The 52,669-nt window shown below is 40.7% G+C and overlaps 2 protein-coding genes across 2 annotated transcripts; both read left to right on the top strand.

Annotated features, from left to right (window-relative positions):
* Positions 1–1,827: 1,827 nt before the first annotated feature.
* Positions 1,828–26,441, top strand: LOC149071726 (choline/ethanolamine kinase-like). The gene is made up of 9 exons (XM_089247809.1): positions 1,828–2,127; positions 9,534–9,759; positions 10,790–10,917; positions 11,950–12,066; positions 13,484–13,545; positions 13,819–13,909; positions 14,747–14,855; positions 18,506–18,703; positions 26,268–26,441. Exons 1-9 carry the CDS (start codon positions 2,009–2,011, stop codon positions 26,343–26,345), a joined length of 1,128 nt encoding a protein of 375 aa, XP_089103935.1. The 5' UTR covers positions 1,828–2,008; the 3' UTR covers positions 26,346–26,441.
* A 3,776-nt stretch (positions 26,442–30,217) lies between these two features.
* On the top strand, positions 30,218–44,773 carry LOC149071725 (choline/ethanolamine kinase-like). The gene is made up of 9 exons (XM_089247657.1): positions 30,218–30,518; positions 34,651–34,873; positions 34,969–35,096; positions 35,600–35,716; positions 37,851–37,912; positions 40,526–40,616; positions 40,755–40,863; positions 41,729–41,926; positions 44,671–44,773. Exons 1-9 carry the CDS (start codon positions 30,400–30,402, stop codon positions 44,764–44,766), a joined length of 1,143 nt encoding a protein of 380 aa, XP_089103783.1. The 5' UTR covers positions 30,218–30,399; the 3' UTR covers positions 44,767–44,773.
* Positions 44,774–52,669: the final 7,896 nt, after the last annotated feature.

Genomic DNA, 52,669 nt, shown 5'->3' with positions numbered 1-52,669 from the left:
GCACCGAAGGGGGGGGGGCGCTTAAGTGCTCTAAAACTGTGCCGCGCTTCACCTCAATGGATAAATGTGCCACGGACCGCATAAATGTTCTGGAACTGTGTCGCGGGTCATTTAAAAGTGATCTGTGAATGTGCCATGGGGCCTACTCGAGTGACTTACAAGTGTACCACAGGCCGCTTAAATGCTCTGGAGTTGTGCCACGGGTCACTTAAGTGATCTTTAAATGTGCCGCTCAGTTCATTTTTACAAAATTAGGTTCGATGTGGGAGTCCACAGCCACATTTGGTCCGTGGGCCATGGGTTTAGCATATATGGCTTAGAGGGTGGGTCGCAATGAATTTCTTCAAAAGAAACTTCGCAGAAATTTATTACAATAACATATAAAGGCATTTTCTTCAGAAAATTTCAATTTTTTAAAAATATTTTTCGCATCAAAAACAAAATTTTGATCCTCTAGGTGGGGAGGGCACGTTATTAATCGTTAATTACGACATAATAAGAGCAAAATCATTAATTGATTAATGACAGTTAGGGGCTATTCAAGTATTACATAAGCAGATTTTCAGCCATTTTTGACCCCCCCTTCCTTGTCAACAAAAGTCAGCAAAACACTGACCACACAGCAGAATTTCGTCAGCAGCTTAGAATATTTCACATCTTCACAAAGGGGTGGTTGATGACGTAAGCAACCTTCAAACCCCCCTCATCAAAAGTCAGCAAATCCGAAACCCCCCCCCCCGATGCTGACGTAATACTTGAATGACCCCAAACTATTTTGGTCACTTATATACTTGCGCACGCTCTAGATCACTCACTGACATGCTTCCTCACTCTGTAGGTAGGTCACTCGTTTGGTCAATCACATGCTTGCGTACGCTCTATGTCACTCTTATGCTAACTCACGTGCTTGCACACTATTTTTGTCACTCACATACTTGCACACGCTCTAGGTCATTCACTAACCTGATTCCTTGCTGTCTGGACAGAGGCGGATTAATATCGAGCGTTATATATATATATATATATATATATATATATATATATATATATATATATATTCCACTGCTCTTCTTCTATTCCACTAATTTTCTTGGCCACTCATTCCTAAAATTGACCTCCCCTCGGAACTTGCCGCCCTAACCTATAGCCCGCTATGGGCTATGATCTCCCCCCCATAAATACGCCACTCGTTGAAACTGTAATTTTTATATGTACTAGGTGTGGTTTGTTTGTATTTTGTTTTAAGTGATATTTTTTACTCTCTCGTTCTGATTTTATTCGTGAGTAGCATAGGCACCGGAACCTAAGGGGCTAAGACCATCTGAGCCCCCCCCCCCCGAATAAATTTTGTAAGACCCCAAATAATTTCTGAAAAAAAAGCAATGCAATGCACCTTCATCCTCCTCCTGTGTACGCGCTTCAGTCCCGTATATACGGGACGACCAGCAATTTTCAACCCCTCCAATGTTTTCTTCATGTCGGCACCTCTGCTGAGTAGTTTTATGTAAATACACACTGTAAGGATTTGTTTTTGTTTTATACACATACAAGACCACAGCAGGCAAATGCCCGCAATTCGCGCGCTTTTGTGAGCATCATGTGCTCTTCTCATAACAGCAATTGGATTTCCTGTGGTTGTGTCAAATAAATAAATGAATGAACGAATAGAAGGAGCTAAAAAGAAAATCTCTGTGTTGCACAAATAAAAATTTATCTTTACGACATTCACTCTTTACTGCCGATTACGGTCTTACGTCACACAATCAACGTCACGTGGTTTTTCTTGATAAAGAATGGTGAAGGCGGTATTCGGTTCAATGTCAAATCACAACCGGTTGCCGCAGTTCCTGGAATCGCGCGATCACGGCTAGAGTTGTTTCTTCATCATCAAAGTTCATCGCTTGCTTCCTCGGTTTTTTCGGTCCTTTTCGTTAAAAAAAGAAAAAAGAACCACTCGTTTTTTCCATTCAAATCGAACAAGAAGTCCTTTTACTATCATTGTTAAATCATGTGGGACGAAGATAAAATGGATGATTTCAAGAAAAACGCCCTCGACACATGTCGGGAGTTTCTCGGTGGCCCATGGAAAGACCTGCAACTACAAAACTTCCGTTTGACCAAAATCAGGTAAATCATCAATATATTTTAGCATATTTGGTAGCCGCTGTGCGGTCGCGTGGACGGCCTCTCACCGCGAGGACCCGAAACCGACCACGACCCTCCCCGCTCTGTCCCCATAGGGGGATATAAGCTGGTCACCCAGAAGGTTTGGGCCATGGTGGAAGAGCGATGCAACGTCCGGAGCTCTAAGTACCGAAAGACCACCAGCAGGCAAGAAGACAAAAAGTTGAGGTTACATGGGCCCACAGAGTAATAATACTATAGAGTGCGCGCGAGGGGTTACAATGTGAAGCAAAGATCCGGAGTCACGTGACTGCGGTCGAAAGCCTGGTCAGGGAATCACGCTGGCAATGCTTTCCTTATGGCTACTCGTATGACGATCTACACGCGCTGTCTTATTTTTGATTAGGATGGCCTACACTTGCGCAGCTTTCGGATGTTCTGAGCGGTTTAGGAAAGGGGGACCAGTATCCTTTCACAAGGGAATACTTTTTTGCTTATTCCTCTTCTTATAAATTAAAAATTGGAATATTAAATTGACGATTCAATTGATTTCTGACGTAGTCTCAGTTTTTAACGACTCCATTTTGGATTTAATTCAATTAAAGTTCCAAGTTTTGGTAAAATTCAAATGTCATGAATCATTATTAAATGTTTTAATAGAATTTTTGGCAATAAATGATTGAAATTGTGAGTTTTATGAAGTTTTAACTGAAATATACGTCTCCGCAAGATTTGGCGAGATTTGGCGAGCTAGTGAGTTCATTCGAGTTTTGCTCAACTTGGAAGAAAATATGCTTTTCAGAAGGAGAAATTTATGAAGAATATTCTATTTAAATAGAATGTGAGGAAAACTCCCCCCCCCCCCCCCCGCCTAGACAATTGCAGTTTTGCATAAAAATGCATAACAACCTCTAAAAATAATTAACAAATTAATAATATCTTATAAATAATAATAGTTTATAATAAATAATAAACAACCTCTAAATAATAATAATAAATAAAATAGTATTTTTACCCCTCTTCACACCTGAGATAAAACTATTACAGAAAAGAAATTTTTTATTCATTAATTTATGTTTGTTGTATGTGAAATTGCCGCTTCAAACAAGAAAATTAATTATTCAATTGATTTTTTGAGTCAATATCTGTACTAAGACCTGAAGTCATATATTATGTACCTCAGATGTTATCTTGAAAAAGAATCATTCTAAAAACGATTTAATACCTTAAATTAAGATTAACATATGCATACTTTTGGAGCGAAGAGATTACATATGTCACATATATATATATATATATATGTGACATGTGTAAATATTATATTATATATATGAAATATTATATCCTAAAATATTATATATATATATACACACTTTAAATTATTACATATATACTCTACATGGAATTTTAATTCTTATAATTTAGAGAAATTGATGATGAGATTCTGTAATTTTCTTGAGTAAAATCTATTTTAATCCTGAAATATTATGTAAGTGTTTACAGTTTTGTGTGATGAGGTTATAAAAGGTTTTTCAGGAATGTTAGAAATGAAACTTTTTCTTATTGTTTGAATATTATTTCATGACTGAATATGGTATGAGTGTGAATGTGTTACATTACATAACATAATATGATGCATTATAATTAATTATACATTAATTATGAGTATATAGAGTAATTGTAATGTTCTGGAAAGATATATTTTTGTTTTAATAACCCCTAGTATAAATAAATTTTCGAAATTAAAAGCGACAAAGTGAATGAAGAGAATATTTAAAAATATAAATGAATTAGGCTTTACAACATATACGTTGTTCCGTTTTCCAATATTTGTTTATTTTATAGAATTTATTTTTTCAAATCTGATACTCCCTAAATATTTCACATAAAAATGAGTGAAATTCATTGAAAAAATGAAGGAAAGTTTTCATCAACTTGATCGAATTGAGTCAAATTTCGTTACAGCAACATCCTAGCTTCTGCGAAAACGCGCCAAATGTAATAGCGCAGAACCTGTTCTTTCCCCGACAATACTGCTCATCTTTTCTTCACGTTCGACAAGTTTTATGAATAGCGTGCGCGGTCTATTTATATCTTAAGTCTATGCATGGGCCGGTGCATACGCACGTCGCCATCAGGTCACGAAGTTGGCCCACGAGTATAACTACAGACACACACATATATATATATACACCAAGGGCGTAGCGAGGGGGGGGGGGGACTTGGGGGTCTGGTCCCCCCCCCCCCCGAAATGTGAGAAAATGACCGAAAAAAGGGAAAAAGATGGCCAAATCCATTGTTCTGTCACTTTGGTCCCCCCCCCGAACGAAATTTCTGGCTACGCCCCTGATATACACAAACATATAAACACTCATATACATAACATATACAAGACAGGCGACATTGTCCATTGACAGCAACGGGAATCAAGGAACTTCATTGTCTATCAGAAGCCGCGCGCACAAAGACACCGTGAGACAATTTTATCGCGAGGACCCAGGTTCGAACAGCACCCGTGGCACAGAGGTGGTTGACTGAAGTTGGCTTTCTGTGGTTCCCAACTTCGAGGAGCAAATGCGAGTCGATCCCCCCCCCCGTTAAAATGTCTCGCGACAGAGAGCAACAGACCTACACAACGATGCAATTATTCAATCATTACACTTCGCTCATGGGTAGAAAAACTGATGGCAGATGGCGGCATTACACAGAAACAAAATTCAACTTCAGGTTCACAACACGCACACGCTCATTCCAACATGTACCAATGCGTTAGACGTTCCGCAGGGTAATGTGGACGAGGTGCATGTGTGGTTTAGTAGTAATAGTTTCCCCTATTTCTAGGTGCACATGCAAGCCGGGGTGTCCCCTTTGAAAAAAAATAAAATCTCGACACAGACTTTGCAACTTTGGATTATGCTCATTAGAATGTTTATTCATTATCAAGTTCATCTTCAGAAGATATAGAGGGCAGCACATGAACGCGCCGAGCCTTACAAAATCCACTTGGTGTCGGTGCATCAATTGGCTCTTTTGAGTGCAAAGTGAAGAAACGCTTCACTATACTTACCGGTCACCAGTTTTGACCCACCTCAAGAACCTTTTCACGATATACAGGGTGATTCTAAATTCATGAGATAAACTTTGAGAGTGAATACAAGATGCCTAAACAAACATTTTCGGTCATAGAATGTGTTGTCGAATCGCAATAACAAACACAGTAGAGGGTGTTTGTAGGGTGTACGAAACAGCCCTTCCCCAAAAGAAAACAATATTTTTTTTATCCGACGTATTCGGTATGTGCTATCAATAATTCGAGGTTGCAGGGGGGTTATAATGTGGTGGCCTTCTTATGGTGCAACCTGGGTAACGGAAAATTGACCACAAGTCATTATACCGCTTGTCTTTCTCTGGCGCAGCATAACCTTGATGGTTCTCACACGAATAAAAACCAAACCCCAATCCAATACGAAGGTGCATATGCACCAATAAAAACTACACTTTTTTAAACCAAAATTTGGTTTCTATTCGAGTGTGTGGACAATCAAAACGTCATGCTGCGCCAAACAATGACATTGTCATTGTTTGGGCTAGTCATCCTAGCTTAAGCCAAGCGTGGATCCAGAGAAATGTATTGGGAGGCCATTTATTTGTGTATTCGTTTGATTGCTCTGCAAAATGCGGGACACAGCAATTTTTTTCTATATTATTCAGCTCTTGGGAGGAGTGATCGTCCCCGTCCCTCCTCTCTGGATCCTTTGGTGATAAGCGGTACAATGACTTGCGGTAGATTTTGCGTTACCCAGGTTGCACTATGATGATAAAGAAGCCTACCACATTACAACCCCCCCACTAAACCGAACATGCACTTCGTACACATTCCTCTGTGGAATTTCTAACGAATCGGTACATGTCAGAACGTAACGTATCAATGTATGTACATGCATATGAATGCTGTCTGACTTGCTAATGCTGCCATTAGCAGTATTAGTGGTATACACGTATTCCAAAACATGGAAAACGTGTTCCATGTTTTGAAGTAAAGATTGCAAATGTTTGAATTCTCGCGTTATTACAACCCCCCCCCCCTGCACCCCTCGAATGATGGATAGCACATATCGCGGCAAATCGGAAAAATATGATACAGTCGACGAAGCTTATTTGAACATGAACGAATAATAACATGGATATTGTCATCATTCGGTATTTCTATCACTTTCGCATGAAACAGACCAGTATCATAGCATGGGGGGAAAATTAATTTATAGTTATCAGAGAGAGAGAACCTTTTCGGATAAAGTTATAAATCACGTAGGAGGCTAGAAGGTTCTTCTTGTTTACAAACGTTTTCGTACTTGATGTGGTAAAGTCCGTAGTATTTTCGCTGTGCGATCCATATCCGTGTGGAGCTGCTTTTGCAATGGTATTTCTATATGGCAAATGCGTTAGGGGAAAAAAAAGAGCTTTCCTCCTTGATCAGTTTCCTTCAGTTAACGACCAAATTCAAATCTATTTCCCCGAGAAACTTTCTCAAGAGATGTATGTGAAACGTATATAATATACTAGCTGATACCCGGCGACGTTGCCCGCCCTGTAAAAAATTTACATACATATAGCTTATGTATTACAACATAACATTGTTATACAATCATTTATACAGTTATACATATCATTGTTAACAATTTCTTAATCAAAATATTTCTGCATTAAGTAAAAAAAATTTACTTTCATTTTTAAATATTTTAATTAAAAACTTCAGGCAATCGCTTGTGGATACACAATATCTTTGGTTTTTCCATCTGGTGTGTACATGTACAAATTTTTGGGATTTCCAACACGCGAACAGGCGACGAAAAGCTGTCCGTGAGAAATACAGGGCTCAAGTAGGTTGATACCTGCCACTGCTAACGACTGGCCTCGCGCTTTGTTGATTGCCATAGCAAAAGCTAAAAGAATCGGGAACTAATCGCTTGAAAGTGAATGGCATTTCTTCAGTGATAATTGGGATGCGTGGAATGAAGACGTCTTCTCCTTTGGCACATACAGTTAGAATCGTTGCTTCAAGGATGTAATTGTGCAATTTTATCACGCAGAGTCTGGTGCCATTGCAGAGTCTCGGTGTCTCCAAATTTCTTGAAAGCATTATAGGTACTCCGACTTTGAGGGTCAAGTTGTGAGGTGGCACACCCGGAATATCCAAAGAGTTCAGAAATTCTGCAAGATATAGAACTGTCTGCGCTGTGTCTGTGACAGTGTCAACCGATTTGTAAGATTTGGAGTCTCCTGGAATAATTTTTAGGATTTTTTCGTTGATCTTGTTCACAATGTCATTTTTCGGTGCCAGAATCGCTCTCAGAAAGGCACTCATGGTTTCGGTGATTTTGTTGAATGTTTGGGAAGACTTTGTCTCCAAGTTCTTGAACTGAGTTTAAAAACTGGTAAAATCCATTTGGGAACGTAATCAGTCCAGTGCGCGTGAGTCCACGGGAATTCTTCCATTGCCAAGTTTGATCAACTGATGTGAAAATGATAGCAGTGCCGAGTCATTTTGCAGTTGAACTCGCATGTTGGTGGATAATGATAATTTTTTAGCTTCGTGCCAGAGTGTTGATGTCCTAATGAACTCGAGGCGACCACCGATAGACAGCACCTTCACTTCAAACCCATCTCACTAATGGCAGTAAATTGCAATGTAGCGATATGGCCAGAGTTGGTGTTTGGTGAAGTAGAGTGCTGATGATTTGAGGCAAGCATTGAGTTCATCAGCTGGCGTTGAACATTTTTATTACCAGTTTTATCGCCTAGTTGTTGTTCTGACGCCATATGTCCAGCTTCTGCAGCGAATATTATTCAAACTCCTTTTAATCACTTTTTAAATTGAAACTATACCTCAACGATGGGTGGTTGATGAGATAAAGGCCACATTAGCACTTGCAGAACACCCTGTATACATGCAAGCAAAAATATCTGGCGCTTCCCGGGTTTTTTTTTAATTACTGGGAGGATTGGAAAAGTGACAAACCATTATAAAGGAATAAACTGTTATGATGGCAGCGTTAAAGATGTGACAAACCATTGTAAAGGCATATACACACGTCTGAAACGCATTGTTGGGAACCACGGTAACCAAAGTAAACGTTCCGAAAGTGATTGTTGAGGCCCCCAAAACCATTGTTGCCCGACAGTTTTCCGCCCATTTAGGGCATTTGCCCAGCTCTGACGAACTTTTAAAGTAGCCTACGGCTCAATCCCGGTCCTGTTTGGTATATGTGCAAAATCTGGCGACGATCGGTCTAAAACTGTAGATTTGTATAAAGAGCATACATACATACATACATACATACATACATACATACATACATACATACATACTTTCACATTTATATATAAGATAACGTATAAACGTATATATATGTATTGTATAGTCGAATCCCGTATTAACGAATACCGTTATAGCAAAAATCTCGTTTTAACGAACACTTTTCTTATCACCGAGATAAGTTTACATAGGAAAAATGCAGAAAACACGGAATTCCTTTATAACGAAATTTCGTTATTACGAAGCGATTTCTGCGATCTCTTGGAGTTCGTTATAACGGGATTCGACTGTAATTTGTGATAAACATTAGGTAGTTCCATTCTAGCGTGTCACAATGGCTGACCTGACTAACAAAAATGTAGAATTTCAGCTTAAAGGAAAAATAGAGATCTTGTTTTAGAACGGAAAGAATTTAAAAAAAAAAGGAAACGATTGTGGCAACCAATGATGTAGGAAAGAAAAGCAGTTACCCCATTTTACCTATTTATACGTCCCGTTCAACCAAACGGGATCATAGTTATACGGTGTAGTCACCGTACTGGCAAAACGGACGTTTTTCGTGTTTAGTTATCATTTGGTTATTGTTATCAGAAAACCCCAAGTCCCGATGTGATTGCATTAAGCGGCGTGGACTGTGTTTTCTTTTCTGTGAAGTTTCTGTTGTGCACACTCATTAAAAAAAATCCTCTACCGCATTTGCTATTGCGATTCGACTATACATGCTATGGCCAAAAATGCTCGTTTAGCAGGGACGTAACTAGGCTGGGGCAACCGGGCCACTCCCCCTAAGCCCCGAGCCGAAGATGGGGGGAGGTGCCATCACCTAAGTTTACATTTGTTTCGCATAATAATAACCTTTTCAAGAAGGGTCCCAAGGGAACCCCCCCAAAAAAGCACACCACGGCCCTGTTTTTTGTTCAGGTATCTTTTATACCCCTCTTGAGTTTTGTCCTAGGAATTTAGAATCACCCCGTATGGAACCGCTTCGACTGACGAGGACGAACGCTGTGATGTATATCGAAAAATATAATTAACGAATTGCACTTGAAAGAATATTAATGCATATTTTTTCATGTTTATTTCGAAATAATAGCGGAGGCTACTCCAACAAACTATATTTGTGCTCATCAAATGAATCCTGGAATGACGACGTCGAAGGGATCCCGAAAGAAGTCTTAATAAGGATTCGAGGACCAATAGCAAGAGAGTTCGAGGATATTGTCCAGGACGCTGCCGTAAGCACTGTCCTAGCCGAAAGGAAACTTGGACCGAAAATTTATGGGTTTTTCGAAAATGGTCGACTCGAAGAATACATACCGGTAAGTGCTTAAACAAATTAATGTACTCTCTATATACTTGTAAAAGCCCACCTTAATAGGGCGTGCTCGACAGTCTTTCCCAGAACTATACCGCCAAAATAAGAGGTATGACATATACACGTCAAGACAAACAGTTATTATTCGCAATGGAAACCTGCGGTCGCAAATGACTTTTATGATCAGCGCATGTTAACATGGGATTTAAATCATTGGCGTCAAAATAAAGGGGAAGGGGGATCCCAAAGTAACTCTGAAGTGAGGGGGAGGGAATATTTCCCCAATTTTACACATAATGCTGTTAAAAATAGGGTGATCATACGTCCCGTATTTCCCGGGGCATCCCTGTATTTTCACGTAATTTTGTCCGTCCTGATTTTTTTTAAGAATGTCCCGGTTTTTATTATATTTTCAACGAAGCCTACTTCAATTTTTATTCTTTATTGAAACTATTTCCCCCTCTAATATATTATATTACGATAATTAAAACTATAAATAAGAACATTCATCTCACATATTTGCTATGATAAACGTTTCATTTCGTGGAATTCATTTCAATCCACTGCAATTTGCAGTAATGCTTTGTTTCCCCGCCATTGGCGCATTTTTTTAGCGATTTCTCCAATAGTTGGCACCTTTGCTTACGTTTGGCGTCATTTTTTGTCGCCAATTGGCGATGTCCCGTATTTTCCCGTATGTGGAATTCCAATGTTCTGCATTTTTTTCAAGAAAATAGTCTAGTTAGAAGGAAAAGAGGCGATTTCCTCCCCCCCCCTAAAATTGCCTGTGACATGAAGGAAGAAATTTCTCTGTCTCTCCAAGTGATGAAAGTGAGGAAGGTTGGCATTGGCGACTTTTGAAGTGGGGTGATGCACGTGTCCTCCAACTAAGTGGGTTATGACCCTGGGCTCCATTGGGAAAATTGCTTTTGTTGACATGTGCAATCACTCCTCTAATTTTGCGATAGAGTTCTGAGGCGCCGCTGAATAGAATCGTCATGTGATGTGTGACTCCACTATATTTCTCATTCCAGTCAGTATCCCTGAAATCAGAGGACGTGGTCGAGATGTCTCTGCCTATCGCCAGGGAGTTGGCCAAAATCCATTCTCTTCGAGTCCCAATGAGGAAGAGTGCAAGAAAGCTGCACAACATCGTCATACAGTAACAACACATATGTTACGTACTGCCAAAGTCCGAAATCGGACTGGCTGACCGGGCCAATGCCCGAATTTCGGGCTTTCACCATTCCCTCTATTGTGGTCGAGTGGTCATAGTGACGGACTCGCATCGCGAGGATCCGGGTGCGAACCCCACTGTCACGACAGTGATGGTCGGGTGAAGTTGGTTTCCTGTGGTTCTCAACTTCGAGGCGCAAATGGGAGCCGATCCCCCCCCCCCCCCACATTAAAAAGTCTTGCCTACAACGATAAATCATTCAATCACTACACTTCAGTCATAGTTAGAAAAAACTGATGGCAGATGGCAGCACTACACATATAACAAGCATTACATAGAAACAAACTTCACGCCAGGTTTCACTACACGTACACGCACATTCCAACATGTACCAATTCGGTACCTGGGGAAAATATAGATGATATCACAATTAAATAATTAAAATAATTATCACAAAAAAAAAACACGCCAACGTAACGATGACCCCGAATCGTAGGGATAGCTTTTTAGGGATATAGAGGGATCAACATATATAGGAGCCGACCAAAGTCCAGCGAAAGCCTGAAATTTGGACATTGGTCGAGCGTCAATTGGGCTGGTCAGTTTCTTGAACTGGCCGATTTCGGGCTTTAGCAGTAGCAATTATGCATACAACGATTTTGAATCTCTTTTAAAAAAACAAAAAAATACCGTGTGTCATACAATAATTCGTAAGTGGCCGTTCAAGTACTACGTAAGTAAATTTTTAGCCATTTTTTTCCCCTTCCCCCCTTGTCCTAACTCATATTTTCATAAAGGGTGGTTGATGACGTAAGCATTATCCAAACCCCCCCTCCCTTCCTCTTGTCATCGAAAGTCAGCAAATCGGAAGCCCCCCCCCCCCCATCCATGATGACGCAATACTTGAACGGCCCCTAAATGAAAAGATGTGGACATCGATCGCTATATGATGTTTCAATTAGAAAACAAAATACAGATATTTTTGAAACGTAGTTAAAAATATTTGTTTCATTCTAGATGGCTTGATGATCTGGAGGCTAATGCTCACATGATACCGGAAGAACCCGGGTTCAATTCGACCCTGAAGAGCATGGTTGTCAATGGACAGCTACGAAAAGATTTTCAGTGGTCCATGTAAGTATTATGAACGATCTCTTGTATAGAAATACGTGTCCGAGAACTCAAACAGCGAAAACAAGAGGGTGGGGGGGGGGGGGGTGTTGTTGGTACACACTTCAAGGGGGGAAAAATTGATCGCAATGGAATCTGTGGAGACGAGAAATACTTTATTTGATCAGAACCAAATTAACACGCAATTTACCAAATTAACATTTGGTTTCAAATATTAACCCTTCGAAGCCCCTTTAATGGTCAAGTGGTCGTAGCGATGAACTCACATCGTGAGGACCCGGGTTCGAATCCCGTTGACGCAGAGAGGTAGTCGACTGAAGTCTGTTTGCTGCTTTCCAACTTCACGGCGTGAATGTGAGCCGATCCAACACCGTCTATAGCAGAAGGTCTCGGAAGCTCGTGACGTCACTGAAAAAGTTCATTTCACCTATAGCCATTGGATATACTACAAAAAAGGGGTAAAGGTAGCGCATGCGTCGGCCTGCCATATCCAATGTCGTCTTAACGCATGGGCTCACCCGGGCACGGCTCGGGGTCCTCAAGAATGGAGGACCTCATAAAAATGAGATCTGTTTACTAGAATTTACCAGGTAGGGCCTCAGAAAAACCAATTGGCCCGGGGGGGGGGGGCATGATGATCTTAAGACGGCCCTGGCCATATCCAATGGCTATAGGTGAGATGACCTTCAACAGCAGGCGTCTTCAACCCGTTGCGCGCGAGCACCACGGCACTCTCTGAAGCATCTATAGTGCTCGATGCTTGTGTTCGATTTCGTGCTCGTGAGCACTTGGCCAACATTGCAATTTGCATGCAATGTTTTAATAATTTACAAATTGCATTCAAGGATTGAAATCCGCCTGATTACATGCATTCGTACGTCAGCCTTGCCGTAAGGGTGCTCTCCTTTTGATGATTGGTACAGGCAGTGCTCGCGACTAGGAAAAAGGTTGAAGACCTCTGTGCTACAGTCACGTCACGATTTTCGCGCGGAGGCCTTCTGCTATTATAGACAGTGTTGGTCTCTGATCTCTCATTTAAAAAAAAAAAAGTCTCTACGCAGAGAGCGGGCAGACCTACAACACAATACTTACATAACATGGGGGAAAATTTAAGCATTTACCATCTTTACTTCCAAATGGGAAAGCCGTACCAACAAGAACACGACAAAAGATCAATTCTGACAACATAAATACGTCAGGGCCACACATACGATCAGAACACACATTTCGGCAGGTACCAATTCGTTCGAAATTTCGCAGAATAATGTGTGCGAGGTGCATGTACGGTTGAGCAATGGTATCAGTAGCCATTGTGAGCGATTATTGTTGTTTTTTCCTTGAAATTAATACAATGATTAACACTTGAGGGATCACTTGAATATGATAAATATATATTTTTTCTCTTCGTATCATCAAACAGTGAGCTTATAGAAAAGTTGGATTCGCCGTCAGTCGTTTTCTGTCACAATGATCTCCACGGAGGTAACTATCCATTAATTTACATATGATAATAATACAGTATTATGAACTGAATTAGCCACGATCCCAAAAATATAAGAATGAAATTTTAATGGGAATGTACTATTGGAGGAGACGAACGAAGATCACGCGAGTGCGAAGTTGGGGGGGGGGGGCGTCAAGCACTTCTCGAGTGCTTCAGCGAGCACCTTTTAGCAAGCTTTAGGTTGAAGTTACTTCTTGCGTTAATGTATCATTATCAAACATTTTGTGTTCAACTGAGTCTAAAATTTTCAGGAAATATTCTCCTAAGGAACGACGTACCGCAAGGGAGTGACTTGAGTCCAATCCTCATCATCGATTTTGAATTTGCGTTTTACAATCACAGGTAATGTGTCAAAAATTGTTATAACAACAGATAAATGCATAATATTTTTCTAAATATCTTGATGCTATCACGGGTAACTTATTACAAACACCATATTTCTTGAAGATGGAAACGGGATTCATTAATTGCGGTGTTTGAATTCCCAAACGTTCTAAAATCATTTGTTTCATTAATTCCGAAATTTTTTCTTTCATTAATTCTGAAATTTTTTTCATTAATTCTGAAATTTTTTTCATTAATTCTGAAATTTTTTTCATTAATTCTGAAATTTTTTCTTTCATTAATTCTGAAATTTTTTCTTTCATCAATTCTGAAATTTTTTCTTTCATTAATTCTGAAATTTTTTTCTTTCATTAATTCAAAATTTTAATCAATTATGGAAACATTTATTTCATTCATTCTAATTCTAATGAGCATTTTGACTGTGTTGTGGCCTTTATATTTACATTTGTATAAATTTTCATTCATTCCCACAAATATTTTTTTTTCATTAATTTAGAAATTATGTATTTAATTGCAATTCCATAATCATTAATTCCATAAATTCCAAAATTATGTCTTTCATTGATTCTGAATTTTCAATAATTTCAAAACCATTTGTTTCGTCGGTGTCGAATTTTCTGAATCCGTCCTATCGAAGCCTAGTAATACGGGATAGGTATCGAATTCAGAGCAAGCATGCAAATGTATTGACATGCGAAAATCTAATTTCAACCGTCCATCGCGTCGATATATTAATGTAGCACAGTAGAGGCAGAACGAAACTTTATGTGTTGGCTTCTATGAATTATCATGATCACATATCTGACCAATGGCTCTCCATTTGCTTCTTCGCAGGAGCTTCGATATCGCTGGACAGTTCTGCAGCAGATGTTTCGACGTCAACACTAAGGAATATCCCCACTATGAATGTCATATGCAGAGATATCCTTCAAGAGAAGAACAGGTAAAGTAAGATCCATCACGCCAAAATAATGTTAATTTCGAATCATTATTTTCATTAATCCTTCAAGCGGCACAGCCAGGGCCGGACTTGGTCATTTAGCGGCCCGGTGCGAGAACAGACGCGGTCTTCTTTGATTTGCTGTATGTATGTATATGCATACCGCTTCCCCCAGCCCTCGAGATGGTAAGGCTTAAGAGAGAGAAGAGATTAACTTATTTTTGTCCAACACATTCACCGAAAATCAATTTATAGGGCCCCCTCTAAACGACAGAGTTCGCGTCCGTCAAATAACTTTTTCGAGGAGGCTCCAGACTGGAGGGCCGTATTAACGCATGGGCATAGGTCCAATGGGTGGTTAAATTTTTTTTTGAATTTGCCAGGCTTTTTTACTTCACCAAACACCAACTCTGGCCATATTGCAATTTACTGCCATTAATCATTTTGGTTAGAAACGAAGGCACCATTTTATCGATGATCGCCTCGAGCGCGTTAGGAAAATATCTTATCTATATTCTCTGTTGGGTTTGAATCTGGCACCGTGACGCAACCTTCACGGTTGTAGGCGAGCATCTTACCACCACGCCACTCGGGCGCTGAAAGCTAGGCTGCTTAACTTCGGTGATCGGACGAGAACCGGTGTTTTCAGCATGGTATGGCCGTTGGCGATTGGGATGGCTGGTGCCTCAAGTCTGATAGGGAGACGTGCTCAGAGAATCTCTTTCGCACACCCCCCCCCCCTCCCCCGAGGGCAGGCCAGTCATTTGGGGGGTTTGAAGGTTGCTTATGTCATCAACCGCCCTTTTTTGAAGACATGAAATATTCTAAGCTGCTGACGAAATTTTGCTGACGCGGGGGGGGGGGGGGGGGGTCATTGTTTTGCTGACTTTTGCTGACAAGGGAGGGGGAAGAGGGTCAAACATGTCTGAAAACCTGCTTACGTAATACTTGCACGGCCCCTAACTTGCATCGGCGTGCTAATGCTTCCTGTGTTACTAATAGAGTAGGGATTTTAATTACGCGTCCCGGTGCGATAGCACCCTTCGCAAGTGCCTAAGTTCGGGGCCGTGGGCACAGCAGGGGGAAAAAACCCTTCGAAAAATGTCATACATTTTTTAATGAATTAAACTCTCTTCCGATTTTCAGCAGCTGAAGAAGTATGGGGGTGTGGGGGAGTGTTTCATTGAGAAATCAACTTTCCCGAACAATGCTCAAATAAGAGGATTGTAAGGAGGCGAGATATTACGCCAATGCCGCTTAAAGGGTCTAAAGCAGTGTTTCTCAACCACCGGGCCCTGACATCATTCATACCGGGCCGCGAGTGATCAGCCGTTTCATTTTCCCTCATTCATTTTCCGTTGGTCGTGTGTTTGACCAGGCCTTCGACTCACAAAAATGAATGAAACCGGGCCGCGGGCTTGAAAAGGTTGAGAACCACTGGTCTAAAGTGTATAATAACACTGTCAAGATAAAACAATATTTTCAAGTTCATTTTAACGGTTTTGGGGTATTTCGGGGCTGCTGATTTTAAAATTGATGTTGGTTTTGACGAATTGGTTCTAGTTTTTGAGATGAGGCACACACTGTCATAATTTTTCAATAGTTTGCAGCTACTTACTTTTGCATCGAATCTTAACTTTCCTATTTCATTTACTCTATTATTACGTTCAGTGCCCTAACTAGGCAGGTGCAAAAGGTGCACCCGCACAGGGCCCACTTGGGAAGGGGGGGCCCTAGAATGGACTAGAAGGGGCCTAAATGCAAATTCTTGCACAGGGCACAGGAATGGCCAGTTACAGCACTGATTAGTTTTATATCATAATTAGTGCCGTCTTAACGTATGGGCTCACCCTGGCGCGGCCCGGGGGTCTCACAAAAATGAGATCCGGTTGAGAGTTTCTAGAATTTACGAGGTAGGGCCTCAGAAAAACCACTTGACCCGGGGGGGGCCCATGATTCTCTTAAGACGGCCCTGATCATGATCAGACACCAGTGGTCTATATGTATTGATCTCAAGTTTATTACTGATTTATATTACGCGCAGTTTCAATGTGGTTTGTATGCTGTATATACTACGGTAAATGCGATAAATGCAGTTATTATGTATAAATAACCGCATTTATCACATTGTTATTACTATGCATACTTACCAAGCATTTTGGCAAGTTTGATAAATTTCCCAAAATTTATCACTTTTATCTGTGATTATGCATAGTACCCCACAAGCGTCGTTGGTAAATTTAATAAGTAGTAAAAAATTATCACTTTTACCGGCAATTATGCATAATAACCAAGCGTCGCGTCGTTGGCCAACATGATAAATCGTACTATATGATATACTATACAGGATAATTCATACATGCAATTTATCTTCATATTGGGATACGATCGTAAAATTTGTTATCATTATATCGGGGTCCGACTATATTCCTCACACATACTAAACTCGTTCGGAGTTTTTTTCATATTCACCGAATTCACCAATTGATACACTAGCGTAGTATGCATAATCACATGTAACGGCGATAAATTTCAAGTATTTATCAAATTTACTAACGATGCTCGGGTATCACGCATATCCAACGGCGTTAAAAGTGATAAATTCATCAAACTTACCACGATGATTGGTAAATATGCATAGTAACCGGTTATCACGTATAAGAACCGATTTATCACATTTACCGTTACATATATATTATATTAGATGCTGTGCTTATGTTCAAATTATTACTGCTGAAATTTAATTTTAGCTTCATCTCAAAAACTAGAGAAAATCCGACAAAACCAATGGCGGATTCATATCCAGCCTCCCAAAACCACTCTACAAATCATTGAAATACAGTCGAGTCCCATTTTAACGAATACCGTTATAGCGAAAATCTCGTTTTAACGAACAGTTTATCACCTAATCCCCCAGATAAGTTGACACAAGAACAATGCAAAAGCCTGGAATTCCTATATGACGAAATCTCGTTTTAACGAACAGTTTATCACCTAATCCCCCAGATAAGTTGACACAAGAACAATGCAAAAGCCTGGAATTCCTATATGACGAAATCTCGTTTTAACGAACAGTTTATCACCTAATCCCCCAGATAAGTTGACACAAGAACAATGCAAAAGCCTGGAATTCCTATATGACGAAATCTCGTTTTAACGAACAGTTTATCACCTAATCCCCCAGATAAGTTGACACAAGAACAATGCAAAAGCCTGGAATTCCTATATGACGAAATCTCGTTTTAACGAACAGTTTATCACCTAATCCCCCAGATAAGTTGACACAAGAACAATGCAAAAGCCTGGAATTCCTATATGACGAAATCTCGTTTTAACGAACAGTTTATCACCTAATCCCCCAGATAAGTTGACACAAGAACAATGCAAAAGCCTGGAATTCCTATATGACGAAATCTCGTTTTAACGAACAGTTTATCACCTAATCCCCCAGATAAGTTGACACAAGAACAATGCAAAAACCTGGAATTCCTATATGACGAAATTTCGTTATAACGAAGTGATTTCTCCGGTCTCTTGGTGTTCGTTTTAATGGGATTCAACTGTATCTTTGGGAACAAAATCAGTGGTGGAGCAAGCAGTGTAATCAATATCCCAATTATAGATTGCGTTTGCGTGTCTTTTATCTTTTGCAGGAGTCATTACTTGACGCTTACCTCGAACAAATGTCCAAAGAAGTCTCTTTGCCGAAGAACTTCTGCATGGAGCAAGAGAAACAGAAAATTCTGAAAGAAGTAGAAGTTTTCAGGATATATTACAGTTTCGTTCCTGCCATATGGGCTTTCAAGATGATAGTCAGTGATGGACACCAACATTTCAACTTGGGATTCGTCGTAAGTTCATTCCTATCACTTGAAACCTAACTTCGGTGGTCATGTAGCCCGTATTTTATGGGGTATTCCCACATTTTTCCTGTATTTCTTCCCCATCCATGGGCGAGATAGACCTGAAAGTCTGTATGGGGGCATGATGATGATGACGATATGACTTCATATATACGCATATACAGGGTGATTCAGAAAAGATGGGGGGGGGGGACTTTAAGAGGTGATAGTACACAACAATACAAACAATTGTCATCAAAGAATGCCGGTTCTAACATGAAACGTAAACACGCTAGCGCGTTTCGAAACGGCCGCTCCGCAAACGTTAAAACGGCATTCCTGATGAAATTTATCGCCAGAAAAAGAACACCATGCATGCATATGTAACCTGGAGAAGAAGAAGAAACCGTATGCAAATCTGCGCCATATTGAATAAAAGGCATGGACGCCAACTCTGTGAAGTTATTCCAACGTGCAACCGTTCTAACAGTTGTAACGTACGGGATAATGGCGCACTTTAATAACACTTCGTCCGCGCAGTTTATTCACTGAGACGCTGATTTGCATACGGTTTCTTCTTCTCCCCCAGTTTACATTTGCATGCTTTTTCTCCCGATAAATTTCAACAGGAATGCCGTTTTAATGTTTGTGGAGCGCGCGTTTGCGTTTCACGTTAGACCATGCATTCTTTGATGGCAATTATTTGTATTGGTGTGTACTAGCGCCTCTTAAAATTTACCCATCTTTTCTGAATCACCATGTACACATTAGATCAGTTGGCTCCGCCGTTGACGCTGGGGGTGGGGGGCAGAAGGCTAGTAGGGATTTCTCGACAACGTTGAGTCAAAAACCCTGATGGAGTTGATATTGGCCCTAAATCCAGTCCTCGATTGGTGCGGGTAATTTCGACGAAGTCCGGTGGGCCCTGCTCAGTCAAAGCCACTTATCTTCACCTCCTCGTCGGGGCCCCCTGGGATCTTGTATGCTAAAGCAACAAGACTCGAACGAAGAAAGTGGTAGCTTCTCCCTTGTGCGATCAGAAGAACTGGAGGAACTCTGTGGGGGATGGAATGGGGTCTCAGAGGATGTCTGCAGTAGAGGGTACAGGTGAAAAACTGGGTTTAGCGTTTCCTGGGCCGCCAGGTAGTACAAGGGCCCGAACCCTGTCTAGCCAACGGGGAGGCTGCCCTATCAACTGGTGTATAATCCCGCTCGTCCTGTATTTCCAGGTGGCACCTGGGTGGGGTAATGCTCGACGATGCGGGGGGGGCTCTCCCGAGGCCACTACTGCATGAAGGAATCTGGGGTCAGCTCTAGGAAATCTCCCTCTGAGGAAACCCAGGGATACTGGTCGCACAATCTCTCTACAAACTGACCATGAATTTGGAAAATAAGGAAAAAAGAGAAAAAAACGCTGGATGCCAATCCCCAAAGCATCTAACCCCTGCACCAGGAGGAGAGGTGGAAGCGAGAGTGAAAACGAGAGCCGAAGCACGTGCGGAAGCATCAGCGGAAGCACGTGTGGAAACACCCGTGGAAGCACAAGCGGAAGCCAGGAACCCTGCTGTAGAGGGAAATCAACTTCTCTCGGCCAACGAGAAGAAGAAAACCAAAAAGAAACGCCAAAGAGAAAGGCGTAACCTGGAGAAAGCTCTGGCAAATGTGACCTTGGCAGAGAATGATGCAAGGAATGAGAAGGCCATCACGCCTGGACCCTCAGGAATTGCATCGGGCACTGCCGAGGCCTCACAGACAAAAGGGGCCATTCCTCGCAAGCGTGGAAGAGTCCCTGGCGACACGCCAGAATCAAATTTCAAGAAGCCTTGCAAGGACTCTTCCTACAGCAAGGCTACCAAGAAAGGCATCACCCTCAGGGTCCAGGCTAAGGATCCAGAAAGGAAACTGACTCCAGCTGATGTGTCTCACATTACCAACTCGGTGGAGGACCAGATGCTGGAGGACACTGGGGGTATTTACCCTCACGTTGATCGAACCATCTTTGGGGAGGAAGGTCTTCGCATTATATGCAGAGACCAGACCACCCTGGGGTGGTTGAAAACAGTAATCAACGGTTTACCACCTCCACCAAACGTTGATGGTCATACCGGGTACCTTGCCCTAGGACCTGGTGATAGACCACCAACGAAAAAATTCTTTGTCTGGATTCCTGGAGATAGGGATCCTAACAAATCCCTTAAACTCCTCAGTAAATGCAATGAAGATCTGGTGTCTGGCCAACTTCACCTGCGAGCTGTCATCCCGGGAAATGGGGGTAATACCTTGGTGATCGGGGTGGAGCAAGCGATGGTGGAGTGGCTTTCCACTAGATCTTTCACTGTGCATTGTGGCTTGAGTGCTGTCACATTCAGGGAGCCATCTCGACAGCACAGGCCAACAATTTCTACTCAACGGCCTGAGAAGCCAACACCTCCCCAGGCAGAAGAACGGTCAGCACCCGCTGATGAAACGGGGTCTACATCCAGACCCTTAGATGCAAATAAGGACAATGACCCAGAGATGGAAGTGGCGTTGGACCTGGAGTATAACACCGGGTCCGACTCTGATCTATCCTAGGACATCTCTGCAACCTCCTTGGTTAAACCTATACACCGAGTGGTATTATTTTACCCACTGGTAAGTAATTTTGTAACATACCTTGCCAATGTTATTTAGGCAGATAAATTTACAACATAGCAAGGCTGCATCCTACAACCTTGCAGCTTCCTTTCGCAACCATAATCATTTTGTAGCTCTGATTCAAGAACCATGGGTCAGAAACGGGATGATTATGGGCCGTCTACCCAACTCCCAACTCTTCGTTAAGAAAGGAACGGGGTTTCATCCAAGAGCATGTGTATACCTTGCCAAAAGTATCCATGCCTGGGCACTGCCACAATTCACATCAGAAGACGTTGTTGCAGTTCTGATAAAGGGCAAGGGACTAAACAAGAATCGCCTTATTATGATCTGCTCAGTCTATATGGCCTATGATCTCAAAATTCCGCAAATGTTCTGTGAACTGGTGGAATACTGCGAACATCACAATATAAGTATGATATTTGGATGTGATGCCAATGCTCACCACACAGCGTGGGGCAGCTCAGACATAAATCAAAGAGGAGAAACATTACTGGAGCTCCTCATGAAAACCAATCTGGTTTGGGCTAACCAGGGGCACACACCGACTTTCCGTACATGTAATCGGGAAGAAGTTATTGATCTGACCCTGGTCTCAATAGATATTGCAAACACGATCAAGAGATGGAGGGTCAGTGATGAACCCTCCTTATCTGATCATATGTTCATAAACTTCTACTACGAAGCAACATTTACTCCCACTTTTTTTCGGAATTTTAAGAACACAAACTGGGATCTTTTTAATAGAAACCTGGAAAGCCAGCTCAACACTCTCGCCAACCCCTGTGACGAGATCTTAACAGTAGATGACTTGGATCACCATGCTGCCATTCTGACAGAGGTGATCAGGAACTCAGCGAATCAGGCGTGTCCACTCAAGCCTGACAAATCTAAAGTCTACTCAAAAAATTGGTGGACTAAAGATCTTGAACTCCTCCGTAAAGAAACGAGGAAGGCACACAGGAAGGCTGTTAGGACTAAACTTGAATCAAATTGGACTTACTATAAGGAAGTTCAACGAAAGTTCAAGAAAGAAATCAGAAAAGTGAAAAATAGTTCTTGGAAGAAGTTCTGTACAGAGATGAATTCACTGTCAGAAACTGCCAAGGTTACCAAATTGATCAAAAACAATTCCTATGATAAAATTAATGTTATAGAACGACCAGATGGTAACTATACTGCCAGCCCAGTGGAGACGCTGGAATGTCTTCTGGACTATCACCTAGGTGGACCAACGGAACCAGACTGTGGTGTACAGGCTACGCCCATCCTGGAACCAGTAGACACCTCAATAGCCAACAAGATAGTTGAATATGACAAATGTACCGAAGCCTTGAGGGGATTTTCTCCCTTCAAGTCACCAGGCACAGATGGAATATATCCTATCTTTTTACAAAAAGGATGGAAAGTTATAGGCATTGAGCTGATTCGCCTCTTCGAAGCCAGCCTAGTTTTGGGATATATACCAAAAGTATGGAAGAGCTCCAGAGGTGTCTTCCTACCAAAACCAGGAAAAGACACCTATTATAAATCATCATCCTTCAGAATGATTACATTATCTTCTTTCCAGTTAAAGTTACTGGAAAAACTGATACTCTGGCATCTTCAAGAGATTCCTCTCTTAATGGGTAAGATTAATGTGAACCAGCATGGTTTTAATACAGGGTTTTCCACTGACTCTGCTCTTCATCAACTGATTTGGAGAATTGAAAACACAATTATCAATGGACAATTTGCTGTTGGTATTTTTCTGGACATCGTTGGAGCCTTTGACAACGTTACTTTTGACTCTGTATGTAAGGCACTAATAGATTTTAACATTCCACCTATGTTAACTAGATGGATTGATCATATGCTCAGGAACCGAACAATCACTGCTCATGTTCTTGATGCCCAAGCTGAAAGAGCTATCAGAAGAGGATGTCCGCAAGGAGGAATCCTTTCTCCCTTTCTATGGAACATGGTCTTCAGCTCCCTGATCTCTGATCTAATGAAAGGACCAGGGTATACACAGGCATATGCAGACGACTTAGTCGTGCTCATTCAAGGGCATGATTTATCCACAATGAGGATTCTTGCTCAACAAATTTTAAACTCTGTCAGCAGATGGGGTGACAAACACCAACTAACATTTTCCACGGAAAAAACCAGAATTGTGATTTTCACATGGAACAGAAAATGGGAAATTGGAAACTTAACCCTCAAGGGACAAGAATTAACCATATGTGACAGAGTGAAATACCTTGGATGTCACTTGGATTCTAAGCTCTCCTGGAAATCCCATATTCATGAACGAGCTAAACGGGCCACTAATATACTTATGCTGTGCAAAAGAATTATTGGTAAAGCCTGGGGATTAAACCCTAAAACCACTCAGTGGATTTATACTGCCATTGCACGCCCAATGCTGAGCTATGGTTGTGTGGTATGGCACCAGGTGTTATCAAAGACCTCTTATGAAACTGTCTTGCAAAAAGTGCAAAGACTAGCTTGCATTCTTATCACGGGAGCCTTACCCAGCTCTCCCTCCATCGCCCTTGAAACTACTCTTAAGATACCACCTCTGAGATGGTACCTACAAGGAGAAGCGTTTAAAACTATGTATAGGATGGAAAAAAATGGTACATGGTGCAATCGACCATATATGGGATACAAACCTTCTTTCAAGAATCATCTTGACAGCTGTCTACTGGGAAAAGCGGAGATACCCTCTCTACTAATGCCAAAAGACTCCTGTTCCAAAACAAAAAATTTTACTAAATGCTTCACTATCCACATACTCAGGAGAAATGAAGTTGCCCACATAATTGATAGCATCTCAACAGGAGTTATTGAATGTTACACCGATGGCTCTAGGATTACTGATACTGGGGCTGGAGCAATTTTCCGCATCTTTGGAGTGGATCACGACTACCATAAGATACATTTGTATCTAGGCAAAACGTCGACGGTCTTTCAAGCTGAAGTATTAGCAATAGCCATACTGGCTGAAAGTCTGATTACCAAAGGGTATCATGGAAAACAAATTGTTATCTTCTCTGACAGCCAAGCAGCACTATTGGCTCTTGACAACTTCCTCAAGTTTCAACTGTGTGTAAAATACTGCACTGACATGCTGAATAACTTGGCCGCATTGAGCAACAACATCAACCTTTACTGGGTTCCTGGTCACGTAAATTTCCAGGGAAATGAACTCGCAGACCAGATAGCCAAAGAGGCAGCGAACATGAAGCTATCTGGTCCTGAACCTTTCTATCCTGTTTCGATGTCAACCATCAAAGGAGATGTCAAACAATGGATAGAAGACAAACACATGCGGCAATGGAACTCAAGGCAGGACTGCAGACAGGCCAAGCTGGCCTTGGGAACCCATCCGAATATTGCTAAAAAACTTATCTCATTGAACAGGAAACAAATTCGACAGGTTATACAGATCATCACTGGTCATGCTAACCTAGCGAAACACCTACACAACTGTAGTTATACAGCTTCACCTATTTGTCCTGCGTGTGGAGAAGAAGACGAAACTCCACTCCACTATGTGGGACGATGTCCCGCCTTCTCCATCCCGAGAAGGAACTACTTCGGTGATCATCAGGTGACTCTAAGTGAAGTTGTGAATGCTCCCAGCATTTACAACTTGGTAAATTTTCTAAATTACACTAAACACCTAAATTCATGGTGAGTTTCAATTCTGCTTTAACTTGAACTTTCATGCATTACTATTTAATAACCTCATGTTGAGTTCTCAGCCATATCCCTGAGACCTTCTCTGCTCCTTTTCTAAAAGGGCACCGCAGACAGGAGCAGCCTCAAATTCTCTGACATGGCTTTACTGGTTGCGGTTCTCCTTAATGTCCCATACAGAGACCCAATACAATGTGTTAATAGACACCATAACTCTCGTCCCCGGAGCAGTCACCAAACTCTGGGTATTTCCACAGAATAATATCTTTCTTCATTCTTACATGACCTACAACTCATGTTGAACCACTTGGTGCTAGAGCAATGGGCAAAATTTTGCCTAAGCTCTTCCCCTATGGGACGCCAAATGATGATGATGATGATGACGCTGGGGGTGGGACGTACGTATCTCCGCCCGCACCCCATCCCGGCTCTACTTAAAATACATGATGTCCAGTTTTTTTAAATAAGCTTAGGGGTCATTCAAGTATTACGTAAGCAGATTTTCAGCCATTTTGACCCCCCCCCCTACACGTTGTCAGCAAAACACTGACTCCCCCTTCTGTCAGCAAAATTTCATCAGCTTAGAATATTTCATATCTTCAAAAAAGGGTGTTGGTTACGTAAGCAATCTTCACACCTCTCCTCGTCATCAAAAGTCAGCAAATCCGAAACCCCCCCCCCCCTCGATGCTGACGTAATACTTGAATGACCCCTTACTTAAATTTGTCATCTTTTGGGATGAAGATAATTTTTATAAGCTACAAATTATTTATAACTTATGATGATTGTGACAATGGCTCGGACTTTTATGACCTAAAGATGAAACGTCGTTGCTGATAGGTTAAAAAAACCCTGAAATTCAGGTTATTTAACCAATCAGCAACGACTTGTCATCGTTAGGTCATGAAAATCCTAGACCTAGTTGTGACTACAGTTTTTTCCCCTTGAAAGGCATTTTAATTCGCTGCGATTTGCGGTATACCTACAGTATTCCACCACCAATTAGCAATTTTTCAAGCATAGATTAGACGAGCGTTGCGACATAGAGCAACGGTTTTTGGTTATAATTTGCTATGTCCCGTTTTTTTCTGCATTTTTCTCGAAGAAATATGGCACCACCAAATCAACACTATTGTTTTACCAAAAAAGAAAAAAAAAGTTTTTCTGGGGAACTAGAAATGTTTTATGTGAATTTCTGTTAAAACTCATTTGCACGTCTAAATAGCATTGTTCTATTTATTTTACACAGGAATTTGGATTGAGTTTCTTAGGGTTTGTCAAGAAGTTCAAGGCGGAATACCTACAAGAACATCAATTGCCAAAATAAACTTATCTCAAGAAAATTATTATTTTTTTCCTTATATGTATGATTCTGTTTTCACTGTGTGTCTCTAGTTTTGATTATTTTCTAATTATATTCTTCGTCTGTTCATTATGTTTACGGCCCCTATTTTGTCAATGTATTTAATTGGTTAGCCCAGGCGAGTTCGAAATTATGAGTTTTCACGATCACTTTGAAAGAAAGAAGAAGAGTTTTGTGTCGCAAAGTTTTGGGAGGTGGAAAAATTGTTCGTTCTTGTCTCATTGGGAGGAGAGAAACTATTTTGGGACAAATTGGAAGGGTAGAGACTATTCTCGGACGGAACGGGAGGAGAAAACTTATGACCTCATTGGGGAAAAAAAAATTTCTGGTCGCATCTTAAGGAGAAAAACTGTTCCGGGACGCATTGGGAGGAAAAAAGACTATCCTGGTCTCACACATTGGGGGAAAAAAAACTCTTCTGGTCACATTGATAAAAGGAAAACGTTTCTCGTTGCATCGGGAGGAGAAAAACTGTTTTGCGACGCATTAGGAACAGAAGAACTGTTCTGGGGCGCATCCGGAGGAAAAAAACTGTCCTGGTCTCATTGGGAAAAAGCAAAACTGTCCTGGTCTCATTGGGAAAAAGCAAAACTGTCCTGGTCTCATTGGGAAAAAGCAAAACTGTCCTGGTCTCATTGGGAAAAATAAAAACTGTCCTGGTCTCATTGGGAGAAAGAAAAACTCTTCTGGGGCACATCGGGAGGAGAAAAACTGTCCTGGTCTCATTGGGAAAAAGCAAAACTGTCCTGGTCTCATTGGGAAAAAGCAAAACTGTCCTGGTCTCATTGGGAAAAATAAAAACTGTCCTGGTCTCATTGGGAGAAAGAAAAACTCTTCTGGGGCATATCGGGAGGAGAAAAACTGTCCTGGTCTCATTGGGAAAAAGCAAAACTGTCCTGGTCTCATTGGGAAAAAGCAAAACTGTCCTGGTCTCATTGGGAAAAAGAAAAACTGTCCTGGTCTCATTGGGAGAAAGAAAAACTCTTCTGGGGCACATCGGGAGGAGAAAAACTGTCTTGGTCTAATGGGGAAAAAGAAAAACTGTCCTGGTCTCATTGAGAAAAAGAAAAACTCTTCTGGGAGGCATTCAGAGAAGAAAAACTGCTCTGGTCTAAAAGACAAACATTTCTGGTCGCATCGGGACGAATTGGAAGGACAAAACTGTTCTGGGGCGCATTAGGAGAATAAAACTATTCTGGGGTGCATTGTGAGGAGAAAAATGGTTTTTGAACGCATTGGGGGAGTAGAAAAACTATCCTGGTCTCATTTGAAAAAAAAAAAAAAAACCATTCCTGGTAGTATTTGGAGGCGAAAAACTGTTCTAAGACGCATTGGAAGGGAGAAAAGGTTTCGATATGCATTGTGATACATATTGAACCCGTTGTCCCGAACAAGCAGACGTATTGTTCGAGGATGTATTGGGAAGAGAAAAATTGTTCTGGGAAACACACATTGTGGGAAGAAAAAACTGTCTGGTCTCATTAAGTATAAAGTCTTCCATTACAAACCGCTATGGGAGGTACGAACGCTTCATTTTCGCATTTCTAGCGGTAAGCAAGCATCTTGTGTATCGCAGGAGGCACGGAAGACTTCGACGTATTTGTCAGGGTAGGAATGCTTTTTAAGCATTTTTATGGGTACGGACGTCTTTCGGATATTTCTAGCGTTAAAAAAAGGTCCCTTTGAATCTTAGGTGCCACACAAATCTTCCACACAGTTTTTAAGGTGCCCGTACGTTTCTCATATATTTTTATGGGTACCAACAATTCCTGCGCATTTCTAGCAATATGAAAGCTTCCTGAAATCTTCAGAAAGCACGCATGCACCCAATGAATTTTAAGAGACACGCAAACCTCACGAATTTCAGGAGGCATGCATGTGTGATTTCGACGCGCGTAATTCCAGGGGCATGTAAATTTCTTACGCATTTCTAAGGGACGCACTTCTCCCACGCATTTCTGTAATTACGAACACCTTTTACGCATTTATGTTTTTAAGACCTTTTTTCATCGCATTTGTAACGAACGCGAACTTCTCTCCCGAATTTCAAGGGCCCTCCAATGCATTCCTAGAGGCAAGCAAGGCTTTTACGTTTTTCTGCGGGTATCAACTAACGCTTTCTTGTTCATTTCTGTGGGCACAAACCTAACGCATTCTTCGCATTTCTTGTTTCACGCAAACGTCAGGAGGCACGCTTTTTACGCATTTCTAGGATTACGAAAATTTCTTACATACGTGATTTCTGTGGGTGTGAACACTTCCTTCATTTACAGCTGTACGCAAGCCTCGTGCACATTCATAGCTGTACGCAAACCTTTTATGAATTTAAGTGGGTACGCATTTCTACTTGTACGCAAGGCTTTTACACGTATTTAGGGGTTACGCAACGTTTCTTCGCATTTACAGTGGGGAACGGGGGGGGGGGGGTAAGACAATAGTACTTCAAGCATGAACGGTTGGTGACCAGAGTTCTAAGGGGCCATTCAAGTATTACGTAAGCAGATTTTCACCCATTTTTGACCCCCCCCCCTTGTCAGCAAAACACTGACCTTCCCCCCTGTCAGCAAAATTTCGTCAGCAGTTTAGAATATTTCATATCTTCAGAAAGGGGTGGTTGATGACGTAAGCAACCTTCAAAACCCCCCCCCCTCCCCCTTATCATCAAAAGTCAGTAAATCCGAAACCTCTTCCCCCTCGACGCTGACGTAATACTTGAATGGCCCCTAAATGGTGTCTCTTTGTGTGACGTACTCTATGTATTCAAGCCACAAAATAAAGTTGTCATCATTTAATTACCTCTTTAAATTTTTATAGATGACTTCATGAAGTTATGGGAATTTGTTTCGGGGGGGGGGGGGGTGTTAGTTGCACATGTTGTCACCAGATGGCGTTTTATTAAGAAATAACACATCTAGGCAAACGTTTACAATTTTCGCTATTGTTAAACACTTTTACAATTGTCACTGCAACAAAACATGTTCCACATGATGGCCATCATTTTCAGATATACCATGTGAAATCGCAAGATGGCATGTTCCACAACTGACCGAAGTACGTGCGGGGAGATGTTCAGCACGTGGCGTGAAATGTTGCTGCCTTTAAGGGCACGTAAAGTTCTCGGATTGTCACGACTTACCAGACGTTTCAAATGCCCCCAAAGCCAAAAATAACATGAATTGAGGTCCGTGGGATCGGGGAGGCCATAGATTAGGAAAGTGCCGGCTGATGACACGTTCTACTGTAAAATGTGTTTTAAGAACATTCTTCTTAACACACACTGCAATGTGTGGGGAGCTCCGTCTCTTGCATATTTCTTTTTTTTATAACAGCTCCTGTGTGACATCACATAAATTTACATGTCTACTACAGGTATTCAAAGTGAAACGCCCCCCGGTGGCGACATGTGCAACTAATTTTTTCCTCCCGAAACAAATTCTCGTCCTCCACAAAATTTCACATTTTTCTGACGGCTGGTTTCGCCTGTAGGCTACTTTAAAATAGGGTCTTTTTAATTATGGACGCCCTATATAATAAACAATCGTTTCTATCAGAGGGGGGGGGGGTTGACGTAATAACTGCGTTTTTTTCCTCGATAGCTTTCTTGATTTCGCACGCCACTGTAATCATTTCACTATCAAAACACAAACCTTTCCACAACACTATCTGCAACCCTATTCCTTCGTTTGTAACTTTATGAAGGACACCCTAGAAAATATCATTAAAGATGGGAAGGTTTTTTTTATTCTGTTTTTGTGTGTGTGTGTGTAGATTCTTCATCATTATCTTCTTCGATTCTTATGATAACAATTGAAACGTCACCACATTACTGTCACCACGTAAGTTTCGATAACGGTGTTCAATAGTTTAGGTCAATGTCGAATCTGTTCATCGGAAACCCAGATACTGCTGAGATTCATTATTGTATTAATAGTGAAGAATCCTTTTTTGTAAGAGTTATACGATTCCGGTTCGTGTTTATTTCTCAGTATTCTCATCATCATCATCATCACTGTAAATCATGTGGGATGAAGCTAACATGGAAGATTTCAAGAGAAACGCTCTCGATACTTGTCGGGAGTTCCTCGGTGGTCCATGGCAAGATCTGAAACTAGAAAACTTCCATTTAACCAAGATCAGGTGAACAATCCCTTTTTTTTAGCATTCGTTATCGTGTCGAATAATTGCTCGCGGGTTGCCATCTCTCAGACCTATATTTGTCCCAACCCATTTTCCATGTTATGTAAGTGCAGTAGAAATCTCGACTATCCGGCCTATAGCCACTAGAATAAAGACGGGTTTTACTAGGACGCCAATTTCTGCGCCGTGTGCAGCGTGTAAACGCTGATTGGTTAAAAAACCTGAAATTCAAGTTTTATGACCAATCAGCGTTTTCACGTTGCTCACGGCGTAGGAACTCTACTACTAGGAAAACCCGGCTTAAGGTCGTTATCAAGACGCCTTGATCCGACCTAGTCTCTTAGCGTCGTGACGTTCTTAGATCATCGGAGCTGTCGCCAAACTTTGCAAAGTTTGTTGCCAATTTGGCGAAATTTACAGAGGAATACGTTAATTTTCATTTTTACGTAAGTTAATGATTATATACAGGCGGGAAATGACGTAACAAATGATAATACAAATATACAAATACAAATACAACGCCACAACAGGCAAATTGCCCAACGAGGTGGCTGACTTAAGAACATCATGGATCCCCGAGCCCCTACCTACTACTACTACACCACACATGCACCCCCCCCCCCCGCTGAACCCCCCAACGAATCGGTACATGCGGGAATGTGCGTGTACGTGTAGTGCAACCTGACGTAAAGTTTGTTTCTGTGTAATGCTTGTTATGTGTAGTGCTGTCATCTGCCCCCAGTTTTACTAACTATGAGTGAAGTGTTATGGTTGAATGATTTACCGTTGTAGGACTGTTGCTCTCTGTGGCGAGACTTTTTAACGGGGAGATCGGCTCGCATTTGCGCCTTGAAGTTGGGAACCACAGAAAACCAACTTCAGCCGACCACCACTGTGGGGTTCGAACCCGGATCCTCGCATCACGAGTCCGGCACTATAACCACTCGACCACCACAGCGATAAGAACTTTTTACACAATTTTTGCAACAATATTTATATTGTTACGATCTGTAGGCGATAGATGGCGCGATTTGTTCGATGGCTCTCAGAAATATTGAAATCGGTTGATGCAGGTTTCGGTTCATCGTAGGAAGATGCTATTGGTGAGAACATTCCAGAAAGTCCCGCCCCTCCAGACATTGGTTCAACCCCTCCGTACGGTGGCGCCGCCGACTAGGAAACTGTAAGATAGAATTTTGTAGAATGTTCTATTTCTCGAAGTTTCTGTCGGGGTTATATATAGTACGACGCTCACAAGATGGCAGGCTAGACAGGCTAGACAGGCTCAAGGAGATTCAGTCAGTTGTGTTTAAACGTTGAGAGAAAGTTGTTAGCTCTCTGATTAGTCTGTAAATACGTGTAAATTGCTGTTATGTAAATAAATCTGTGTTTGTCTGTCGAACCGCTTCTTGTTTTGCAACCTCGAAGTCTTGTGGAAAATTATCCGCAACAATATTCTTAGGCTTCCTTTTTCTTGAATTTTCCTCCTAAATTTTACATTACATAACAAACATTCACATCTCAGCGTTTCTCAAAATTTCTAAACCCAAGGTCGACGGACCACTTGTGACCCGTATCACGGGAAATTCCAATACTTTCAGTTTCCTTCGAAATGTCCTTTGTGCATTTGTCCGGTTTTTGCAACGATGCTTATTAAAATTTGTAATGTTTACTAAAATTGTGAATAAACAGTGTTTTCATAATTATTATGATAATTATGACTATAAATACAAATATTCACCTTGTGTAATTCAGGTTCAACGTTTTTTCCCCTCGATTTTTCAGCGATTTTAACTACAATTATAGATTTTGCCGACGTATGGCAACGTTTTTGACGACATCCCATGTTTTTTACCGTACTTAAGATCCCAGTTCCCCTTATTTTAGGCATTGAAATATGGACATGGAGTCATTTGAATGTTTCTTTCCGTCAAATATATTTTTGTTCACTTCGATTTATATAGTAGCCGTTTATTTTGCCACCCTTTTCACTCATTTTAGCAGTAATTTGCAAATTTGTCATAAATTACATCTCTTGGCTGCACTCATTGATATCCCGTATTTAGGATTGCAATTTCTCTCGTTTTCCTTGATAAGGTACAGTGCACCTAAGTATGAAGGTACAATTTTTATTTAAACCCATATGGATATTAGTATTATCAACTACTACAATTGAATAATATTTCATTAAGTTAGAATCAAATTATCAAGTCTGTCTGCAGACCGCCTATGCCACCGTCGCGGACCATAGATTGAGAAACGCCGATTTACATTATGTACAAACAGTGCTGTCTTAAGAGCATCATGGGCCCCCGGGCCAAGTGGTTTTTCTGAGGCCCTACCTTGTACATTCTAAAAAAATTCAACCTGATTTCAGTTTTGTGAGGCCCCGGACCGTGCCCGTGTGGGCCCATGCGTTAAGACGGCGCTGTGTACGAAGTATTCACCAAGAGGTCACAAAATATGAATAGGAAAGGCTTTCGATATTAAAATGGTGTTTCAAATGCAGTAAAGTTTCGGAACTTCAAGGTTCCGGAAAATCCGAGGTAATCAGGCTCTCAAAGCCTCATTGTTTTCCACTAATAACGAGTTTTCTTTCATTTTGTCTAATTTTTTTTTTAACGAAACAAGAGAAATTTCAGTCGTGATACAGGACCATCGTAACAGCATCATGCCCCACCCCCTCATCTGACTGAAAATGCTTGCTCATGCTTATATGCTTAATCTCTAAAATATCAACTAGATCTCACTCATGAGTCCACCCCCCGCACTCAAGTGCCCCCGGGCCGTGCCATCACCACCTAGAGAACAAGGTTTCCGCACGAAACTTGGGACGTAACTAAGGTAGGCTATCTCACCTATAGCCATTGGATATAGAAGGCCAACGCATGTGCTATCTCAACCCTTTTTGTAGCATATCCAATGGCTATAGATGAGATGACCAGTGACGTCACAAGCTTCGTGGGAAGGCCTTGTTTTTTAGGTGATGTTGGCTCGGTTGGGCCCTTTTGTTAAAACGACTTTTCCTTGAAAGGGTCTAAACAGGTTCTGATTCCTATACTACTGCTCCAAACACCAACTGTGGCCATATCGCTTCATTGCAACTTACTGCCATTAATGAGATGGGCTGGAAATGAAGGCGCTGTCTTCGGTGGTCGCCTCAAGTTCGTCAGGGCGATTCCTATGAGTCCCTTGATTCCCTTGATACTGGGTTCCTCGATGGCCTTTCAGGTCAGGATTTTTCACAGGCCCCTCTGTAGTAAATTATTGTAATTAAAAGGGAAATAAAACCCATCCCCATTTGTTCCGGCCCTCGAGCCCCTGTCTGCCTCACTTACAAAGAGGCATAGCTCCCACAAGGGCAGGGCTGACAAAGCTCCATCTTGATTGCCCAGAACGATTCTTATTGTTTGTTTTTTTGCGCTCTAAATTCCCTAAGTGGGGGGGGGGGGGGGGAAATGCATGTGACATCCCAGCCTAGGAGAGAGCCCTAGAGCAGTATATGGAGGGCCATGGGTCTTGGCAGTTGTGTAATTAATTAAGGACAAAACAGGTAACAGTAACGCGTACCTCCTCTTCCACAACACATACCACACACACTTAAAAGTCGGTTTCCATTACTTTTCGGATAATCCGAGTTTTCATAAATCCGAGGTGGTTTCAGTCACGTTCTCCTTCGATTATCGAGACTCTACAGTAGGACAAAATTTATATCTATAATAATAATAATAATAATCACACATAAGGGCTCCCTATTTTCGACGTTTCGAAGCCATCGGGAACGGGAAAACGAGGTGGCTGAGAAAGTTTCCGAATTCTTCCAAATTAGTTTATTCAGTGGCCCGCGAGACGTTTTCAAATCAATAAAATGGCCCTCTCTCCCCCCAAACGTCCGTAAGGTGTTCATGCGAACGTTTTAGGGCAGTGGTTCTCAAACATTCTTCACGTGAGGTGTCACTTTTCCTTATCAACGATTATCCGCGGCTCCCCCAGAGCAGTCTAACGAACAATCACTTCGAAGTACCTTTGTCAGCGGCACCGCGCCACACAGTTTGAGAACCATTGTCTTAGGTGGGGTGTTAGACGAATGTTTATTATTATTATTATTATTATTATTATGCATATTTTACAGCGGAGGTTATTCCAACAAACTATATTTATGTTCATCGAACAACCATTGGCATGATGAGGAAGGGATCCCGAAGGAAGTCTTGCTGAGGGTTCGCGGACCAATAGAAACAGGCCTCGAAAGTGCAATCCAACTAACTGCCGTGATTACTCTCTTGGCGGAAAAGAATCTCGGACCGAAACTCTACGGATTTTTTGACAAGGGACGACTCGAGGAATACATACCAGTAAGCACTTGAACAAATGTATGCATTTCAAGCGATGAAGTCAAATAAAATAATCGCCAAAAGATGTCTCATTACAGTATAATTTATCATTTCAGTCAGTTTCCCTGCTATCGGAGGATGTCGTCAGGATGTCTCAGCATATCGCCAAGGAGTTGGCGAAGATCCACGCTCTTCGCGTCCCGATGAGGAAGAATCCGAAAGTGTTGCACGATTACTTTATACAGTAAGTATATTTATGCAGGGTGGATTCACCAAACACCAACTCTGGCCATATTGCTATTTACTGCCATTAATGAGATGGGTTGGACAAGGCACTGTCTAATGGTCGTCGCCTCAAATTCGTTTTAGGGAGATATCTTATTATATTCTCGTTCGGGTTTGAACCCAGGAGCAGCAACATTCACGGTGGTGGACGAGAATCTTATCACCCAGCCACTGGGGCGTACAGGGTGGATACTATCGACCGCCCAAAAAACGTGAATCCTAGTGAATAGAAAAGTGTTTTCTGTTTTCGAATCGGATTAATATTAAGGGCGCTACAATGTTTTACTACCTGTGTGTGCCACGGGTTGGAAACCGCTGCTATAGGATCGATTATTTTCTGATCGATTCTCCGCTTGGTAGATTCTCTGAAGAATGGAGACGTACATAAAACTCTCTTGTTAAAGTTTTACGGTATTTTAAATTGCATTTAGAGTGTTACATCCCATGTTTATAATTATCTAGATGGCTGGATGATATCGAAGCTAAAGCTCACATAATACCGGATGGGCCAGACATCAATGCGGTCGTAAAGAACATGATTACCAGCGGTGAGCTACGAAGGGAGTTTGAATGGTGCAGGTAAGAACTGTGCTAGACTTTCATGTGATGTTACATAGTTATATCCCAGACGAAAAGACACAATCATAGCACAGTAAAAGAAAATCACTTAAATTTTATTAATCTTTTCATATTTAACCTCTTTACGATCAAGGACGTAATATTGCGTCCAAACGCCAGTAGAATAAATTTTAAAAAAAATAATCCGTTTTCTTTCCTTTCTCTTCATCACCGCGAAGCTTTGTTGCAACCCCATAAAAAAGGGGTTTTTTTTACCTCCGTGCTATATACTTCTAAGAGTGAAAGAGAACAGGTAGGTGAGGGTGAAAAGAAAAATCTACTTCGTACCTACTATCTTCCCATATTATCTGTAAATATTACAGATAGGAGAGACGGAGGGATAAGAGTACAGTCGAATCCCGTTATAACGAACGCCAAGAGACCGGACAAATCACTTCGTTACAATGAAATTTCGTTATAAAGGAATTCCAGGTTACATAGCATTGTTCCTATGTAAACTTATTTGGGGGATTCGAAAAGTGTTCGTTAAAACGAGATTTTCGCTATAACGGTATTCGTTAAAATGGGATTCGACTGTATAATAGATAAGTACATATCTCTCTTATACTTATGTATTATACTGTTTTCCTCTTTCATTTGTTTTTTCTTACTTTTCTACTTTTTCTTTCCTTTCTTTTTCTAACATTCAGTTAGGTAAGGACAAGGTTACCATATTTATCACCAATTCGTCAGTCAGAAATCATCCGAATTTCTGGCGAATTGGTTAAAAAAAGAATTTAAAAAATATATACATTTTTATAGCATTATTTTAAAATTCCTTTAAGATTGACCGAAGCCAAAGCAAAATGGTAGAAATGACTTGGCGACAAAAACAATTTTTGGCCAAAACAGTATACCAGCAACCACAGATAATTCCTCTCTGGCTCTCCTCACAATAAACATTACATTCTTTTTTGGAGTCCTCCACAGTCCAGTCTGTCAATTCTAAGCCCAGAAAATGGTGAAGACATGTAAGTTTTTAAAGAATGACGCTCCTTCGAGACCTACTTCCGAAAGCCCAGGGCAAAATGTGGGAATTACAAGGTCCAATGTAAATAAGTCAAAGTGAACCGAATGGTTTTACAAAACTATTAACGTTTTTTAGAGTAAAATCGTTTACATTTCACTGTTAGATGGCAGTGTTATCGTTTTTGACAAATGAAGCATTTTCATATCTAGCTTTTTTGCAGGGTATTGTAAATAGTGTTTATGCCTCTGCATGTTCTAAAAATACAGAGGACAATTGAATGCTATTAGGTAGCATTAGAGTCACAATGTCACAATAGTATCCCCGTATATGTATCCAACTGCTTTGTTATGAAAACTGTTGTTTCACTTACACACAAAATGTGCATCATATTTTTGAATGATGGATGTTAGATACTGTCATAGGTGCCGGGACCTAGGGGCTGAGGCCATTTTTTCCCTCCCAATAAATTTTGTAAAGGGGGTGTGTGAGGCCCCCCCCCCCTCAATAATTTCTGAAAAAACAATGCAATTTACCTTCTTCCTCCTGTGTAAGCACTCGAGCCCCGTATATACAGGACGACAAGCAACTTTCAGCCCTTCCAATGTTTTCTTTATGTTGTCGCCTCTGGTTACTGTTCAAGCCCATGAAGTAGTAAATACAAAATAATTTTTTCCACATAGACAGATGTTTTTAATGACTCTCAAAACATTGGTACAAAATGAGTATTTGAATCCTCAGACTTAGCAAAAGAAAAAAATTAATGAACCAAATAGTCCACAACATCCCCAGATAACTTGAAAAAGCGATACAACTTCTGTTTTGGTGGAATCATTGATTGCAATCTACTACATATCTATTATTTGGCATTAATATATCGATGATTCCCGCTTCATTTAAAAGCAGTTACACGAATTTTATTGACAGAATTTGGTAAAAAAAGTAGGAAACGTAGGACAAAAGTAGGACATTTTACCAAAAAGTAGGAAAAGTAGGACTAGTGGAAGCCCTCCACTTATTTTCCAGCAGTTGTGTGTTAGAAGCTATTGAATGGTAACATCTTACGATACCCCATGTTTTCGTCAACCCTTATATTAATCCTTTTTTTTTTCTTGTTGGATTTAACAGTGAACTCGTAGAAAAGTTAGATTCACCATCCGTCGTTTTCTGCCACAATGATCTTCACGGAGGTGAGTCTTATCTATTATAGATGATATTAAAAGTTTATCTTATGCATGCAATTGATTGTGCGTATGTGCGCGCGCACGCGCGTGCCTGTACAAATCTACAATTTCACATCCATCGTCGCAAAATTTTGCATATACACCAAACGGGACCCGATTTGAACGATAGACTACTTTAAAAGTATGTCAGAGCTGGGTGAATGCTCGAAATTTGTGAAAAAACTGTGGAGCAGCAATGGTTCCTCGGCCTCAACAATCACTTTCGGAATGTTTATTTTGGCTACCGTAGTAATTAAACAATGTGTTTTGGACATGCACGTGCCTTTACAATGGTTTCTCTTTTCTTTAATCCTGCCAGTTATGTATATAATAGTTTATGCCTTCATAATGGTTCGTAACTTTTTCAATCCCCACAGTAATTGAAGAAAACTCAGACAGCGCCGGTAAATCTAGCTAGTATTCTAATAAATGGTGTCCGGGCTAAAAGTATCCAAATGGAATAATTTCTTATACTCAGAGAACCACAAAGCGCTTAAAAGTGCTGCACCGTCGGTAGGGAATTGTTCTGATTTTTTTATCCAAAATTTTACTGCCACAGTCGTGCATGCGAACTGTCAACATTCTGCTTCGAGATGCTTTCCGCAGCAATACAGAGCCTGGGTGTCTCGCGGTTTCTCCAGTTCTCCAGCAATCGCGCTTACTGCCATCATGGGGACGCCGTGGTCGGCTGGAGTAAGTTTTCTGTGGTTTTCAGATTCCAAGGTGCAAATGCGAGCTGATATCTTATTTGAAAAAAAAAAAAAAAAGCTTCTTCGCATAGAACAATCGAGCCCACAGCACTCAAAAGAAATTCACACCTAGTACGTGATATAAGATTAAACTGCCAAATTTTTTTGATTCTGAACACGGAAAACAGTACTTGTGGGTCACATGATAGGCATTAATCAGAAACTCACTTTCCGATGGTACACAAAACACCTGACGTATTCCGATTTACACCAATTCACATTAGAAGTATCGCATAAAAATATTTACTAGGTACATGAGTGGTTTAGTTAGTAATAGTAGCATATGGTCGCCACAACGTCTGTGCTTAGGCTAGCTGAATTTAAATCAGAGACGCTTGTCAAACGCCACGAACGAACGAATTAAAATATGAAGCCTCTCGCATGATTTGAAACATCGTCTGCAGCAATTGATTTAATTTCTCCCCAAAACGATATTAAACACTTGCCAATACCGATCCCAACTCTGCAGATCCACTAAGAACGCTCACATTTATCTTTACTAACAAATATAATGGCCACGACAAGCAAAATGTCCAACGAGTTGGCTGAAACAGATACCCACAGAAATATAGAAGATAAGTACAGAGTAATCCAAAAAAAGAGCAATTATCTCGAAGAAAAATAATCATGATAAATGTAATACACTGTCCGTAAGAAAGATTATGGTCCTCTCATCTAAGGATAGCTATCATCTAGAATAGCTTCTCGATTTATCTGAATATGTATGTCGCATTTTTTAAACGTATCAATTGTGTTACAAATCACAACCCCCGGAGATAAACTGTTCCATTCATTAACAACCCCCATTACAGAAAAATTCCCTCCGGCAGCACAATCTGGAGTTGACCCCCTACTAAACGATACTGGTGTCCCCTTGTCGGAGCAGTCGATTGACGATATATAAATAGCACATCGTCCATCCTATACAACCCTTGAAAATTTTTAACACTTCGATCACAATCCTTCCCGACAGACCGTCGTGAGCTGGGTCTTTTGCCCTAGCGTGTAGGGTAGGGCTTCAGCTTGGCACTGCCGTTATGCAGCGCCAAGCCCTGCGGTTGAAGGCTGTAGATCTGTATCTATAGCATAAATCCCGCGCCGGACATCAAGTGGGGGTGGCATCCCCCCGGAACCTGGTTCCGTTGGCTCTGGATTAGGGACTTATTTCCGTCTCTCCAGGTCAGATTTGTACTGAGCGGGATTACGGCGTCAGATCTATAGAACTTAACTTGTGTACCCTTAAAGGGGTGGGCCAAGGGGTGCACCAGTCGGCGGCCGTTTCTTTTGGATACCTTTAGTCCGGACATCCTGTGCTATAGCGTCTAAAGATACGAGCGGGCACATCAAGCGGTTATGCTGACGTTACAGTGGTCGGTAATGAAACCGACCGGATCAGGACATGCAAGACACCCCTTATTACGTTTCCGCCTTTCTAAAAATTGGGTGGCAAAATCAAACGACAGAGAATAATGAAACACACAATCTAGAAACATAAAGAAAACAGAGTTTGACCCAAAAAATAAATGAATAAAAACGCTAAATAAAACTCACGAGAACAAAAAAAAAAAAAAAAAAAACCACAAAATGGCGCACCGACGCCACGGATAATCCCTCGGCAACTGCCCCGAATAAAATTACGGCTATTAGCCGGCGAGCGAAGCGCGATAAAAGCCCGTCCAATCCCAACCGCGGCCATGACGAGAATGAAATGAGAGCCATACCTATACGACGAACGGCTGATGAGATAAAGGCTGAATCAGGACTTACAAGACACCCTGTATAATGTTTTTGTTTTTTTTACATTTCACGTATTTTTGAACTCAATTTCTAGGAAATATTCTTCTGAGGAATGAAGTTCCGCAAGGCAGTGATGTATGTCCGATACTCATCATCGATTTTGAATTTTCATCTTATAACTACAGGTGACGTTTCATCTAATAATAATTATTTGTTTCCCCGAAAATAATTTGCGTCCCGATTTGAGCGATTTGTTTTTCGTTAGGAAGCTTCTGTAAATGAATGAATCTCTGACCAATGACTCTCCATTTACTTCTTCGCAGGAGCTTCGAAATAGCTGCGCAGTTCTGTAGCAGATGCTTTGACGTCAGCACCAAGGAATATCCTCACTATGAATGCGATATCCAGAGATATCCGTCGAGAGAAGAACAGGTAATTCTATAATTTCTCTCTCTGTCTTAGACAGTGGCGTATTAACGGGGCGGGGGGGTTGTAGCAGGAATTCTAGGAGAAAGTGCTTTCCTGCGGTAGCGATCTTTTTCTGTGGTCATGTTATAGCTGTTTCTGTTTCATTTCCGGGTCAAGAAGGTTTCTGACAACGACGAATCAGGTATTGAACCGACCGGCTAAATTATATATATAATTTTAATAGATATTTATGATCAAAAAATAATAATTTCATAATTATTAAAAGATATAATTTGAAATGAGAGAAAGAGACAAAACACATACAAAAAAAGATCAAAAACAGTTCAAAAAAGGTAATTTCAAAAGTAACGAAAATTCATAATTAGTTAAAGATATAATTCTTAAATTAATGAAAATTCATAATTAGTGGTAGAGATAATTTCAGAGTTAACGAAAATTCTAAGATTTCAGAATTATTGTAAGAGATACTGTATTATATCAGAATTACCGTATTCTCCCCGCATCAGCTGGCATGCCGTAAAACTCGAGGGATAACAGCTTTTTGAATTTCGGGGATCTGGTCCGTTCCTAGCATACCGGGAAAAGTGACGTTAATAAAGATTTCAGGATGCATTCGACCAATTCAATCTATTTTTAGAATAAAGATATTTAAGAATTTTCTCGCAGTTTGACTCGGATTTAACGGCATGCCTGCGAATACTGGAGGATACGGTAGTTCCAGAATTACCGAAAGTAATAACATGTATATAATAAATGAATGGAGTGGAAAAATTTAGGAATCAGTAGAAGAGATAATAAGGAGAATTAATTTGATTGATAGACTTGACCACATGAATGGACATTCATAATTTATTTCCATGTTTTATAGGAATATTTTCTGGACGCTTACCTGGACCAATCGTCTAAAGAAGGCTCCTTTCCAGAACATTTCTGCATGGAGCAAGAAAAACAGAAAATTTTGGAAGAAATCGAAATCTTTCGGATATATTTCAGTTTAACCCCGGCTATATGGGCTTTCAAGATGATAATCAGCCCTGGTTACGAAAGATTCAATCTGGGATTCGTTGTAAGTTTAATCATTCTACTCGAACGATCATTCTATTTCAAGCCGGATCTACACCCGCAGCTTCAACCCCACGGAGAAAAACACATTTTTTTTTTTCAGTACGCCGCATTTTAATGGTCGACTTTGCGTACCAACCCCATAAAACCGGTTTTGTGTAACTCTGAATACTAGCAGTATATAGCTCCGTTTACATTTGGGAGGGGATCTCCCCCAGATTTGGGAGGGGGTAGCTTTGGTTATTATTACCTGCACGGCAACTTTTTTTCCTCATGGGGAAAAAAAAGTGGGAACGGAGATCAAAAGAGTCCCATCTTTGTTCCGGAATAATGGTGGGTGACTTCGACCTCCTCTCTCCTTAATCATTTGTGCCGAGAAAATTGCTTTTAGCTCCTTCTTCTGCCATCTTGAGCCAATCATCCGTTCAACCCACGTGACCAGTGACTACTTTCGAAAGGGAATGACATGTAAACGGGGCTTCTGCTGACAACAACAACCAAAAAAATTCTACCAATCTTTTTTTAGTGGAATTTTGAAAGAAAATGGAAATATTCCACTTTCTCCCCAAATGCAATATTCACAGAGATATTCCAATTCACAAAATGGAGAAAAATTTGGAAAAAAAAACCAGCATAAATGACTGTCAATAGCATTTTCCGTTAAGCTCTGTTCACATGTGCAAGATTGGGGGTCGCTTTGGTGATTATAATTACCGGCATGACAACTTTTTTCCCGTCGTAGGGAAGAAAAAGGTGGGAGAGGAGCTCATCAAAAAAAGCCCATCTTTCTTGGGGTGGATTGGAGGTCGACACCGACCTTCTCTCCCATAATCCTTTGCGCCGCGAAAACTACTATAAGCTCCTTCGTCAACCATCTTGAATCAATCACTTCCGTTCAACCTACGTAACCAGTGACGACTTCCGGAAAGAAGAGGGGGATTACCGGCACAAACAAAGTGTCATGTGAATGGTTTGTAGCGAAAATCCCCGTTACCGGGAACTTCCCGGGATGTTTTATTGTGCATGTGAACGGGGCTTTAGTTTATGTTTTTATCCCCCCCCCCCCTAAGTTTTTTGAAGTATATTCAGCAATATGAGTGATGTATCTGAGTAATACGCTTTATTTGGACACTTTTTTAATTGGAAATATGCTTCTAGGACCAATGGTTCGCCAATAGATTGCGGAGCCAGCTGTTAGCTATGCACCCTGTATATTCATTACACATTGAAAAAAACATGCATTTTTTGGCCTAAATTTTCATATTTCAATACAATGCGCGAGATACGTAAAATATAAATTTTCATATTCTGAGTCAAACGATTCCATTCTAGTACACCTTTGATTCAATCCCGAGCAATGCCTCTGCTGACAGTTAAAAAAAAATAGCATAATCAGTGTTAGAAACATTGCGTGCGAGAGTCTCTGGGGGTTTATACTGTGTATAGCCAGCCATAAGTCATGGGACATTTTGGAGTTCAAATATTTCTTTTTTTGAATTTCGAGAGCGTTCCTTAATGAATTATTCTGAAATTTTGGTCATGTATACCCTAAGAAGGTTGTTAACAGCTGAATTATGCAAAGATATACAGGGTGGCAAAAAGGTCCGTAGAAACTTTAAAAATTCATAAAAACCGGGAAAATAACCGAAATAAAAAACGGTTTGCAGGGTTAGCATCAATAGGTCAGGGAATTTTTTTTAAAACGGAGGGAAATTGCCGATAGGTGGCACTGACGTACAAAAGCTGAGTCAAAGAAAAGATACGCAAATAACGAACAGAATGCCTCCAAATCGTTTATTACAGCAGTACAATCAAACCCCGCGTCACCCGGTTAACACGTCATTCTGCTTTCCGGGTCACTTTTTTGGAAGTCCCAATTGTCCTCAGGCAGGAATTGGCACAGCTTTGGCTTACTCCGTTTAACGAATCACTCCGCTTACTAAGTCATATTTTTGCTCTCCCAAGAGTGACTCATTAACGAGGTTTGACTATATGTTCCACATGACCACCACCACAGGGTGATAACACATTGCAGGCGAGTCACAAATCCAGCAACGGCAGAGTGCAGCAGGTCCGCCTACAAGATTTACAACGGTGAACTGGTTGTGGATTAGGAGCGTAAATTTTTATGACCGTCTCATTAGCATACGTCCACCGAAGTCGCTCGTACCAGCGCCACCTATCGGCTGTTTTTTAAGTTTTTTTTCCTGCCTTAAAAAATTCACGTGACCTATCGATGCTAACCCACAAACCGTTTCCATTTCGGTTATTTTTCCGGATTTTATGAATTTTTTAAGTTTATACGGACTTTTTGCCCACCCTGTACGTAATCATGCCTTAAATTCTAAAGATAATGAAAAATGCCATAAAGCTACTGAAAACAATAAAAAATGCTGTTAAAATCGTGAAAAAAAAAGCCTTAAAATCACTGCAAATCGTGAAAAAAAAATGCTCTATCGCGTAAAAATAGCGAAATATGCAAAATACATAGAAACATATGTATATGTACAACATAAGTGATAGAAATCTTAGCCTTAATAATCATTATGGTCCTTCACTTCCATACCCGGTATTTGTGTCTATACGCCTGTATTTGTGTGTCTAAGGTGAATTCGCTGTCAAGATTGGAAGTGAGATGTATCTTCGCTCTCATCTGGCTTTAAATTGATTTTTGACAAATTAATTAATTAATAATCATCATTAATTAATCTTTATATTGATGTGATTTTGGTTTTTGTTTTTTAACAGGAATTCGCATTGAGTTTCATAGATTTTTTTAAGAAGTTCAAGGCAGAGTATTTACAAGAAAATCAGAAGACAACGAATTTGCAGAATAAAAACTGAGATATGATTTTGTTTCTTATGTATGGCTTGTTTCAACTCTACATGTTATTATCGTCGACCTCCAAGAACAAGAGGGGAATTGGCTCCATCACGTCATGTCACATCACGTTGAACGAGTCTATTCTTTTTCTGGAAAAAGAAGCGAAAACTCGGTCGCTGACGAGCGATCGCTTCATCTAAAAGTTCATCAATGAATAGAATCGTCCGACTTGAAATGACCGAGTCCTAGCGGGAAGGAGGGGGAGGTTAGAGCTGCCCTCAGGGCAAAAGGGGGTACTAAACATTTTTGGGGCTCAAAATAAATGAAACACTTCTCTGCAGGGCCGGTCCTAGAAATTCGGTGGCCTGAGGAGATTAATATTTTTCCTGCTTTAAGATGCGACTTATCTGAAAAGTTTTCTTTCTTCACCTCTATTACCTTGATACAGTGGTTCCCAAAGTGTTGGTCAGGACTTCCTTGCCGGGAGGGGAAGGGGGGTAACGTTGATTATTTAAGGTTTCGCGAATTTCCTAAATAAAAATCAGACCTGATGAGAGCACACAAATGTATCAAATCAATATAATTACTCTTTGAAGAGGGAGGGTGGACGCACAGTGGTTGCACCAGCTTACATTTTTTTCCTAGGGGTTTTGAAAAAATGTTTGCCCTTCAAAGGATTGATTGAGTTTAGCACATACCTATATATATAAATTGATTTACCCTGCGCGTCTGTTCTCTATACAAATCTACAATTTTAGATTGATCGCCGCCAAATTTTGCATGTATACCAAATGGGACCCGACTTGAACGATAGGCTACAAGTTAAAAGTTCGTCAGAGCAGGGAAAATGTCCGAAATGGGCGAAAAACTGTCGGGCAGCAAAATTGACGATTTTATTGTAGAAATGCGGAAATTTTTTTAGTGGGGTTTTCTGTCACATCAATAATTTTAAAAATTGTATAGAATTCTCGATTTTTGAAGTATTGAGTTCGCTTAGAGATACGAAGCCCAGGAGTGATTAGATATGAAGTGATAAATATGAAGTAATTAGCCGGACCTAATTTTGAGTTGGATATCCATGCAATATCATGCATGGAATTCTTCTCAAGCATGAAAATTAATGTCTCCATATTGTCTTTTAATTATTCAACTGCATAAATTCATATAGTTTAGGTTGTTTTAAAATTAATTATGGGCCCGTAAAGTACATCGAAGAAATTCCACAGCTTTAATTTAAGCATTTCTGGAAGCTGAAACAGGCAGATGGATAACTTGAAGTTCGGGAGGGAATCGAAATGCCTATCGCCCCTTAAAAAGGGGAACAAAATACAGGGCGTTTCTAAAAGAATCACCCGATTTGAAATGCGTATATTACGGAAAATATTGAACACAGGCACTTAAGATTAATTTTATATTACATGACTAATCATAAAGTTTTTTTTTACAAACCAAATTGAAGGTGCTCAATATGTCCACCTTGGAATGCGTCCCAAACTTTTGCGAGCATGTTCGCATCCACGAAATGTGAGAATCTGATTAAAAAAGAGGTAAAAAGATGGCCAAATATTGTCCTATCATTTCGATCCCCTCCAAACGAAATTTCTGGCAACGACAATCTCGTTGCTTAGAGGGAGGACGTCCCCCCGCTCTACTCGAATAATTGGATTTCTGCACACGTAAACGGGGCTTTAGAGTTATTGAACATCTTTACAGTGCAACGAATACTCCCAGGTTGCAGAAACTGCCGCATTCCACGAAGTGCAAAATTTTTGTTACGCAATCAAGATAGTTGTATCAGGGCCGTTTTAAGAGCACCACGGACGGGGCCCCCCGTGCAAAGTGATTTTTCTGAGCCCCCCTCCCGGCTAAAAATGACTGCTTATCAATTCATAGTTTTCAAAATTTGAACCAGATCTCATTCTCACGAGGGCCCCTCTGCATTTGAGGTGCCCGGGTGAGGCCCCTACGTTAAGACGGCACTGTTGTGTGTGCATTAAAAAAAGCAGCCAACTCTAGAAGAACACTTTAACCAGGGCCGTAACTAGGCTGGGGCACCTGAGTCACTACCCCTGGGCCGCTAGACAAATGGGACCCCCACAAATGTTTACACTTGCTTTGCATAACAACACTTTTAAGAGATGACCCAAGAAAAAGTGCCGAGGGGCCACGAGAAGGCACACTACGGCCCTGATTTCAGGAAAAGTAGTTCTAAATAAAAGGGAAAAAGTGGTAAAAATTTATCTACAGTTCGTTATTTTCCCCATTTGTAAGTTTCTGCAGTGAAAAAAACTAAAATTTGTTTATAACGAAGTCGTTATAGGGGGTGAAAATTTTCCCTCCGATTGTGGAATGTCGTTATAACGGACTTTACTGTGCATCTAATTCTTTTAAAATACTTTGTCAATGCATTTAACACTAAAATTTTTGTCCGAAATGTGAAGCCGGGTTTATCCAGTCCATGTTTCAATGCATGTGCCGAACAGCATCAGCAACATATTTCAGAGCTGTCTCCTCAAAAAGCTTAAGCTTAAGATGAATGCATCTTAAGCTTTTTGAGGACACAGCTTTAATTCACGAATAACACTTTTAGGCCAAAATTCCAGAGCAAGGCCGCAACTAGGAGTGGGGAACAGGCGGGTCTGGTGCCCAGGGCGCTATAAACAAGAGGGGCAAATTTCGCCTTTTAACCTCACCCTCAACATTACAAAGGGGAGCCAAAATGTATGCTTTTGGCATACGGCTAACTAAGCATTTAGTGTTGCGGCCGATCTTTTCCATACAATTTTAACATAAGGGGCAGTTCAAGTATTACGTAAGCAAATTTTTAGCCATTTTTGACCCCCCTCCGCCCCTTGTCAGCACTGCCCCCTACCTCCCAACACATATTGGTGGGATCAGAAACGTAGGCGGGAGGGAGCCTCCCACAGACGAAAAAAAAAAATTAAAATTTTGAAAGAAAATACCTTTATATGCAATTATAGTCGATTTCTGTTAATTTCAATGCTATTTGAAAGGTAAGAGCACAAAATTTCTCTAAGAAATTCATTACGCCCACGCTTTAAGCCATATATGCTAAACCCTTAACTGGCAGACCAAATGCAGCCCTGAAGGTTACGTGATGTGGCTTGCCCACTCAAACCCAATTTTGTAAAAATTAACTAAGCGGCACATTTACAGGTCGCTTAAATGACCAGTGACAATTCCAGAGATATTCAAGTGGACCATGGCACGTTTTCAGATCACTGAAGTAGGCCCGTGGCACATTCAAAGATCACTTAAGTAACCTGCGACACAGTTCCAGAACACTTAAACGATCCGTGGCACATTTAGAGATCCCTTGAGTGCCCTGAGGCACAATTTTAGAGCACTTAAGCGGTCCTCCGGTGTGGTTCTCCATCACTCAAGTTACCCACGGAACATTCCCAGATCACTTGAGTCATGTGTGGCGCAGTTCGAGAGCACTTAAAGTATCCGACTACGTTGAAAATGTCATTTTGGAAGAAAATATGGATTTTCATTTTTTATAAAAGTCCTATTTGTTGTGATTCCAAAACAGGCCTTGCATTGTTTATATGATGCTTAGAATCAAAGTTACGTTCACTTTAGTGTTGCGTTTTAACATACAAGTAATACGCAAATAAAGACTTTAAACGTGTTTTACGAAGAATGCTATTTCTGACATTTTACTTGACTAAATGCACTGTGAAAATCAAAAAGCATTTCATTAATAAAATTTTTTGCAATCGCGTTTCAAATATCACATGAATTTTGCCTAAAATTTGACATAAAAACGACTTTTTCATAGAAAATATAATAGATAGACCAAAATTTATCACTGTTTTCACCATTTCGAGACACTTTCTATCAAAAAATGTATTTGAAGATCACTCGCGAGCCATTTTAAAGAAAAGTGACAAGAAAGGTAGTCGGATATCTTAAGCGGCCCAGAAACATTTCCAGAGCACTTGAAGGATCCGTGAAACATTTAGAGATCGCTGAAGTAGCTCTGTAAAAAGGGATTTATCATTAGGGAGAATGTTAGTTCAGGTGCCCACAAACTAGCAAAAGATTTCTCGTTTTTGGTGCGCCGAATACGATGCCATCAAGAATATTTTATATTTTCATAAAGGGTGGTTGATGACGTAAGTATTATCCAAACCCCCCCCCCCCTCGTCATCAAAAGTCAGCAAATCGGAAACCCCTCCCCCATCGATGCTGACACAATACTTGAATGACCCATAATTCCTGAGTTCACTTGAGTTTAGTCAAATTTCTCTCGCTTGTGAAATTCATAGAATTTTTATTCAAATATACATCGTAGATTTTCCAAAAGATACTATACACACTGTGCACATATTTCCACAATAATTCATATGATTTTTTTTTTACATATCTGGGCCGTAGATTATTTACAGGTTTGCGTCAAAACAACAATTTCATTATAACACAGATTTGATAAGGGGGAAATAACAAAAACAATTTTTTAAAAAATTAACAAAATTTTTATTCTAATCAGTTCTGCTCGCTATGGACATTGCGATATATAAAAACTATAAATTCTTCATTAAAAGTAGGATATAGTGTCTTATATACAGTGCAATACGAATGGGAAATATAACTAAAGGACTCCAGGTGCGTTCAAAATCACTACAGGGGCTGCTTGAACCATAACTCTGAGCATTCAAGATTCTGATTTTCTCTCCAAGATATCGGCGACAATAGACGTTGATACACAGAATCAATCAAGGCAATGACCCTCATCATTTGAGTCGATTGATTTGAGTCCAAAGATCATATCGGTGGTGTCTCCCATAGCCAAAGGGGTCCGATTTGTGCTAGATCACACAACGCTCAATCAGGCTCTCAAGTACATTCAGATGCTATGGAGGCTTGAAACCTAAAGCTGAGCTTTCCAACATATCAGTGATAAAGATGTTAATACATGAGATCAAATGGGGGCATAGACCCCCCTGCGGCCAGAATTTCATTGCTCACCACTGGAGTCAACTGGATGTAGAATGACCATATTAGTGGTGGCAGCTGTAGCCAAAGGTAGAGTTCTGACTTCAGCTTGATCAGGCTTCTAGGTACGATCAGAATTGCTATAGGGGCTTGAACCATAACTCTGAGCATTCAAGATTCTGATTTTCTCTCCAAGATATCGGCGACAATAGACGTTGATACACAGAATCAATCAAGGCAATGACCCTCATCATTTGAGTCGATTGATTTGAGTCCAAAGATCATATCGGTGGTGTCTCCCATAGCCAAAGGGGTCCGATTTGTGCTAGATCACACAACGCTCAATCAGGCTCTCAAGTACATTCAGATGCTATGGAGGCTTGAAACCTAAAGCTGAGCTTTCCAACATATCAGTGATAAAGATGTTAATACATGAGATCAAATGGGGGCATAGACCCCCCTGCGGCCAGAATTTCATTGCTCACCACTGGAGTCAACTGGATGTAGAATGACCATATTAGTGGTGGCAGCTGTAGCCAAAGGTAGAGTTCTGACTTCAGCTTGATCAGGCTTCTAGGTACGATCAGAATTGCTATAGGGGCTTGAACCATAACTCTGAGCTTTCCAGATTCTGATTTTCTTTCCAAGACACTAACGACAAAAACATCAATACATAGGATCAATCAGGGGGCAATGACCAGTGTGGCTAGAGTTTCAATGTTCACTTCTGGAATAGTTCAGATGAAGAATGATTATATCAGCAGTGTCCCTGCAGCCAAAAGTAGAGCTCTGACTCTTGCTCGATCAGGCTTCCAGGTACATTCAGAATCTCTACATAGGCTTGAAACGTAACCTTGAGTGTTATAGATTCTGATTTTCTAAGATGCGAGTGACAAAGATGTGAATGCATAGGATCAATTGAGACAATGCCCCTGCAGATGTATTGAGTTATTAGTCATATTGAGGAGTCTTCACTGCTCATCACAGTCCATTACATGTAGAAATTATTATATCAGCAGTGTCCCTGCAGCCAAAAGTAGAGCTCTGACTCTTGCTCGATCAGGCTTCCAGGTACATTCAATATTGCTACAGGGGCTTGAACAGTAACTCTGAACTTTGTAGATTCTGATTTTTTTTCCCAAGATACTGGCAATAAAGGCTTTAATACATAGGATCAATTGAGGGCATTGACTCCTGTGGCCGGAGTTTCACGAATTAAGTACATTACATCTAGAAATGACTATATCAGCTGCATACCTGTAGCCAAAGGTAGAGCTCTGACTTGCGCTCCATCAGGCTTCTAGATACGTTCAGTACCACTACAGGAGCTTGAACCATAGCTCTGAGCTTTCCAGATTCTGATTTTTTCTCAGAGATACTGGTGGCAGACATTAATAAATAGAATTTAATGGGATGTTGCCCCTGCTTATGTATTAAGTCTTTTGTCATATTGAGGAGTCTTTATTGCTCATCACAGTTGACTAGATGTAGAAATGATTGTATCAGCTATGTCCCTGTAGCCAAAGCTCTGGGTTGTGCTTAATCAAGCTTCTAGGTACATTCTGTATCACTACAGGAGCTTGAACCATAACTGAGCTATAAAGATTGATTTTTTTTCAAGATACCGGAGGCAAAGACATTAATATATACATTGGACAATCAATGCAATGCCCCTGCAGTCCGAGTTTCATTGCTCACCATTTGAGTAGATTGAATGTAGAATGATATCAGTGGTGTCTCCCATAGCCTAAGGTAGGACTTGATCAGGCAATGTACAATTAGGCTTTCAGGTATGTTCAGAATTGCTGTGGGGACTTGAAGCGTAACTCTGAGCTTTCTAGATTTAGATTTTCTCTCGAAGATACTGGTGACAAAGGCATCGATCGCAAATACATAGGATCAATCCAGATGATGACCCTTGCTGTCTAAATTTCATTGCTCATCAATTAAGTTGATTAGATGTAGAAATGATTATAACAGCAGTGTCCTTGTAGCCAAAAGTAAAGCTCTGAAGTGTGCTCGATCAGGCTTCCAGGTAAGTTCAGAATCGATACAAGGGCTTGGAAGCATAACTCTGAGCTTTCCAGATTCTGATTTTCTTTCCAATATACTGAGATAAAAGACATTAACACATAGGATCAATCAGGCAGCCCGAGTTTCATTAATTGATTAGACGTAGAATGATCATATCAGAAGTCACAGGTAGATCCCTGACCTGCTCTCGATCACATCAGTATTCTTTGGTGAGATACTTGAGCTTAAACATGGATAATTTTCCTTTGTGGCCGAACCAATTGCCACAAAACCATATTCCTAAATAATTCCCCCCACCGCAATATAATTTTGTATCGTGAATATATAAAAAATATGATTCAGGAGTTCACAAGTTTCAGCTTGCAGGATAAATTTTGCGGAACACGTAACAGCTAAATTCTTTCTGCTAAAATTGAATATGAATGAAAAAACAAAATTAATTCCTTCACTGGCCAATAAGTCTTGAAAGCACCAGATCGACTCATAGACTAGAGTTTGTGCGCTCATGCTCTGAATCATGCATTTTTTTTCAATCATAAGAATTTGACAGCTCATACTTGCTGCATTATTTCTCTTAGACCGAATCTGGTTTAAGGACATAAAATTTTGATCGCTCTTAATGCAATAAAAGTATTGACAGATTCTGGATGTAATTACCGATGCAATCATAGATATATTTCTTGGACACAATTCATGACTTTAAAAACAGGATAACGTATAGAAAACCATGGGTCGCTAACATAGTGCTGAAATTCCTAATTGTGGAATGCGGTGGGTATTCTTGACATATCGGGAAGCTATTAACAAGCTTTCAACCATGCATAAAACCATGGCTCACTAAAAAAGTGCGTTTGGAATACCACTTATGCTTGCTGCAATTCTCCTTGGCGTCCAGAAACCACCAACAAATTTTTATGCAGTTGTTCT

The sequence above is a fragment of the Pholcus phalangioides genome, unplaced genomic scaffold (assembly GCF_987345545.1).
Source record: "Pholcus phalangioides strain wild (caught in Gottingen) unplaced genomic scaffold, Ppha-v1.0 ptg000018l_1, whole genome shotgun sequence".
NCBI lineage: Eukaryota > Metazoa > Arthropoda > Arachnida > Araneae > Pholcidae > Pholcus > Pholcus phalangioides.
This window is presented reverse-complemented; position numbering and strand designations above follow the sequence as displayed.

Bases quoted from the DNA above. Each gene is read 5' to 3' on its own strand.
- LOC149071726 (XM_089247809.1), top strand. From the start codon at position 2,009: ATGTGGGACGAAGATAAAATGGATGATTTCAAGAAAAACGCCCTCGAC. The intron at 9,760-10,789 runs GTAAGTGCTTAA...TTCTCATTCCAG, and splicing joins GACTCGAAGAATACATACCG to TCAGTATCCCTGAAATCAGA. The intron at 10,918-11,949 runs GTAACAACACAT...GTTTCATTCTAG, and splicing joins CTGCACAACATCGTCATACA to ATGGCTTGATGATCTGGAGG.
- LOC149071725 (XM_089247657.1), top strand. From the start codon at position 30,400: ATGTGGGATGAAGCTAACATGGAAGATTTCAAGAGAAACGCTCTCGAT. The intron at 30,519-34,650 runs GTGAACAATCCC...CATATTTTACAG, and splicing joins TTCCATTTAACCAAGATCAG to CGGAGGTTATTCCAACAAAC. The intron at 35,717-37,850 runs GTAAGAACTGTG...TGGATTTAACAG, and splicing joins AGGGAGTTTGAATGGTGCAG to TGAACTCGTAGAAAAGTTAG.